Genomic DNA, 69,453 nt, shown 5'->3' with positions numbered 1-69,453 from the left:
TTTCGGGCGCGTAGAGGAGGGGTGAATCGGCTTGGCCATCACGTTGAGGTGGAGAGAGTGTATGACCATCTCGTTGAGGTGGAAAGAGTGTATGACCATTCCGTGTCATCATGGACTGCGCGCAGAATTTCAATATAAGTCTCACGCCGTCAATATTGCTCTAAATATTTACCTTTTTCTCGGGTAAAATTCATTTTTTGACACGCGCGTCCCAAATGACTTAAAAAAAAATTTTTTTTTTCAGTGTTTTTTTAAGTGGACGTCGGCTCCCCATCGAGTAATTTCGTCTTCCCCTTTTATTTACAAAATGTCCCCCCCCCCCCCCCCCCTTCCCGCCAAAAAACAATTGTACAAAGATGTATTATTTTTTTTTTTTTATCACAAAAATACGTTATGCATTTCCGAACACTCATTTTCCGCCCAAATGCAGCGATAGAGGTCCGAACCTGATGCTAAAGTTTCATCACCGACTGTTATCTCATTCAAACGTTACAAGTGATTTTCAGAAATTTTCAATGGGAAAATGGGGTTAATTTTTGCCCGTTTTCGATAACTGGTCTACCGCGGCCGCCATTTTTCTACTGAAAATTTCAGAAAATCGCTTATAACTTTTGCATAAGATAACGGTCGGGGCTGAAACTTTAGCATCTGGTTCGGACCACTAGCGACATTTGGGCGGAGAATGATCGTTCGGTGATGCATAGTTTATTTTTGCGGTAAAAAAACAAACAAACAAAAGCTGTATGTTTTTTTTTAAACCTGTATTTGATTTTGGTAACGTCCTGTTCTGAAATTTTCGCATCCAATATCCACCGCTTGCTTCACGTTCTGACAGTCTCAGCGTTCTGTAACCAAAAAATGCAAGCGACACGCGACCACTGAAGACCAAAATACATTGTGCATTAAATCGACCAACCCCGGGACTAAATTAGGTAGCACCGGGATTAAATAGATGGGGCTTGAATTAAATTGGATGGCACTTTGATTAAATTGACCATCGTTTGCATAAAAATGAGCGGGAAAGCCTTAAGGCCTGTTCAAACACTTCCAACCGAGTAGGAACGAGAGAGACGACAAGACAGGTTTTTAAGCCTTTTGCGACGGCGTTGGACTTGCTAGCAGCGCATCCGGTACTACAAAGTCGCAAGAGGTTTAAAACCGGCCTTGTTTCTGTCGGTCCTACTCGGTTGCAAGTGTGTGAACGGGCCTTTAGATTCGATGTCCGAAGCAAATATAGTGGTTATAAAAAAGGCTCAAGGTATACCTAAGCACTTATGAGGATTGAATGCGAAAGCCCGCATGGCCGCTCTTCGCTCCCTTCGTTAATCTGCGGCGTACAACACGCTGACCTTGGACGTGTAACGGTGGAGCCGCTGCCTCGCGGACACGCAGCGCCATCGGGGGAGCGATCGTTCAAACTGTCGTGTGTCTTGCGGCGCGAGGAAGGAACAGACAGCAAAGTAGTTCCCACCAGAACGAACCCCTTGGTTTATTACATGCGCCGTATAAATATATCGCCACGCGCCGTACAACCGATAAGAGGCGAGCGAATGCGGTGATCAGTGATAACCAACGTTACTAAAACCCCCTGTTGGGAAACTCACCCTTAAAACCTGGGCCGCCGGCGCACACTGAGACAGAGCTAAATACGATAACAGCGCCACCCTTTAGCGACGAGTTGAAACATGAAAGTTGCTTTACATAGCTACTGCGAGATGGCCCTGCGAGATGGCGCCACCGGCCCTTGCCCGACTCGACGTGCCGCCGTGCAGTTCCCGGAGTGGACGCTGCGGAAGAAATGGCGGCGCTGCGGTCGCCATTAGCTCAGTTCTCGAGTACGGATCGGAGCCACTTTTTTAAAGCAGGCTGTATGGCAGTTTCCCAACTGAGTGGTTCTACTAACTTTAGTGATAACACAACAGTTTGATAACACAGTCAGGATGACACCACACAAACTGACGCGCAGCGGCCAATGCGAGCCTCGTCGGCGCGCGCCCCAGCCAATGCGACCAAACTTTAAAAGGTGCCGTTGGATAGCTTTGCGCATGGTTTTATTGAGGTGCCGTTTTGCATGGTTTCAAAGCTGATGACGTCGGCTCGCTCCATGAGACCAGCTAATGTTTTCGCATTAAAACAAATCACTGAAGCAATTGTGAGCATAAATGTGACTGCGCCAAATGTCGATTAGTGGTGGAATGCGCACTGTTTTTCTCGATATTATTAGCGCTCCTCTTTGGACTCAAGTCGTAGTGGTCACAACCGGCTTGAGTCTTCGATTGCCACTCTTGAAGCTGCTCTAACTGCAGAAAGCTACTCAACCATTAGCACGCGGCCGTAAAGTATTTCGAGAGAGGCGAGAATGATTCACGTGACACTAGTTCTCTCGGCAGACAGCTCGCGCAAAAGCACCTTGACGTGGCTGGCATACACTGCTGCCGGGAAGCGCACTTTCCGCTCCCCCGAAAACAAGGGGAAAAGAAAATCACCGCATTTCCACGTGGTGAATGATGTTGATTAGGGCGAAGCTGTGGTGGTGCTGATGATACTGATTTTGCTCATAGGCAGTGCTGATGGTGCTGATTTTGATGGTGCTAATGTGCAAAGTTTAACGCGATTATATACGCGTTTGACCGCAGCGCCCTCTCCCCTATAGACGTTCAGCGGCTACATGCAACGTTTCATCCATGACATCCCCAGCTCTTGAGTTACTACCACATCTAAGAGCCCTACTCATCCCGCAGTCGTGGCCGAGTGGTTAAGGCGATGGACTAGAAACCTATTGGGGTCTCCCCGTACAGGTTCGAATCCTGTCGACTGCTCAAACATTTTTTTATTTTTTTAGAAGACAGATGGGATGGCAATCGATGTGAGCGCGGACGCCGGACGGACAAGGCTAGACCCTAAGGAGCTTCGCCCCTAAAAATATCTTCCGGCACTGTTTGTGCAATCTACCACGGAGTGCATATTGCTACCCATTGAAAAGGAACTTTCAACCTTGAAGCTCCGAAAAAAATAATCTCGATCGCTGGTGACCCGAAAAGCCGCTTGGCGGCTTGCTGGTCCTCCTTCCCGCCGCCGCCGGTGACGTACACGGGTGGGAAAAAGTAAAGATCTTTCATTGTCGCCAATCAGACTATTAGGCAACAAAATGCAGCATCCGCTCTGAAGCTCCTCTGGTGCTCCCGTTGTGTGTGCGAAACTTGAAGGATCGCGTGCAACGCAAAGGTGAACTCTGCGGTGCCTCTCCTCTCAAAACTCAAAATATGCAAGTACTTTACAAAAGCTTTTTTTTTTTTTTTTTTTTTTTTTTTCTGGCATTTTTTGAGGAAAGTACAATTCCGGACTTTAAAATACACCCACAAATTTGAAGAAGAAAAACAATAAAAAAATCAGGGTATAGCCATGTGAAAACGAGCTATCGTCTTTCGAGACGTCATCTGTTCATTATTTGAGGGAAGTAATGGGCGGCTATAAGACCGATACAAATAAGTGCCTTATAAGTTGACTGTGTTAAATAGTTTGTCAGAGAAAGTAAAACAACTACTTTGTAACGACTTGAGTTTATCAAACATTTTCCTCCATTTCTGAAAAAAACAAAACAAAAAAAAAACCTAAAACTAATGTACCTGCGATTACTCCTGGAGCAATGCAAACAAGTTAATAGATGAAAATGCATAATGAAAGAGTGTGTCAAAAATTACTCTTTACTTTGGAAGTACATTGTATTTATAGTATTTGACTTCGAGTACATTGCTCCTGGTCTACCGTCTTTACTTAAAGTACAGAACCTCTCATTTAATTTCTACTTTACTTAGAGTACTTTCTAAAGCGCAACTCTTAAGCGCGATCCAAACCAACGCTTCTTTTTGCGCCTGTAGGTCATGCGGCTGCGGATGTGACGCATTTCGTGACGTTTTTGCTGTTTCCGGGCGCGCTTTCTGAGTCAGAACCGTGCGCTTTGGTTTGGACGGGCCAGCTTCGGGCGAGCGCGCACGCGCGCAACAGACTGGCCGGCCAGGCCTGTCTGTCACAGCCAGAAGGCGGCGAGAGAGAGAGAGAGAGAGAGATCGCGTTGTTGTGTTGGAAGAGAATAAAAGTGGGGGGAGGAGAGGGCCAATTGTGGATGCGCACCGGGCGCTTTTGTCACTTGCTCTGAGAAGGCGGCGAAGAAACGCGGAGCCGGAACTAGCTTGCCCTCCACCGATTGGCTGGGACACCGGAGCGCCCTACTACGTCACCGCGCGTTTTTGTGCGCGTTGAGAAAGAAGTTGAAATTATCCAACTTTTTTGTGCGCGCCCGGAAGGAGCGAAGAAGTGGCGCGACGTCACGAAAATACGTCACATCCGCAGCCGCACGACCTACAGGCGCAAAAAGAAGCCTTGGTTTGGATCGCGCTTTAGGCGCCCGTTTTCGCGTATAGCGGCGTAGGAGCCACCGTCGCCGCCGGCGCAACAGCGCGCGTTGCATTAAATCCAAACCAACGCTTCTTTTTACGCCTGTAGGTCGTGCGGCTGCGGATGTGACGTATTTTCGTGACGTCGCGCCGCTTCTTCGCTCCTTCCGGGCGCGCACAAGAAAGTTGGATAATTTCAACTTCTCAACGCGCACAAAAACGCGCGGTGACGTAGTAGGACGCTCCTGTGTCCCGGCCAATCGGTGGAGGGCAAGCTAGTTCCGGCTCCGCGTTTCTCGCCGTCTGGCTGCCCTCTCCTTCCCCCCCCCCCCCCCTTTTATTCTCTTCCAACATGACAACGCGATCTCTCTCTCTCTCTCTTTCTCTCGCCGTCTGGCCGGCCAGTCTGTCGCAGTTGCACTTTGCTTGTGCGCTCGTGCCGAAGTTTCGCCCGTCCAAACCAAAGCGCACGGTTCTGACTCAGAAAGCGCGCCCGGAAACAGCAAAAACGCCACGAAATGCGTCACATCCGCAGCCGCACGACCTACAGGCGCAAAAAGAAGTGTTGGTTTGGATCGCGCTTTATGGGGCGTCACTCCCCGCAAAATTTAGCGGAAAACTGACGTCCCATGACATCAACACCAATTCAGTTTCCCTGCTAAATTTAGCGGGGAATTTCATTAGTGTTAAGGTCATGTGGCATAGCTTTCCCGTTGGATTTCGCGGGGAAACCGACTTTGTGTATTAGTCACGTGATATGAAGTCATGTGACATCAGTTTCCCCACTAAATTTAGCGGAGAAACTGAATTGGTATTGATGTTACGTGAAGTCAATTTTCCAGCTACATTTTGCTGGGAAACTGATGTCATGTGACGTCACAGGCCACGGCTCCATGAGATGCGGCTTCACGAAATCCAAAGCAACTAGCTAAAAACGTTTCACGTTGAAACAAACACCGCGCGTTGCATTATGGGGCTTCCACCGTACCCTCCTCATTCTCCCTAACCTACACATACAAAAGAAAAAATATTCAAATACATATATAAATATATATTTCAAATCCTCTACCAAGGCATATCACAAAATCAACACACCTCAAGAGCTGCGCTCCAATTTCGCATTACAGAGAAGTCCTAAACGTAAATTTTTTTTAATGTACTTCACGCAACGCTGCAAACAAGCAAACCCTGTCTGCAAAATCAAGCTCTGGCAGTACTAAACCTCGAAATAGAAATGATAGATCCGCACGATGCATTATGGGACGTTTCGGCGTAACCGTGCGGTGCATTATCGGAAACGTCCCATGATGCAACGAGCGGGTCTCACTCGTGGCCAGCTAGCTGCATTATGGGAGGTGTCCCATAATGACGTCACGAGTGACGTCACAAGGGTCTCGCGCGTTGCCTTATGGGACGTTTCCCATAATGACATCACACAAGACGTCGCGAGGGTCACGCGCGTTGCATTATGGGAAACATCCCACGATGCATTATGGGAAACATCCCATGATGCAACACGCGGGTCTCACTCGTGACCCGCGCGTTTTCACCTCCCCTCCTCCTCCTCAAGGCCTGCGCTTTAATTCGGAATTACAGGGAGGTTAAACGTCTTTCATATTTCCCCCTTCTTTTACTCAAAATCACTCGCCACACTGTCCTGCATGGTACGCCTCTCAAAAACTGTCACAAAATAAAGCGAAAAAAAAAATAATAATAGCATGGTTCGTTGTCACAAACTATTTTCAGGTAAGGTTTAGACAAATACAAATCCTATCTATTCACGTCGTCAAAAACTTCTGTGACGCTTTTGACTGCTCGGCAGTGGTGCCAACCTCCGCGATCGTTTTTTCCCCAATCGTTATCCTAAAATGTCCTAGATTTTCAGAAAACATGTTCATTTGCGTCGATATATTAGATTGCTGCAGTTAAGTGGCCCTCTAAAGGTTAAGTTTGCTTCGTTCGAAGCTGTTTACATAATTAAACTGGGGCAGTAAAAACTGCCCAGCGCTGTTATTATCAAAATGGCTTCAACGCTATTTTCAAAGTGCTGCTGTGGCTACCTGGCACATATATCTGAGATATAATTTTCATATTTATGACTCTGGAGGCCAAATAAAGACAATCTAAGTGCTTTCTTCTCAAATACAGAACCGCTTCAGTTTCCTATCCAGGACCTAGAGGCAAGAATTATTAGGCATAAAATATATTAATAAATTTATTTGATCAAGCCTATGTTCTCAATTTGGCATTGCACCATTATTTACAAAATAGTTGGGTCAGTCTGGTGCAAACCATTTTAAAATTATTATCAAAGTACACAAACTACAAATCTGCTCAAAATCTGAGCTTGTAGGCAGCATTGTAGACTGTGTATTTCTTTGGCAGCAAATACAACACACAAGTAAATGGTCACAAATTCGCCACTATCACGAGCCAGTTGGTACATAAGAAAAGTTTCAGTATCAGTCGAATGTTGAGCAGGGACTCAAACCGTAACTGCAACCGAAAACAGTTTAGAAACAAACTTTTTCAGTAACCGTAACAGGAACGAAACCGTTATCTGAAATTGATGAAAACCGTAACCGTAGCCATAACCATAAATTATTTACCGGGAACCGCTATTACCCAATATTAACTGAAAAATAAAAATATGAGTTTTTCTCAAGAATTACTTTGAGAAGAGATCTTGAAATGCCGTGGCCACTTGACAGAGTGACAGTCAGCGAGTGGTGCATCTGGTAATACAATTCCGTTCAAATCTAAATTTAGGATTATTAAGGACACTTAGTTGGAATCAGTGGTTGAGCTTATAATAAAAAAGTATCTCAATCTGCTACGTTCCTACAATTGCTAGATGTATTGAGTATGTGTCGCCTTCAGGGAATTAACTAATAAGTTAGAATTCTTTTTAGTTGACGTTAGAGTTCGACATTTTCAAACTTTTATTGAAAAGCTCGAGAAAGTTTGACTAGGGTTTGACTGTTATGCGCATGTGCAATGGGCTGGCTCAGTTGGTTTTGGATTGGATGGTGATGACCAAATGATCAAGTCAGGCACGTAGCCAGGGGAGGGGGTTGGGGAGTCCATGGGGCCCAGACCCCCCCCCCCCCCCCCCCCCCCAAAATCTCCCATTTTGCTGGGACCTCCTCTCCCCCCTCCCCCTCATACAGCATTTTGTCATGAGCGGACCCCCCCCCCCCCCCCCGAAACAAAATCCTGGCTACGTGCCTGGATCAAGTCAAATATTATATTTTTAGTAAAGGCAGCACAGTTTGGCTATTTTGGTAATACAGCAAAAATAAATTATATTATTAACTTTTAAGTTATTACAATTATGTACCATTGATTGTAATTATTTATAAAATAAAACAACCTATTCCATCAAACATTTTCGACAAACCTAGACATGCTTGCATCAAAGTCTAGCCACATTGTACATAAAGTCAAACCTCGGAGCCTGGTTAAAAGTTTGAAGGTTCATCAAACCAGTCGAACCTTGAGGTTCTACGTAAAAATCCGGCTCGACGAAAGTTAGTGACATCCCTAGTAGCAGCATATCTGTAGGAGAAGCTCCGCCTCCAAACCCAAGTGAAAAATGGCATTACTATATAAATTCAGAATTTTTCGAGCGTCACAAAATCGAACAGCGAGAAATGTACGCTTTTATAAGCACATGTATTTGGGTAAAAATAGCACAGGATATAGGTGTAACAGAACATGACTAAGAATAGGGAAAGGGACGAACCATGACATATTTTTACAGCTTTCTGTGTTGTTCGTTCCTCTACTTAGTCTTCCTTCTTTTGCACTACTGCATTTATGTTACGTTTGACTTTCACCAACTAGCCCAGCTCTAAATTTTATTACTCCACTCCACTAAGCAGTATTTTACTTGAGGAGGGCTATAGTTCTCCATTCTTCAGTGTGGGCGAAGCCTATTCTACATATATTGGGTTAGAACAAACTATAGCAACAAGGTGTGGATGGTTCTTCCAGTACCCAGTAGGAACTTTCTGACGGATATTTACAAATGCTGCCAAACAACAAAGTAGCAATGTTTATTTTTATTAAATAGAATGCGATGATCCCAGAGAGGGCAACATGCAGGCTTGGGTATCAAACCATATAATGCAAAGTAGGTTATAGTGAACCGGTGTTGGAGCTAAAAACATGTGCAACTTTTAATTAATTAGAAGTACTAAGATGTCTTTGAGATCTTGTTATTGTGAATGTCCCATTGCTGGATATCTGGGACTACTTTAAATAGTTTATTATAAAATGGCTCTATAACATTTCCAGGAAACAAATTGTTGAAGAAACCCCCCCCCCCCCCCCCCCCCCAAAAAAAAAAACAGGTTTTGGGAACGTGTAATTGGTAACCGAAACCGTAAACAACTGAAAAAAAAACGATGTCAACAGGAAACGGTAACCGAAACATTATATTTTTCGGTTTGAATCCCTGATGTTGAGCACTCTGCATAACGTCATTCCAACCGAACACGTCCGGAAGGAGAACCTGCTTCAACACTATTTTCAAAGTGCTGTAGGGGCTCCATGGCACATCAATCTGAAATATAATTTTGATATTCATAATCCTGGAAATCAAATGAAAACAATTCAAATGCATTTTTCCTCAAATACGGAACCGCTTGTTTTTCCTTTCCAGAATGCAGAGGTAAGAATTAGGCATCACAATATATAAATAAATTTATTTGATCAAGTAGGTACTCCATTTGGCCATGTACCATTATTTACAAAATAGTTAGGTCAGTCTGATGCAAACCCTTTTAAAATAATTATCCAAGTACATAAACTACAAATCTCCTGCTCAAAACTTGAGCATCTAGGAAACATTGTAGAATATGCATTTCTTTGGTAGCAAATGGTCAAAATGTGCCTATTCGCCACTATCACAAACCAGTGGTACATAGAAAGGTTTCATTATCAGTCGCTTCCCAATATACCAAGTCGGCGTAGAATTAAAATTTTCCAGCAGCATTTTAAACCAGATACATGCAGCAGAAGACATACACAATGCCAACTGCAAAACCCACCACATTCCCAACAATCCACACATGAGGAAGGAGAAAGTGGAGCAGCGCAATTTCCAAAACGAGGCCAATAAACTTGGGCACCGGAACTTCAATGAAAAACAAGAGGTAGCCCGCGTACGGATAGTAATAGGAATAGATAACTTTCAGAGCCATTAGTGCTCCAGTCATCCCCAGGAAGCATTTGTACTCCATCTCAAAATGGGGGATGCCATCTATCTCCTTCGCATAAGGAAGCACAAAGTGTGTCATCAGACAGTAACCGAGGTTGGTGGCCACTGTGGCAGCCAAAGTGGTCAAGGCAAACTGCACCGTGCCCAGCCTTCTTTCTAAGTAGAAGCCAAGTCCAAGGAGAGACACCACAGTGTACAAGAGATGCATGCTGTTGTAGGTGTGCAACGCTGGCACCAGCAACTGTTCCCAGCGTTCTTGCTTCAGGACAAGGTAGGAGTTGACGCACGGGTTGTTCAGTTTGTAGCTCAGAAACACGGGAAGCAGTCTCATCTTGTGCGCCACGAGCGCACCTGAAATCAAGGCAGCACCAACGGGAATCCTAAACGCACCTAGGCTGCGCTGCCACCGCCGGCGAGGGCTGGAGACACCTCGCGCGATATAAACTGGGCCCTGTCCTAGAAGCCGCCAGATGAGGTCCGCGAACGGCTTTACGATGTCGTGTACGTACGCAAGACCGACCAATATTCCGGCCAGGTGGCCCAAGAACGAAGCGTTTGGCGTGACAAGTTGAATGAGAACCAGCTCTGCCCACACGATCAAGCCAGAAGGCATGCTAACGCTCATTCCCATGATAGTCGGGCTGATTCCTGGCCAGTAGTGGTTGTTCAGAACTTTGAGGGCAAAAATAACAGCCGAGAAACCCACGGCGCACTGGTAATTGAACGACGGGTTGACGAACATGCCGCACAGGTAGCTTAGACCCACGAGCGTGACTCCCGTGAGCCCCGTAAACAGACACACGATGTACAAGAAGTAAGCGGATCCAAGTTCCGTTTCCATTCGGATCCCTTTCCAGATGAAGGACACCATGTTGTAATAGAGGTGGAAACTGTCACCGTGCTCGAAGGCGGCGAAAAGGATGCGCCACCACTGTCCGCGGAAGACGACCTTGTCGACGCTGATACATGCCTCGGCGGGAGATCTCCACGGCAAGTCCACTAGTCCCAAAAACGTGCAAGCTTGGGCTACCACGATCGCCAACGTCACTGGCGGGATCACGTCTAGTCCAATCTGGTACACGACATGGTTTAAGAGCAGGAGGACTCCCATGGTGTCTCTCTGCTGACGACGACGCATTTTGGAAGCGTTCCGAAGTTAGCACGTCAAAGGAGTACGTCGTTTGTTCTTCGGCTAGAGTAGATTCCAGTCCCACACTTCTCCAAAAATCAAATTAGCTAAGCGACAGCGGCTGCTTCGCACTTTCATCATCCCAATTTCGAACGAGCGCAAAGCTGGAGTCGAAGGTAGAAGAGAAAAGGCGACCAAATCTAAACCAAACAATCACCGACATGTGTATTAAAAAGGCCCTACCGGCATGGTGGAGAACTAACCAAAACAGATAAATGATCAGTACAAAACATAGGATGTAAGTAATCGTAAAAATAATTTAACCCAAGCTAATAATAACTTTCAAAAGCAAAAACAAAATGTTTTTTTATTATTTTAAAGGCCGTATACAAAGAAAAGTAATACTCAACTCTTGTAACTAGTGGCGCCAACGAGATCGGGTAGCGCGTGGTTTTTTGTCAAATTTTGGCGGTTTTGAAATCGGAGCAGTTCGTGAGCGCGTTGAGCGTTTTGTAGAGTGGTCGGAGTGGTTTCGAACCCAATCACAACGACGCGCTTTATTACTATATAGTGCGGCATGCCTATCTCCCGTGGTAGGTAGTTTGCTCAGAATGCCGTTATTTCTGTAATATTTTGCTTAGTGCACTGAGGTGATTGCAGTTGCTAAAATAGAGAAGGTGAAAGTCCGCGTGTAGCATCTGGCTTTGTTTTGGTTTGGTTCCGCTGCTGCTCAGCTGCATGACAGTGGGCACATGGCAATGAAACAGCCATTTTGCCAAACCACCCTGCTTCTGTTTCCGAAAGAGGACGGGGAGGATTCTGCGCGGCCTCAAAGTAAGCCCAGTAAGTAATCTAATCTGTTTTGCCAAGCATTCGGGAAAACGCAAAACGCAACTCGTGGCAGCCACGTTAAGCTGTTCGTCTGCTTCTTGCACAGGGGTTGTGATGATGTCAGAGCGCCGAGCTCTTATTGGCTGATTGAAAACAGGTAGTGGGTAGACCTGAGGGCATCTAATATCGATGTCTACCCACTATCCCTTCAATCGAAGCCAATCAGAACTCGGCGTCGCTCTGACGTCAGTGCAACTCCTGCGCAAGAAGCAGACGACTTGCACTACGAATGTTGCAATAGAGATACAAACAAAGAAAACTTCAAACAAAGGAAGGGGGTTCATACATAATTGTGCTTAATTGCATGACACTAGCATTCGTTTGGTGATAATAGCGAGGAAATAATAATAAGCTGCATCTAAACGTAATTTGGACGTATCCATACTTGAGGCTAAAGATATGTAGGACGTAGCTGCGATGGCGAAGGGTCGTAATGACTGAGACCCCATTTACAATCTTCATTCCATCTTTATTTCTCATTACTCCCGTAATTAATCAACCCACTTGCCGTCAGTTTTCATCGCGCACTACAGTCAAGCAGTTACTCTCACTACAACTCGACTTGCCCTAGGTGGCCCCACCAGTTCGCTGCAGACAGAGCCGTATATTGGGAGAGTTTGGCCAGTGGGTGTGGCGACGAAGGCGCCGGAGAGGAGAAGAGTAAATGAAAGGGAGGAGAGCGCCGAAGGAGCAAGAGAGAAAGAAGGGAGCAGAGAGGAGACGACCGCCATTTTTTAGCAGCGCTGTAGGAGACTGGTCGGAGAAGAGCACTGCTGAGGCTGCGCGTCGTATGCTACGGGCCGACTTCTTTTTCGCCTGAATGAAAGTGTGGCCATACGCCGAAAAATCTTCATTTATTAGCTTTTGAACCCACCGAGGAATAACAGAATGTCATTTTCTTGCCAGAGCCAGCTATATAAAAGGCGATAATCGAGATTTAGATGCCAATCTCACGCATTTCGCCGGGAGAATGATCGAAGATGGCGGCCCTCCCCACTCAGGTGGGAGCAGCCGGGAGTTCACGCGCATGCGCTCATGCCTCTCGCTCTACGCCGCGTGCTAATTGGCTCACTTGGGAGGAGAGTGTTACGGCGGCGAGATCGTAGACTGACCAAACACTCCCCATATACTGCTCTGGCTGCAGACCAACAGATTTCATTCTCCAGTTCAGGTTATAGGCTTTTGCATTAATGCGCAGTTCCCGCTGTCTTCTCCACCGCATTACAGATGCTCTGCAGTGCTGTGGTTCCCGTTGTCCTTTGCATACGTGACCACTGCATACGTGACCTCTGTTTCCTTGAACTTTACTGTACACGAAGTCCTCTTTGCATTTAGGCACCATGACAGAACAGCACGCAACAAAACAGCATGCATCAAAACAGCATGCGTCAAAACAGCATTTGGCTGAACAGCATGTGCGAAGTGCCTACTGGTTTTCGGTGTTATATCTTGTTACCTATAATGTGAAACCTTTCCACCTCATGCCAATGGAGTTGAATTCCTTGTTTTCTTGCAGTTGATTGTTAATTCTTTGATGTCAGTTTATAACAAGAATTCTGTGTTTTCTGTACTTATTTTTCTTCAAATTCGAAAGTTATTTTTTAATGCTAATTTTTTTTTTTTTTACTCGCATTCTGTGTTTTTTGGTGTCTATTTGTGATATCACAAATAAACACCGACCTACAAATCAGGGGTGTTACCATATGAGCCCTGATAAACCCACAAATAGGGGCTCAAACGTTAAAAGCAAAAGCATATCTGGCACGCTCTAGAAATCATTATATGCGCTGTTTATTACTAAATAAAGCACATAGAGACAATTTTCAACGAAAGAAGTAGCCTTCCGGACAGCTCAGTGCGGTCAGTGCTTGAGGTGGACCCAAAGTAAGTTATTTAATACAAATTTCCTAGCATGAAACTGCAGTCTTCTTCAAAGCAAGCTTCAATCCCGCGTTTTTTGGTTTTTATGCAACATGGAAAAATGTGTAGCAGCTTCTGTGTTGCAAACAATAAAGATGAAATCTGCCACTTCCTGGGATACTGCCAGAGCAGTAATCGCCGCGAGTACCAGAACTCTCACAGGTGAGATTTAATGTGAGGTTACACCCTGATCCAAACGTCATGATTTTAATTATTATCTTTGAAATTAACTTTCAGGGGTTATTTTTCGGTGATTATTGATATATACCGAAAACACGATACTCTATTTATACCCATACTAATGCGGCGCCTTATTTACCGACCGCAACTGAAAGAAATAATGAACATCACAATGGACGAGATTAGAGAAAATCTAAAAATGGTTTATTTGACATGCGCTCTTGTTTTACGCATATCTTGCATGCAACAAGAAAAGCGACAGCCCAGGAGCGTATTGACGAGGGGCTGCATGTCATTCTGAGACATTGTTCCGTAGTGTGCGATATTCTGGTGTAAGGCTTTGAACCCGACGGGATGCACCCTCGTTGGCTGTCGACGATCTTCTGCTGGGTGAGTCTCTGCTTTGTCTTCAAAGCTTTGATGAGCCGGTAGGGATCTGGTTGTTAAAACTCGAGCGCAGACTGAACCAGGGGTGGGCAAGATACTTCGAAATTGTATCTTCGATACCGATACTCGATACCCTCGAAAATTGTATTTGAGATACCGATACAAGATACAGATGCAAAACTAATCTCCGATACAGATACTGAATACTGTATTTTAGATACTTCGATACATCGCTAAAACCTCATCCGAAGTACTTTAAAATGGGTGTATCTTATTGCTTTAGATTAATTAACAAAGGTATTAGCTGAATTCTTGTGTTTGTTATATTGCGTCTTTTTTTCAAACGTTTACACAAACGTACAAACCTCCGTAAAAATATTGCAGCCAAGAGAGCAGCGAGGTATAAAGATACACGCTATTTCAAATCCACAGAATCTACCAAACCAAAACGTTCTATCTATAATTGAGTTTTAGTCTCCGCAAGTTTTTTTCAGAAACACGGACTATGTGGTGTTAACGAGTTATAGTAGATCGTGTTTTCAGGGAAAGATATTTGTATTGGGAGCTCGCGCTGCCACATCGAAGCATGCTCTGAAGCGCGCGCATGGAGTGGTATCGATCCAATGAAAACGATATACTGAAACTCCCTACTGTCGCTGTCGGGGGCTGAAGCTCGAAAAACAAATACAGGCATTGAAAGAATCAGGAGAGCGTGTTGGTTAAACATTCATGAGGAGGAACGCAAGTAAGAAGAAGGGACACACAGAAATATGAGACAGACATGGCAGTCGGTGTCTGTCTCGTTTTCATATTAGTCCCTTGAGTTTACTTGCGTTCTGAATCCTCAAGAAATGACAGACACTTTTAGATAGACGTACAAGTAGGCAGCAATTTAGCACCATGTTTTGCGTCTTTCCGTTCTGGTCGCTTTATTGTAATATTGTCGCGCAAGAGCTTGCTGCCGTTTTTGCCGCCCTGGCGGTTGAAAAACCCTTCGGTCACGATGGCACCCATGGGACCGCAGCCTTAAGCAGAAGCATTGGCTCAAAACGCCGGTCTGAAAGTCCGCCACGATGCGGGCGTAAGGTTAGCGACGCGAAGGAGAACAGCCGTTCTACAGGAGCCGAGGAGCACGTTGGGGTGTTGTATCTAATGAAGGCGCTTCTCAGAGAAGGGTATGAGCGGAGCATATCGAATTCAACTCGAGGATCTTGCAGGTAGCTCAGGAACTCAAGTTTGCCTTGATCTTAATGACAACTAGGGCTCGTGCCGCAGTGGGCTTCAAAAGAAAAGAATGCATCAGCCGATACGTCAGAGGCTGCAGAGGTTGATGGCGCGCACGCCAGAGGACGCGTGGTATGCTTGGTTGCATTTACAAAGTCAATTACAGCTTTTTTTGTGAGTTGCTGGCCATGCTCGCGGACATCTTGAGGTTCTCGTGACCACCGCAACTTAAAGTAAGGGTGAAGAACAGCAGCAACAGTCGCTTCATTTGCACTTGGTTTCATTCGCAGAAGCTCGTCAAATCTGCGAATGAACCCAGATGTAACCGCATCCAAAAGTGGTCTGCAGTAGACGAAGTCCATACCAGCCTTCTCCTGAAGCTTTGATTTTAAGGTAGAAAGCGTTGGCAGCAGCTCCCAGAAGAAGCAATCGGACTGCGCTTGGAGTCGCGTCAGAGCGGAGGCGATGGGCTGCAGGATCTCACAGTACTCGGCAATAAATGCTAAGTCTCTTTCTTGGAATGTCTGCAGATTTAGTCCATCGCAGACATCTCGCAGTTTATCCTTCGAGCGAAGGAGGTCTTTCATCCTGTCATACAATAAATTCCAGCGTGTTACGCATGGCGTCTTCAGAGAATGCCCTAGGATGTCCACAATAACTTCAGACGACTTGGGTCTTCGAACGCAGTTCCATAGAGCCGAACACTTTGACATGACCGATGTGTTAGCACGTTCAAAGGACGGTGTCGACAAGGCTGCCTTCGCATCTGAAGTTGCCACAAGACTCAGCGTGTGACATGCGCATCGAAGATGACGAGGCAAGTTGATTTCAGCATCGTCCAGGTTGTCGGGTTCGACCATAATTTGAAAGGACAAGTCGGCGGCGACATCATCTGCCAGTTAAAAAGGAACACATTTAGCCGAAATACTTAAAACAGCACTCAAGATTACATGTTTGGAAACATTTTACGGTGAATAACACATATTCATAGAAACTAAAAGAAAAACAGTTGTGAAATAATCAAAAACACTCTCGTTTGCATTAGCTCCAGTGGCTTCATCTTCAATTATTTGTATTGCGTATCAAAAGAAGAATTGTATGTATCACAAAAATTAACCGAGTCAGCTGCACCAGACAAGAGGAAAATTAGAATCGGTGCATAACATGACGGATATTTTTCACACTTCTTGCATTTGTAATCGCACGTTACCCACTTGGGTTTAGGTTATTGAGACATACGTAAATCAGTCCTTAAAAAATCTGAAAAAATTTTGATAATAAGTACAGCATTACCCTTACCCTGGTCAGTAATCTCAGAACAAAAGCCGAACTCCCTGAAGGCTTTGGCGAAGTTGCTGGCGTTGTCTGTGACCGTGGCTACGACCTTCTCCCGCGAGATGTCGAAGGACTGCCTAATGTCTTCCAGCATTTCTGCTATCCTGTCGTACGTGTGGCTTCCAGGAAACCTCATGCAGGCCAGTACGAGCGACCTCCGAGAAAGGGTGTCAGCATCGATCTAAATAAATATACAAATATTATCATACATTAGTTACTTAATCATGATTTTCCACAACTTCTACTTTTTAATACAGAATATGTTATAGGAATGGCCTCAGGCACTTCCGGCGACGCCTTCTAGGTAACGAAGGTGCGGAACACGAAAATTGAAATTTAAAAGACACCGGCAGCGCTCCGATACGAACCAGCGTCCCTCAGATTATGAATCCGATGCCTTAAGCACTGAACTACTAGGGACTTTTTTACGAATCTCTGACCCCCATACTGTGAATCCGATGTCTTAACCACTGTACTACCGCTCTATGAGGAAACCATATGCTTCGATTCACCTTATACGTGGGCGAAGCATAAAATCTACGTGACCTACGCGTTCCACTCCCGCTCGAGCGCTACTTTTGGCAGGGCTTTCTTCCGGAGACGCTCTTTCCAGCAAGCTGATGGAAGCTCCCCAAAATAATGCGTACACATTCTGTGTTACCACTGCCTTTGCCACGGTAGTGAAGGAAAGGGACACATTTTGTTTTATTCAAAACACAAAGCGCTTACCCAATGAACCGTGACACCCATGAAGCTACGATGGTGAGTGGACCAGATGTCAGCTGTGGTTGCAACATAGCTTTGACCAGACAACTTCTCTCGCGCGTCATCCAGAAACTTTTCCCATTCCTCATCAATTCGCCGACCTAGGGAGCGTCGCGACATCACACTAGTCCCTGGGCGCAAGCCTAAAATAGAAAAAGAGACAATGTACAATTATAATGCAGTCTGATTTCGCATAGAATTGGAAGCTCACCTGTTACAAGGTGTATGAAGCCTGGCTCTTCGACTGTCGATAATGAATGCAACCCATCCACAACGAACTTGAAGATCAGATTGTCTACTTTAGGATGAGTCGGTTGACTCCCGGGAGAGCAAAACAGTTTCGTTTGGCGCATTTTGTCAGCAGGGGCGTCGGCCTTTCTCTTGACTGCTTGTTTTCTCCACCCTTCTTTGTACTCATCGAACCTTCTTAGCTCTTGTGGATGCACGCGCTGAAACAAAATAAGTATCGATTAATTATATAGCCGCCACACAAGTAATATCACACAAAGCGTACTTCCGTAAGCTATGCAAATGCACCGTTTTGATACATAAGACAGCACTGAAAAATTAGATACATATAGATACACTCTGTTCGACTCAATGCATTTCTTGGCATGTTACAAGCAAACAAAAAATCTAATTTATGTTGATTCTGCACCTACCTTTAAGTGAAGCTTGAAATTCGAGGTTGACGAGTAGGCGCCACAGATGGTCGCTTTACAAAACGAACAGGCAGCCTTTACTCTGTCGTCCCTAGATGAAATCACGGTAAAATACTTCCCGTCCAAGAGGGCACAGCGAGGAGTATTGTCGTTGTCTGCCATTGCTAGCCCGTCGACGCGGCGGAACAAATAACTTTAAACTCCAAGACTGGGACTGCGAAGTGCGCACCATACAGTCGGAAATATCAGGTGAAGTTCCGCGGAAAAGAAAACCAGGGACAGAGCTCAGCCTGGCCGCCTAGCGTTTTGCAGACGGCGCCCTCCTGTTTGGCTCCTGTAGTGCTCTGGGCGGCCCTGCAACCCGGGTTTGCTATAGACACACAAAAAAAAAAAGGACAATGCCCGTGCAGAGATTGCGAAACCGCTCGACTTTCTTTCGATCGTGTTTCTTTGTTTGTTGTTTTAGTCGCGGACACAAGATTTGTTTACTTGATGTTGTCTTTTCGGAGGCCTTCTATGCTCTAGCTTCCCCTGAACAAGAGTGAAAGAAAACGCAGCTTCGATTTAGAATCGCACTTTTGCAAGTATCGGGTATTATTACAATACACGATACTTTCAAAAAGTATCTTCGATACCGATGCTTCGATACATGTTTTTTTGGCAAGCGATACCAGATACAAGATACTCAACTGTATCGAAAGATAGTATCGAAGATACATGTATCTTCGATACTGCCCAGCTCTGGACTGAACACTCCCGTGCCATGCTTCCACGCTGTTGTTGGTTCTAGGAAGCTCGTCCACGACGCGTCCATGGCAGCTCTAGAGCAACGGGGGAAAGGGCGCGTCCCGGCGGGTGCGACTCTTTCAAAAGGGCACGCCAATATAGGTACGCTCAAAGTACTTGAACACCGATTATGTGCTCTCATCCTGGTTACTTACATGGTTCTGGATGTCTTTGAATCCTAGGGTAACCAGTCATTCGTGTACCTATTTTAATGTGCCACCCAATTAAAAGTTAGATATATAGAGCATTATTTGCATCTACTTGTGGAGACACGTGCAGATACAGGTACCATGAATATGTTAACAAGCAAGTTGCTCAACGCACGTAAGATCTTGGTGTTGGATACCAAAATGATACCCTGAAATACTCACGGGGATCTCTGAAAACTAAGACTCATAATAGTATCTACGTTTGTGACATCGGAAGCCACAACCCTAAAACGTTGAAGCGGTTGGAGTGTCAGGGTGTCTAGCGACCGGGAATTGTCAGGGAAATTTTAATTAGTGGGAAAAATCGAGGAATAGTCAGGGATATTGTTAAAAAGCGAGCCCAGTCAGGGAAAATGAGCCGGAAATGCCATTGAGGGCCCTGAGCAAAGGCTTGAGGACTTGGGGGCAGAAAAATAGGCAATAAATACTGCTTAGAGCGGAGCGCGGGCTCTGCTCATCTGGTGTAGAGTGTACTACCCGATGTAAAAGAAACAGCCGACAAGTCCAGTCCAAGCCTTGGATTGGATTGGATCGAGGACACGACACTAGGCTAGATCCAGTTAAAGCTACTAGATTTAATAACAAATAGGAAAGCCGCAGACCCCAATCGAATCCAAGCCTTAAGCTAAAAGTATCCGAAAGTGTGCATCTGGCAGCCGTGCTGCCATTCAGTTATGAACGTGTGTGGTTGAGCGGCATGTTTTCATTGTGTTTCCGGAAGTGGCCTCTTCATTGACGGTGTCGGCAGCAAGAAAGTGCTCACTTAATGCGGACTGGACGAACCCAAATATTTCGGAATATGCAAGTTGGAATGAAGCCTGTGCAAAATGATCCTCACAGGGTTCAATGATCACTGCCTAATGTTTTAATGGTCTTATATATTTAACCGCCTTTACAGTGGTCAGGGAATTTCAAAATAATAATTTGCTAGACAGCCTGGGTGTATAACGTCTCTACTGAATATATTCACTAACAAGCCGCAAATTGCCTAATGTAGAATCGTATACACTTGGGTGGAGTTGTTGATGCATGCTGAACGACGGCAGACTAGAGGAAAAACTTTCCTATCTGTCTTTAAGCATTTTGTGCTGTTTTACTTTGCCATACCTTACGCGAGGTTATTCTAGCACAGTAAGCGATTCATAAACTTTAATTTCTGAGCTGGCATTTCTTGCACGCTGAATTAATGACAAAAAAGACTGCTGTATGTGATCTCGCCTTGTGCAACATCTGTGAGCTTCAGGAATTAGTGATGCAAAACTTTCGATAGATTGACTGTGGATAGTTTTTCCAAAACTATCGATAGTGTTACAGAACTGTCAATAGTCGACTATCGATAATACTATCGAGTTTTTTTTATAGTTTTTCGATAGTACTATTGATAGTTTTTCGATAGTGGACTATCGACAGTACTATCAATAATTTTTTTACTATCGATAGTCAGGTTTCTACCGACTATTGATACAATCGATAGTACTATCGATAGTTTTGCACTACTGAAGCGAACACAGTTGCTGCACCGCCGCTTGCCTCCCCTTCTCTCCGCTCAAACTCTCGTCTTCGTCGTTACTGAAAGCTGAACCAAAGTTGGGATGGTAGTGCTTGGTCTAGTTGGTGTTCCATTTGAAAAAATAAAGCGAGAAAAAGAAGAGGGAGCGATGCAAACTACTAGTGTCGCAACTCTCGATTTTAAACTGTCGACAGTACTATCGATAGGTTTACGATAATCGGCTGTCGATTGTTTTTTAATAGTTCTTTAACGATAATTTTTTTATAGTTGACTATCGATAGTACTATCCATAGCTTTTCGATAGTTGACTACCAATAGTACTATTGGTAGCTTTTCAATAGTCTATCTATGGTACTATAGATAGTTTTTCGATAGTCGACTATCGATAGTACTATCGAGTGTTTTTTTACTATCGATAATCAGATTTCTGGCGACTATCAATACTACCGATAGTTTTGCACCACAATCAGGAATGCCAGCAACAGCTGCACGGCCTCACGAAAACGAGACTCCTCTGTTGTATCGCAGAAGTCTACGCTCTTGAATGTGGTACTGAATTGACTGCTTGAGGAGGAAAAAGCAAGCAGAAACAGTCGCTGTCGGGAAGACCAACCTCGAAGTATGGATGGCCGCCTGCTCGAAGTCTGACAGGATGCTCTTCGGTAACAAGCCAGGCTGCAGTTCCTGCATCATGTTGAAAACCCTCGTTTAGGTGGCTGTGTTCTTACGCTTCAACAGACAGTACACCATTGGCACCACTCTACCTGATGTCAGTGTGTGAATGGTGTACATCTGGTAGTAGATGCACGGCACTATTTTATGTTCCATCTGCGAACCAGTGGGGCTTTTTTTTAGGATCAAAGGATTTGATCGCGTGCCTAGCATGATCAAAAAGTCTGGATCACCGGGCCCCCATCAAGCAAGAGAAACTGCTGGCCATCGGCAAGCCGAACAAAACTCGGCGTGATGTCGCAAGATCTGTGTGGCGCTGCTGGGAGGGCTTTTTTCCATTGGTGTTATCTTTCGAAGCTCTGGTCATTGCTGATACGATTGGCAGTGCAGATCTGTAAAATTCTGAGGAAAAACTGAAGTTTAGTACTGTTAAAACCGGTTATAACAAGTCGGTTATAACGAAATAGCGGCTACAGCGAAGCTATCATGATTTCCCATTCCCTTTTGCACTTCGTTATACCCGAAGTCGGTTATACGAAGTAGCGGATATAGCGAAGTAATTTCTGATTCCCGTTCACTTTGTAATAACCGGTTTCGACAGTATTAGGTACTCACTGTCTCAGATGCTTATTTGGCCATACAAATGCTGATTTCTGAAAATACAATGATTATTTAAAAAGAAAATTTAAATCATAATGTTTTGAATTAGAGAGGTAGCCTCGCATTATATCTCACCTGTGAGAGTTCTGGTACTCTTGGTGATAACTGTTCTGGCAGTATCCTTGGAAGTGGCAGATTTCATCTTCATTGTTTGCAACACAGAAGCTGCTACACATTTTTCCATGTTTGGTAAATGACTGATGTTGCCTAGTGTAAAATAATGAAACGAAATATTAATGTAGTGCATTTGTTATGCATGGGACACTGCAACTCTTTGTAATATTAAAATGTTCAGTAGTTTCCATTTAAGCTACATTACAGATATTGTGAATATAATAAACCCAGGTCATTTGCTCATTTTGTTTCTTTTTCAACTCATGCTAGAATTGGCTGCTTCAGTAGACATAGGTATCTCACTATTTACGACTTAGATGAAATAAAATGTCAGTCCAAAGCAAGCGTCCTCTTTTTGATAAAAACTATGCTAAAACAAAATTCTTGCAGCAGACAAAATTAAATGTTTTATAGCGTACGTTAACTATAAGTATGAAATGGAAAAATAAAACCATACCTTTTCTACCACCCAGTGGTCATCATTTCCATGAGTTGCTGCTGATACTTGACACCTGGTGACGCAACACCTCCATAGTACGCGTGTGTAAATTCTTTGTGCAACACGGTACGAATATTTCTGGTAAATTAACTTCTCAGATCCTTTCCGAGTTTGCACGATAGTCGCCATGAGAGAAGACCGCCGTCAAGGCACAGTGCTAGAACATGTGCGTCAGGTCCACTTTTATAGACGCTAAGCTGAATTCAGCCCGGATATGAGAAGCAAAGCAATGGTGCGGTGAAAACTTTAATTCAACGAAAAAGGGGAGGGGGTTAAGGGTGAGTTTCAAAGTTTTGTGTTTGGTGTAAAAAAAGATTGGCGTAGACAGGGTTCGATCGACCTCGTTAGCGAAGGATTCATTCTGAAAGAGAAGAAAGGGGTTACAAGCACTTTTCCGACACCTTATTGGAACAGTGGCACGGTTCTCATAAAGCCCGAAAGCCACAGTAAACAAAAAATAAAAGGATGTATGGATCTGGTTCTCTGGAAACCATGGAGAACAAAAAGAAAATAAGTAAATGGATATGTGGGCAAGTATTTCGGATAGTTAAGACAAGGGACGAGACGCAACAGATTGTGGTAGCTATAGACCGTTCCTTTAGGGTCATAGCAGAGAGGGTAAAAAGAGGAAAAAAATGCCCTTGCCCGAATGTCGTCTGCTCCGTTGAGTGGGCAGTACCTAGCATCCGGCTGGCGTACAAACTCTTTTTAAAATCGCGTCATTTTGGGAATTTCAATCGCAGATGCGCAGATTTTCGGTATGCCAGTTATCGTGTATTACTATGCGAGATAAAAAAGACGAACAGAGTTCAATTGCGCTGTTATCTGCATGCAAATAAAAAAAAAAAATAGGGAAAACTGTGTCAGACTGGCCGGTCTTTTTGGAGAAAAGTGAATCCGGTGGCTGTACCTTTTTCAGTACACAAAGTTCGTACTGGTGTAGGCCTTTAGCGACAATGAGTGGATGTCTGAAATAATAAATAAAAACATGCTCTCCTGCCGCAATACACGCAGTGGTTGAGGGTAGTACTGCCGGCTGACTCAACTGCTATTGAAGTAACGGAAAAAAGATATGTCAGTTGATCATTTACCGAAGTAGAACAACAGAGAGCTCTAGGCTGATTTTGGAGTAGCCCTAACTATTCTAAGAACGCGAACCACTTCACAACGGCAGCCACGAGCGAGAGTTTGATGTTTTGTACAGCCCGCCAATAAAGCCCAAAGATGGAGAATGGCAACCTCCTGTTTTGTCGTCTGCTAGCGGAGTTGGGCGCGTGCCCTCTCTTTCGTTTTACCCCGCCGAACCCGCTGAATTTCCTGGATGTATGGAGAGGGCGCTGCTGTCAAACAAAATGGTGCCGCCCAGAGAGCGCTAAATCAAATCAAATCAAATCAAATCAAATCAGCTTTTATTTTCCATCACATGATGGGGGATACCAAGAGAAAAAGCTGCTTATATGCAGCTTGACGAGCCCCTGATGTGAAATGGAATGGTCTATACGGACGATGCCGTCTCTTTCTAAAGGAATGAATTCTTTGCTGAGATAAGGAAGTCCCAAACCCGTGACCACTGACCACACATCTTTTTCATGTTTTTTTTGTTTTGTTGAGGGGGTAATAAAAAAATTAATCCACATATTTTTTTTTGGTGGTTTTTGGGTTTGATGGGGACAACACGATTGTTCCAATGAAGTGTTAGAAGATTGTTTGTAACCGCTTCTCTTTCGGAATGTGTCCTTTGCCGAAATGAGGTCCAACCCTGCGTACACAATTCTTTTTTTTTTTTTTTTTTTTTTTACACCAAACACTAAATTTTATACTCCCCCCTCCTCCTCCTGTTTCATGGAACCAAAGTTTACACCACACCGTTGCCTTGGATCTCATATCCGGGTAGGGTTCAGCCTGGCGGTTATGAAAGTGCACCTCATGCGCGTGTACTAGTACTGTGCTCCGCCGCCGGTCGTCTCTAAGAGATTGGAGATGGTAATTTACCGGGGATATTCGTTCCGTGTTGCGTGAAGAATTCACAATCGCCTACTGTCGAGGTGTTGCGTCTCCGGGTGTTGAGGATCAGCAGCAACTCGTGGAAGTGTGGACAGCTTGGCGGTGGAAAAAGTATGGTTTTATTTTTTTAAATTTTCATAATTATATTTCACATATGCAGGAATTTTTATTGAATCATAGTTTTCATTAAAAAAAGAGAGCACGCTTGTCTTGAACAAGTATTTCATTTAGGTCACAAAATAGTATGATATCAATCTATTAAAAGAGTGAATTTTAACATGTGCTGAATACCTCCTACTGAAATAAATATTCAAATGAATTAGGTTTATTATATTTACAATATTTGTAATGTGGCTTAAAAGAAAACTATTAAACAATATAAAAGAGTTGCAGTGTCCTGTGCATAAAAAAGTGCTGTACATTAATAAATTATTTTATTCTCTCGCATTAGGCAACGGAGGGCAGCATCAGCAATCTGCCAAACATGGAAAAATATGTAGCAATTTCTGTGATGCAAACAATAAAGGTGAAATCTGCCACTTCCAGCGACAACGAATTGAAGATCAATTGCAAGGAAAGGACAAGGGATTCAAGTTCATTGGCATGGGGAGGGAAGGTTTTATGTTCTAGGTAGCAAAATATAACGTCACGGAAAACCAGCAGGCACTTACGTACGTGCTGTTTTGACGCTGTGCTGTTTTGTCGCGTGCTGTTCTGTCACGTTCCCTTGTGCTCATGGTGTACAGCAAAGTCCTGAATGCCTGAACCACGCAAACAAAAATCAAGGTACCGCCATCTACGAACTGATGACGAGACCGAGTGCCAGGGACCACCCACGATTACGGCGCTCGGCAGCTCAGCTTGGCCTTGAGGGAGAGCAGACATCGCATCTCTCCAATCCCTGATTTTTTGTACAGAATTGGGGTGCTTACATTTGCATAAAACTTTCTTTAGATGCTTATGTTTGAAACGGGGAGGTGGTTTAGAATCGAGGGTGCACAGAATCGCAAAAATATGGTATATCGTCCCACCACCCCTAATTCCCAGTACAGAGTAGCCTACCAGAACAAATGTTCAGGTTAACCTCTCAGTCTTTCCTTCATAAGCCTATCTATGCAAAATCCTTGGCGGTGGACGCTGGACCTTATATTGATTTTTCCTAAGCGACGAGAGGCGACCGCAGTTTGAGAGCAGAGCTTGCAAAAATGTGGCTATCCTTATATATCTCTGAATTAAAATATATTTGTACTGTTTGTACTTTCCTTTCACATTTGTCCGAATTTAGGATTCGAATGTGAAAGCAAGCACTTACGTACAATAATCATTTTCGATGGAAACCTTGGTCATCATGCATATTGCAGTGCAATCCACTTGTAGCGATAATGAGAAAGACCGAAGATGTAATCATTATAACCGATTATAGTTTTGTCTGGACTGGCTACTCTAGGCATGGTCCTCTAGAAACTGGTTGTTACAAGTGACACATTGGTGCAAGTAGTATTGTTATAAGTAGATCGTACTGTATCTGAAATGGGGCATTTGAACTAGCTTATGACATGATCATTGCAAGACCAAAACACAAGTTTATTGCATACCTCACACAGTTTTTACAGAGGAAAGCTTGTGGCACTCAATGTTCTATGCAGGGCGAGCTTATCACATTTATGCTGCTGCAATGCCCTTGTGACAATGCCATAAAATATTTTTGTTTTGGCTGGTCAGGGAAGTACAAACCTGGTGAAACCAGCACTGACAGAAGTCACAAACCACAGATGGGTCCTCTGTAACAAGTCTCTACATTCATTACACTCATGCTTTTCTTTGTTTTTACCATCATGAGTAGATACCCAGTCGCCTTTGGTGAAGTACTTCTGGACACTCCCTAGGTCAACGTCCTTGTCGAGAATTGTCTTAGGGATCCTTGAGGAAATAGTTTCCACTTGGTCTTCATCTGTAAAAGGTTTACAAAACAAATACCCTTAACCTTTTATGTCATGGATAAAGGTAATTTAGTGTACCCAAGAACTTCCTGCAGGTCTCCGCAGTATTTATTGGTGCGACAGATGAGTGTAGGCACTGAGCGCACTGAGTAGCCAATAGTAATAAAAATGGCATATATTGGGAGGGACAGACACCTTTCTAAAAGTGATTGATGGGGCTTTCAACAAAATGAGAATTCTAAAGGCAAACAAGGTTAGACCATCAAAGAAGCGCCGAAAAAGCAGAACAAGATGTTGGACGAAACAAGGATGCATGATTTACAACTCATTGAGAAGCATTTTTCCCCGCTGAACCTCTTTTTGCAAGCCTTGAGGAATGAGTCAATGAAGAATCCTGGCTTCCTTTTCATTTATGAGGCAGCTGCTGGAATGGTTGCTGTTTCTTGGTGTCCTTGTCGGCGTCGTGGAAGACGAATCGCTGTCTTTTTTGCTCGCTTTGGGTGGCCACGTGACTTCACCCTGGTGGGCACTTTGAGCTTTCCAAGGTGTTCTAGGACATCATTTTCTGGAACTTCAGTGGCGCTTGTTGACGGCAAAATATCTTGTTGTAAATGTACCTCGTCCATTTTTTCAAAACTTCTGCAAGCGCCTGCACGATAGGTACTCTGTAAATCTGCACTGCCAGACACGGTTTCAAGTGATTCTGTCTCCTTGGTCCAAAGGGGCTGGATGTTGTTCTTGTTCATCATCTGACTGACTGCTGCTGGTGATACTTTGCTCCTTCAAACGACCCGTAATCCTGCTTTGTCTCGTCAGATGCAGCTTTGGGTGGCCCTGCTATCTTTTCTAGTGAAGGTTGACCTTGATTCAGTGATGAAGAACAGTTGGTCCCTTGGTGCAGTACCTCCACAACTTTTATTTTACGCCCTTCCTCCCTCCCCCCCTCCCCCCCATGTTTGGAGAGTGGCGTCTCTACGGACCCCGAGCCCCGCAGGGAGCGCCTGCAACCTTAGGTGCTAGGTGCTTGGTGAGTAGCGTCGCCACGAACCCCAGCCATCTGGGCCACCATACCTGCATGCAGGGGTCACCTGCTTTAGTAGGTGCTTAGTGAGTGGCGTCACTACAAACCCCGAGCCATGTGGGTTTGCCCACCCCCGCCTGGCTTTGCGTGGCTTAACCCGTGTCCGGGGAAAAGGGGATCCTGCTGGTTGAGCTGAGCCCGGGGTACGTTGGACCCTTCGGGTCCCCCGAACGACGCAAATTGAAAAAAATGCATTTGAAAGTTTCAAACATCTCTATTTTTCAAAAACATGACAAAAAGACATGAAATTGCTTGCTAAAATAGAGCAATATGTCCCTAGCACAGCCAAGTTCATTAGAACTCTCCTGGCGCATCCATTAGCCCCTCAAGATCTTCCCGAATGGAGTCCGTGAGACATGCTCTCTTTACAATATTGCAGCGATGCTCTCGGGCTTCAGCGGTTTGGCGGATTGACATTTTTTTCATTCTTCTTTGGTCACGGGAGTTGCCCAGAACAACAAGCTCTTCTGGTGGCAGTACACCAAGCTCCCGAAGCACTTTCTCAAAGCTTTCATGCCCTCTGTTGTACCACAAAACAGCAATGGCAGTTGCCGTTTCCACAACAATCCTAGAAGCAAACTTCGTCTTCGGGCATAGCAGCCAGATTTTACTGTTGAGGGACTCTGCTGCGTTTTGAGTCTTCCCTTGTAGCAACGGGTGAGCAGCTTTTCTTGAGTGAGACGCCTGTATATAGGCAGCAGAGCCAGCCCTTGTGCCTTTGTCAGAAGCAGAATGTGGTTCGGTGCAGGCTCCCCCAGTGCTTCGGCCCTCTGGTTCCACTCCTTCGGGGCAGAAGTCACGACTCTTAGCAGCATTTGTTGAACATGAATGAAAATGTGATGCCCAAATGGCACAATACATTTTCTGGACATTGCCCCCGTTGCTGGTGATTGCTATCCAGTAGCAGTTTTGCAACTTCTGTATTGGCCCATCCTTCACCTTCTCACCACGTGGAAGTACTGTCTTGAGTTTACGAGGTATAGTGCCTAGGCGTTTGGCCACGTGGTTCGTACAGTCTTCCTTCTCGATGAAGGTTTTGCCATACACTTTTGCCTCGGAAACAGCACTTAAAGCTTTACTGTCCCTTTCTCTAGCAGCTCCTTTCTGGGATTCCTCGGCGGTTGTGACTGCGGCGGCCGTGGACAACGCTGCTCTTGGGTTGGCGGCGGGCCCAAATCAGTCCACCATGTCACTGCATGGACCTCACAGAGGAGCACAGAGGCGCCTCAGTGCTACATGTCATGGCAAGGTTCGTCGGCACAGAGGCACCCACGGCCAGGGCACCGTCAAGTGTGCTGTTTTTGTTGTTCCTGGGCCGCACCATAGAAGACGAGGATTGAAAGGCCCAGGGCACCTGTTTTGCCCTGGGTCCTGGTGCCATGTATTGCCGTGTATTGTGGTGTCTGCGGCAGGCTGCAGCTACATGAGGCACATTACTAGTGCCACTTTACTCTGTCCGGGCGCCCACGCCGCGTGTCGGTCCCGCCCCGCCTGACCTGTCGACTGCCCTTGACCAGCTTGGCACCATGGAGGCAATGCTGGCCTACAAGGCCACGAGGCCAGGGTTTGCGGCGGCCATGCTGGAGGAGAGCTTGCTGCATTTCCCGTGATGGCAGTGGTGCCGGCGGAGACCGAAGACGCCTTGTTGGGGAGGGTGTCTGCGTCAACGGCAGGGTCCACGCCGATTGTGGAGGGCTTGGGCTGCGGCAGCGCCGGTAAGTATGCATTCCTCCTGTCATGCAATGAACTCATGATGTTTTAGGCAGGAGGCAGCGTACTGGGACCCTGAAAAACAACAAAGTTTGTGTTTTTTTTTTATTTTTGCTGTATTATTTTGGGGTATGAGAGCTGGCGACCCCTTTTCCTAAAGGGGTGCCAACAGTTTTAAGGAAAGGGGAATGTGGGAGCCCCTGGCTCCCTTTTCCCAATCAGGCCTTGGGGCCGCATGCGCAACGTCGAAAGCCGCCTGGCTCCCCACCGGAGCCCACCATATCGTGGCAGGGAGCGGCAGCCTTCTTGGTTGTTTACTCTGCCGCTCCTCCACCTATGTTCCCCCCTGTTGAAGTCATTCCTCACCATAGCTATGACAGTTGTTCTCCCTCCTGGCATCTTCCTGGCTTGTGGAAATCCTGTGCGTCAGCCCTCTCAGAGTATAGACCTTTCCAGCGGCAGTCTCGAACGAAGCGATTTACAGCGCAGGTCAGCGCGTGTCCCTGGTTTTGAGAGTGTACGTCAGTGTTGCCCGACTGCGCTGAGCTGTGGAGTTTCTCATCAGTAGGCTGTGGCAGCCTGCGTATAGGCGCAATTCCGGACGCTGGTGGCGGCTGAATTACCGCGTTTTCTTTTTATCTTGTGTTCTGTGGCGAACATAATTTATAGAGGTATTTAAGAAAGCAGTGCTCTATTTTTGGGAACAAAAACGAAGAAATGAAAGCTGTTTTGGTGAGTCCGTGTGCGACAGAACAAATGCAACTGGAATGTTTGTTTCATTTTATGTTCATCGTTTTACGGCACCGTACACTCAGCCGTGTCAATCTATAGAGGTCAAAATATTTGACCACACAGGATATCCGTACTGCATGGATATTCCCCGCCCACAACATAATATTCAATGAGTCTCATCAATAGGGTAACCATATTCCTCAAGATAGAAAACGGGACATCCCAGCCCGGAGGGGAGGGGAGGGGGGGGAGAGAGAGAGAGAGAGAGAGAGAGAGAGAGAGAGAGGGGAGTCTTGACAAAAAAAAGTGTTTGTGGGCAAGAACAGTTCTCTCAATTTCGCTGGGTAAATATTTTAAAGTATCTACTTTTTTTTGTAGAATACATTTGTAACAAGTTGGCATAGTTTCCGCTTGCTTCAACTCGCGTTGTGCTAATTTCGAAATTATGCACTCCTGCGATAACGGGACATGATTCCTTATTGGGATAAAAAGACGGGACGGCCAAAACGGACCTCAAAAACGGGACTGTCCCGGCCAAAACGGGACGTCTGGTCACCCTACTCATCAATCGAACAAAAAATATATTGTACGTACCCCACGGTGCCACGTTATCCGAACAGGGTTTGAGAGAGGTCTCGAATAACACAGCATATCCAATATACAGTGTCGACGATAGTCACTTCACGACGATCGGACGGAATCCGGCGTGTTTTGGGGAATATGTAGAAGAGAGCTCCTTTTTTGCACAGCTTCAAAGCAAATGAACGAACGTGTTTATTCCGTCCCCACACCCCGGACCCGACCCTATCAGCTATTTTTTGCGAAGATCCGGAACACAGCCTGGAAGGCTTTTTAGAGATTATCTCGACGGAAATAATCCTTCAAGCACGTCGAACTGCCTGCGTCGCGGGCTGCTTGACGTTCGCTCTCTTCGTTCGTTTCCTGCGAAGGCCGAGCGGGTTACGAGCCCTGGCATTCCATGGTTCTCACAGTGGAAGATAACATACAAACGGTAAGCATCCTAAACAGGCGAATAAAATAAAAACTTCCAAGAAAAGCCGCCGAACTCTGATTGCAAAATGCAGGCGGGGAGTCACGCTGACCGGGTTTCCACAGCTCAGGCGGGTGCCAGGAACTTCTGGCTGATAGGGGTCGCTCAATCCGCAAAATGGCGGCGGCCAGAGCGCTCTTTTTGCAAAGGTCTATAGAAGTGCCAGTGTAGTTGTAACCTGGTATCTTAGTCTCAGTTGTTTGTTTGGTTGTTTGATGCAGACTGTCCTTCTCGTGTTCTAGTTTGCATGCACTTCTCAACATTCTCTTTTTGGTTCCTTTGAGGGTTGGTCATGTATATTGACATTTGTTGCCTGATACGGTCAATTGGTCAAGTGTCTCGTGATGTCCCAAGTAGTTGTTGCACTGGTACACTTTCTTTGCAGCTTTCTTCTTCGACATGCTGGCCTGTTCGGTGCAGCCCTGCCCATGGCAGCAGTGGCACGTCGCTGACTTGAACTTGCTGTTTTGCGGCTGTGTTCATCTCGGTGCCAATGGCATTGTTCTTTTTTAGCCCGGACCTTGTGTGAAGAACTCCCAGGGGCTACACTGGCAGTTGTTTTGTTGACTTCCTTCGGACTGGTTTTCTTCTAACCGGAGTCACTAACTGCTTGGGTGACCCTCTATTATGTGTGTCCGCGCACTCCCTTTGTGAGTTCTGGTTAGCGGGTGCAGCAAGCGGTCCAATCCATCATAGCAGTGATTCTGATCCGCTGCGGGGTGGTGGTTTCACGGTTGGCCTCCTATTTGGATGCCTCAGACCCCTTTGGAACCTTCACAAGGTTTACTTGGGGGAAGCTGTGCAGTGTCAGTAGAGGAGACAGTGCCTACCTTGCAATGTGGCCTTAGTCTTGTGGCTCCCCTTTATGTGTATGTGAGGTCTTGGGTTTCATGACAGACAGCACCACCTCCTTCAGCAGCCACTAAGAGAGGGGGATGCACAAAGGGTATAAGCCACAGAGCAAAGCTGACTGTGTGTTCGGTGCTGTTGAAGCAAGTCAAACAGGGAGCTTTTGTCTGCAGTTGGTCACCCTGTTCGTTAATTATTAAATGCATCCAAATGCGCAATAACTGGTGCCAAAACGAGGGAACTGAGGACACTTCAGTGACAGTAAGCATAAATCAACTCACAAAGGAGCGTGGTTTTACGGAACCGAAACATTGAGCTAATAAATGAGCTAAAAACTGCTCTCCAATCGGCCAGCACCAGCATCAAGTGCCTGGAAAAGCTGCAGGACAGACTGCTGACCAGCAGCAATGAGCTTCAAAAGGTGAACAAAGAGATTGAGTCCTTTATTGCAGATGTCGACTTGATGTGGACTTCGAGGATGATGGTGGACTTTGAGGATGATGTTGCCAAGATCGCCCAAGAGACTTGAATCAAGACAGCTCATCAACCCATGACCACTGACTGGTACATGCCCCAGGAAGAAACGGAGTGCTCAATCACGCCCTTATCCAACAGGGCTTGGACTTGTTACTCCATCTCGTCTCTCGTGGCAAAAGGTATCCGATATGCTCACCGATATACGGAAGCAGCATCTCACATATTGATTTGGTGCTTGATTGTGCTGCAGTGACTGAGGTCCAGCTTCTTTGAGGCAAGTGCTGCCCGGTACTTTCACAGGAGTCGAACGAGGTGTTCCCTCTCCTTGAGGCTGACTTGAGACAGCTCAAACATCTTTAGGAAGTCAGGCTCTGATTCCTCATCTGCCATATCGCACTTAGTACGGTTTTCTCCAGCTGTGCATCAATCAGACTCCACGCCAACGAAAACAGCGACCCGCTTGTTCTTAGGCAAATGCACCTGTCAACAAAAGGTTTGTTATTCTGACCAGCACCTGTCCCCTCTCATCAGCATGGGCTAGACTGTCTACCCCGACAAGTCCATGAGACTCGATCTTCACTTCTTCCATGACGCCCATGGTACTGCTGGGTCGATTGCCCCAAGGTCTGCCAGCCACGACTATGTCTGTCCTTGGCGGGATGATGCACTCTTGTACCAACATAATAGGTGTCTCGTTTGGGCAAACACTTTCACCAGCTGTTTCTGGAACCAGATCAAAATAGGCACTTCTTCGGCATTGATCATGGCTACACTTTTTGTGGTTAGCAGGTCCAAGCCGTGGGCTCGCACAACATCCTGCCCCAGGATTCCAGACACGGAGATCATCGCATTGTGTGTGCAAAAAAAGTATGGACGGGAAAACGACGTATTACTGATCTCAAGTGGTATAACATAGCAGCCACACGTCTTCAATCCTTCCCCCGTCATGCCTGCCAATTAATTGTGTGCACATAGCACCTAGATTCTCGTTGAACTTGCGAGTACCCTTAGTCAGCTCTGTGAACATTGACTCTTTTAACAGGTTGACTTTTGACCCTGCATTGACCAGAAAATGCAGCTCCTTTCCTCCAAATTTTTTTGCAATCACTGGGCTGCTTTCTCGGCGAAATCTGGTCGCGACATTTTGTTCACCCCTCCCATCGCCATCGCTCGGAAGGGGCTCCTCCAGCTTCCCCGAGCTCAAGTGTCCTCAGAGTCGGCTTCCTCTTGTCTCATGCTATTTGCGGGCCGGTTCCTGAAGAAATACAGCTAGACGCGGCACCTTCCTCATTTCCTGTTCTGGCCCTGTTGCAATACCAGCAATGCAAAGGGGGACGACCTGACTCATAGCGGGACTTACTCTGCTCCATTGTGGCCCGTTGTGGAGAGGCACACTCTGCGAACAGCCTTTCCAACTAGTGATGTCGCGAACTTTGCGAAGTTCAATTTCGACAGTTTTCCAACTTTTCAAACCCTCTTAGGTGTTCAATTTAGCAAAGTTCTGAACTTTCGAAACTGCCCGGATTCGAATTTGTAAAGTTCGAAGTCAGCGAAGTTTTAAAATTTCGAAATCAACTGTTTTGATTTCTTTTAAGATTGAGGTTCGCTAAATTCGACTGTTTAAATATTTGTAGGATTCAGGTTTGCAAAATTCAATAAGTTCAAATTTGTTTAAGCTTTAGATTCGCAAACTTAGAAAAAATTTAATTTTTTCGCAGCCTAAATTTACGAAGTTCGAAGCTTTCAAACCTTACGAAGACCGGAGTTCCCTGAAAATATCACGAGCCGAGCACCAGAAATTTTACTACAAACCTTACATGTGCCGTAAAGTTCATTTAGTGTTCTCTACTTCGGTACTACTCGATGCTGGCCACAACCTCTGACTGGTGGGAAAGACGACGATCATTTTAAGGGGGGCTATTTCTCTGGAGATCTATGGAGTGCATGACAAAGAAAATACCGGGCCACAGGCAAGAATACAATCAACACAGAACCAGACACAGCGAGAGCACAAGGAGCACTCAACGACTAAACTCGAGGCTTTTAAAAACGGGGTTCAGCAGGCTCCTTGGATGCATCTTGACCTTGTTTATCTTTAAGTTACTTCTTCAAACATAAACAAGGCTTTGTATGTATAGCAAGTGGCATACAGTCATCCTAAATGCACATACCCAAACACTGGTTATGAAATTTTGTTCTCAACTCGAATGCTTTGTACTGCTGTCTGTCTGTGCGCGCTTTCCTCCGATGGAGCGGCGATGGACAGCAAACCAGGCTCAGGAGTCGAAAGCCTTCTCTACGGTGTGGTTCGCACACGTTCATTCGGGAGAAGGGCACCCCGGATATACACCCTTCACCGCTCCGCCTTCAGCGTGATTTTTCTGCCCTTGCTAACACATGCGTGCACATGCAATCAAAGCACCGCTGAAGTAGGCGAGCTGGCACTGAAGGCGGAGCTTCTCTCAGCGGTTGCTTTGTGTGCTTTGCTTGCTTTCCGAAGCTGCAAACACATGCGTGCTGGGCTGTAGAGATCACATGCTGGGCTGTGGTTTTGTAAATATTGGAATGGTGCACTTTACTTAGGGTGATGACATTGTAGTACCCGATGCCGACAGTATGCGCTCTCAAGAAAAATACAAATAGCTGGTTACAAACTGTCGCCGTAGCACTATCAATGCCAAGAACTTGTGCCAGCTGGAGACATGCTTGCTCACGCTCGGGAACAAAAAAGAGACAAAAGCATTGGGAACAGAATGGTCAGATGTCATCACCCTAAGCGATATATATGTTGTCATCACCCTAAGCCAGGGGTTCTCAAACTTTTTGGTCTCATGGAACTCCAGGAAGCCTCAAAAACTGCCGCGGCTCCCCCTCCATATTTGCCGACTGAGATACAACAGATGCACAATTGTAGGCAATTTTGCTTGTGTTGCTTCCCATATATCCCCACCATATCAATCGCGATATCAGTACAAAGTGAGGTGAAGGCGCTTTGCATGGTCCTTCCGCGCAGCCTGCGGCGTGAGGGGGAGGGGAGGGGAAGTTGCAATTCGGGTGTTCGCAGAACCCATGAGACCACCAGCTTGTGGAACCCCTGTGTTCCCCGGAACCCAGTTTGAGAACCCCTACCCTAAGCAATATATATAAAAATATGTTATATGTTATTATGATTTAAAGCCATTACAGGTAAAACATGTAATTAGGTTGTGAGATCTTCACTTTAGGAAGGCAGCTTTCTTGAGGAATGATAAGAAAAACACAAAAATAAACAGTGCAGTCAAATAAACAGTGCAGTTCCCTAAGAACCGAGGTAAAATGAGCACACATCACTTTAGTCACCCAAGACAACTCTTTAGAGAAACAATTCATTATCTTGAGAGTCTGCTTACTGGTTCCTTTACTGGGATCATAATGACTGCATGTATGTCAACCTGCTCCATGCTTGGTAGTTGGATCTTTGCCGAAAAGGTCGAAAAGTGTCACGAAGCAAAACTAAACTCGAAGCACGCTGCAATGCGCAGAAACGAAGTTGCGGCAGTCCCCAGTCGGGGCTTACCAACAACAGGCAAGATAGGGAAGAACTCATGCAGTGGCTCCACCTAGGAGCAATAACTAAAAGCTTCAGCACAATATTTTGAATCCTGATGAGATTCACACTTCATCAAACTTTTCTAGATCGCAGGTTTGGATGTATGATACTTTTCTAACTTTTTAAGAAACAAATTCGAAAGTTAGAAAATCATAAGGAATTTTACTTTAGTAAGTTTGAAAGTTCGTAAATTGTGAATTTCTTAATGCAATAAGTTCACAATAATTGAATTTTCGAATATGAGTTCAAAAGTATGAAATAATACAATTTATAAATTCAAAAGTTTGACAACAAAGTGGAGCTTATCGAACCTTTTTAACCCCCTGGTTCGACCTTCAAACCTTAGGTTTGGAAAAAGTTCACGACATCTTTATTTCCAACCTATCGAGGTGCTGGGACAGAGCGCCTGTTTTACTCTTCTCCCTGCGTGCATTGAGTGCACATACGGCGGGGGCTGGATGCTACCAGCTCCTTGCTTTGTTTCTCACGAGCGGTAATCTCTATGATGTCCTCAAACGTAGCTGGGTCTTTTGAGAGAATGCAATGCCTGACAGTGTCACGCAGTCCGTTGAGAAACAAAGGCAGTAGCTGCCATTGCAGCACAGTTTCTGCAGCTGCACGAAGCTGATTGGAGTTGGCTCCCTCAAACATGGGAACTGTTCTAGCTCCAAGTGCCTGCAGACAACTGGCGAATCCTTTGATTCACTTACCTGTTGTCAAGCAGTTAAAAACTTCTCATGTTTGACACCTTCCAGCTTGTCATCGAACCTCTTGGTCCCTCAATTCTGGGTATGTCTACATTGTCCTACATTTGCTGCTCATGTCAGGCGAAGGTGTATGCTTTTTCAATTTTCTGCATGCGGCCACGGGGTGAGTTGCGTGTCCGGTTCGGCTCACTCGCTGTTACTGTCTGGCTGGGGCTCGTCGACTTAGTCCGAAGGCAGGCACTTTGTTTCGGAAGTTGGGAGAAATCCGAGTCTGCTGCATCCGCGGTCCGCAGTATTTGTTTCAGTGCCATGCGCATTCGTAGCGAGTTAGTGTGTTTTTTGTCTGCGATCTGCGCACACGATATCAGTTTTTGTGACATATGAGCTGTCCCGAAAATCTGCTGCACCGTGAAATGCAAATCTGCATCCGCGATTGGTGGCATCGGTTCCTATAACATGTGAGTTCGCGGCAGGTTCCCGCGTGACCTTTGCATCGTGTACCGTGTTTGCACGATTCTAACATTCACTTTTTTCTCCCCCAAAATCGGTGCCCAAAACTACATGCGCCTTGCAATCGAAACCAAAAACCGAAGCTAAAGAAAAACATAATATGCGGTGTAAGGTGGCTAGCCTTAACGCCTTTACGACTGTTCGTTTACATTCACCATTTTGGTATTCATATCGCGCATTCCCTCACGTCTACGAACTCGCGCCCTCTGTTTTAAGATGAAAAAAGAAATTCCACTAGGAGGCTTTATTTAAACGAAAGGCCGTCCCGCTGGTGGGAAAAGATAACAACAGCACAGCACTGGCGTGGCCTCGCAATCCCAGCGACCCGACGAGCTTGCAAAGTGGTGCTTGGAAGACTACCCTCCCAAAGCCGACGGTTGCTCATTCATACATGCGCAAGAAGTGCGGCACTTAAAATGCTCACAACGCCTTAGATGAAAGCAGGGATTACTTCTGTGGACAGCAACGAACCATCGTTGGACTCTGACAACGGCTACTAGTGCGCGGCATTTATTTTTGTGTTGGCATTCGTTTCGTAGAACTCGTTCTATAAGGTATGTGTTCAATCTTCAATATTTTACCTGCGCAGTAGCATTGGCCACAATTTACTTTTTGGATATGTGAAAGCTAAATCTGCCTGCGCGTTCGAATGTGCAAACACGGCAAAGCGAATCTGCTGCGTCTGCAACACCTTTTAACATGACGCAGACTGTCGTAGCGAATTCCCGGGTGTTTATCACATCATTAAACACAAATTTGCTGTGTCCGCAATCCGCTGTATCAGCTCCCGCTTTATCTGGATTGTAGTGGATAACTCAATGTCTTAACACCTTTTTTTAGAGCGCAGCTCTTAGGCGCCTGTTTCCAGCTTGAGCGGCATTGGCGTCTGCGTTGCCGTCGGCATAACTGCGCTGTGCATTATGGGTAAATTTCCCCACTAAACTTAGCGTAAAATTTTTTCCGCTAAATTTAGCGGAAAAATTTTCTCGCTAAATTTAGCGGAAAAATTTCCCCGCTAAATATAGCCAAAAAACTTCCCCACTAAATCTAGCTGAAAAATTTTCCCGCTAAATCTATCGAAAAAATTTCCCAGCTAAATTAGCGGAAAAAATTTCCCCACTAAATATAGCCAAAAAACTTCCCCACTAAATCTAGCAGAAAAATTTCCCGCTAAATCTAGCGAAACAAATTTCCCCGCTAAATCTACCGGAAAAATTTCCCCGCTAAATCTAGCTACAGCAAACAGACACCTCCGAAGGAAACCACGCCGATCATGGGGACAGAAAAGCTCATCCTAAGGTGCGGTGTCATTAGATTGTCTCGTCGCGGGCACCACGAGCCTCCCCTCCAAAATGCAGAAAATAAAAACAATCACCAGCGGAGGGAAACCCAGACGTGTGGTGAGGGGTGCCAGCGACTATCCCCGGTCTGCTGCATGCAGACTCGCCGTCTCTTATGATTCCTCAGAACCAACCCACGACACAAATCCGGTGGTGGAGCAACGCATGGAGCACATCTAAAATAGGTGTAATTTTCTGGTCCATAAAAATAATCCCGAACTTGACAGTGGTGATATTGAAGAAAGCTACATACAGGGCTGTGTCAGGCATGAAGAGTGCCATGCCATCTTTTATCTGTTCAATGCACACCACTGCTGAGCGGACATGCATCATGAATGGCAGGCAGAAGGGCATCATTGTGAAGTGAGTGAGTGAGAGAATGTTTTATTGAATCCTGAGAAGATGTAGTCACCAATGATAATGTGCTGGGAATCATCCACTGTCAATTTACGCTGGTGTAGGGTCGGGTAGATGTTAGATCGATTGGAGGGTTGGTAGAGGGTGTGGGGAGAATGGTCTGTCATTGTGAAGGTACACGAAGGCTGTGACAGTGCTAAAAGTAAAACAAATTGGCAGTAGTTGGATCATACCCAACAAAATTGTTGTACATAAAATTCACTTCAGGGTCGGTAATTGTTTAGGTACCGAGAATCGTATAACACTTTCTGGCAAGAGCACTGTTGGTTGTCGCCGTGGTCACATGTGATGCATATGGTCACATTGTTTGCCGCTATGGTCATGCATAAGCTCACTAAATATAGCTGAGGACCACCTCTTTGCACTTCGTAGTTTTTTTTCTAAATTTTGGTTTAGAAGTCACTTCTGTGTTGCTCTTTTATATGTCTTTTCCTGTGTTGTATCTCCATAGCACGTTTATGTTAAAAAAAAAGTAAAAAAAAGAAAGGAAGGTAAACAATGCTGCCAAGCTTGCTCGTCACTGGCAATTTGCACTGATGGTCTGCGCTTGTCAGTCTATCAATGTAAGCTTACCACTTTGAGGTGTGGGAATGCGTGTAGGAGAACTTGCTCGCAGTGGTCGAGGGCTCCTTTCCATCAAACTATATATCCTTTATTGGGGAATGATTCACCGGTGATTGGATTGCAGCCCCGTAGCGATGTTGTATGAACACTGATCCTTTTCAACATGCTCGGCTATCTTTGCAGGTCCTGTACCGGGACAAAATTTCTCGAATGACAGCAGCTTCTCCGGGATGGGCCTGACTTTACATGGGAGTTTGGCTGCAAAGACATGTCCATGCCAGGAACCGCTGTGAGGCAGCAGGGCCACACTGTTTCCAGGGGTCACGTGAGTGCATTTGTTCAAGCTACAGACAGCGCATGTAAGTACACTGTCCAGATGCCCCCGCCCCTGTACACAAGAAGAGGAAAGCATGTATGCTTAGGAGACCCCCTGTCTGTAATATAGTTAACTGGGTCTGACATATCTCTCTGCCATTCTGGTGATTCTTCTGCTACATGTCTTCCTCCTACTCCGTCAATTTTATGCTGTAGAAGTGATATCATCGCCAGGATTGCAGCATGACAGTTCTGTGAAGCTGTCGGGCAGAAATCGAGGGAATACCTTTGGAGACGCAGTAAGCTCACTAGTTCGAGACGCGCTCCAGGCACAGTGATACAGTAAAACTTCACTTGAACAAACTTGAACGAACCTCAAGAAAAAGTTCTCTCAAGTGAAAGCTCACTGAAGTGAATCTGCGAAGTTATCTACTAAAGTAAAAATGGGGTGTCTAGATAATATTTCAACAGATTTGCAGTTGCACAGAGATTTAGTGCTTAGAATGTAGTTATCTTCTGCTGAACTTGAGCACTCTGTATGGCAGTGGTTATAAACTGAGTGATTCTGTCCAGGCTTGCATGCACCTTGTCTGGCACTGTGGTCTGCTGGGTCACAAAGGCCTTCACTTTTTCGAAGCACATATGAGAGATTTTTGGTCTCTCTTCTTCAGTGATTGGCTCTTCCTCTTCTTCCTGCTGAGGTTGTATGCTAGCCACAATTTCTGCATTCGTCAGTATGGCACACGTTTCAACTCGAGAGTCAGATGCAGCATAGTCCTTAAAGGGAGAGTGAAGGCAATTTCGGATATTTTTTTTGTGATTGAACTGGGTTCCAGGCTTGTCTCAGACCACATTGCCCAAATTTCATCCGAAACCAGCTCTTGTGTGCCGTGCAAATCAATTAAACAGTCGTGGTAATAATCATACCGAGATCAACTGGGGTGACGCCCCGAGAGTTGCGGGAGAAGTCAGGAGAAACGGAGCTCACGTGACCGTTGCGGGGCCAAGAAGTGCGACGTCGCAAGAGACGCTTCAGCGATTGGTCGAAAACGAGAGACGTGGTCTCGATCACGTTTTGGTTCGCGATTTTTAGGAATACCGTTCTAATTTCCGCTTGAATAACCATGAAAAGTATAAATCGAACCGGAAATGATTACTAAACCGTAAATAAAACAGCATAATTGTTTATCTCTTTGCTACTCTGGACGCGAAATGGGCAACAAGCAACTATGGGCAAAAAAAAAAGAAACTTGCCACGCTGGACGATTGGGGCCTGTGATGAGATGTCATCTCATCACAGGCCTCAACCGTTGATCATCTAACAAAGGACACAGCCACACATGCCCGGCCTGTACTCCCTATGTGCATAATACAGGGGTGGAACGGCTGCGCCATTTGCGCCATTTTGCGCCAGACGCATTTGTCTGCGCCATTCTGCTCCATGTTGCGGAAACTGCGCCAAAGCCAATACAGTCGAACCTCGATATAACGAACTTCAATGGAACGAAATCCTCGATTTAACAAAGTATTTTATTTTTCGTAATTTCTTGCCCATAGACTCCATGTATTTTTAGTCTCTATATAACGAAGTCTATTTTGCTGCTACTTCAATATAACGAAGCGCCATTGCCATAGAAGGCAATAAATAAATACTCTAAAAAACAACTTCGCAAAAAAATTGTGGTTAAAAAAAAAAAATTATGCGCAAACGCGAGCGCTTGCTAGGTTACTTCACGGGGACAGGCCTTCCAACGTTCCTAGGCTGCCCGAGGATGCGGCGCCGGTAGCGCCGGCGAGGAGTGGGGCAAAGCGGATTCCGCGGGGCTGGCCAGAAAATGCCGAGCAAAAAGTTAACACGGCATAGCAGCATCACCACTGACATTCACTGATCATCATAGTTCACTGTACCGCGGGTAGCGCGTGAGCCAACTTCAGCGGGGGAGCAACGTGATGGCGCGACCGCGCGGGCAGTGCCATCTAGGAGAAGACCGAGAAGACCGATTATCGTCTTGCGAGCGTGATGTAAAGCAAAGGCGCAAGCACACTGTGGGCGCAAGGGGGCAAGTAAACTGTGCGGGCAAGAGTGCTGTGTAGGTTTCAAACATTGGCACCGTCTAAACTAAACAGCTTTATCGGCTTTATTTTTCAACCGGGCGGTTCACTCACGTGCTTGCTGGCATAAGGAAACGTAAAGTTCTTTTTTTGGATGAGAAAGCAAACGTTTGGGACGCCATCCTGAAGAAAGTGCTGAGATCACGAGCACTCGGGAAGTGCTCAACGCAATGGACGTACTGAGGAGGTACCTACCTCGTTGGGAGGTACACGGCGTCGCATAGGCAGCAAGATGCCGTGCAAGCGCTCTGGGCGCTCGAACGCCGTATGACGCCGCTGCTACTGTCGGACAAGGCGCAAGCAAAACTCGCGGACTACTTTGCCCCTAAATAAATGTCATTTTCGGTGAGTTTTCATACCCGTAAAATGTTTCGGAATTTTTTTTTTTTTTTTTTGCATGCTAAAGCCAAATTTCGATTTAGCGAAATTTCAATGTAGCGAAGTAAATTGCGAATTTTACCGACTTCGTTACATCGAGGTTCAACTGTATCTCGCGCCATTATGCACCAAATCGCAAAACGTGCGCCAAAAAAAAAAAAAAAAAAAAAAAACTAGTTTGTCTTGGTTGTGGTTTCTATCGACTCGATTGGGAACAATGAGCGCGTTTAGCTTGGTCGGCCTTGCAATCCTTTGTTTTGTTTATTCTCCCCGTGTACCCCGAGTCGGACGCGAGCGAAAAAACTTGGAGGTCGGATTTCAAGCGCTACACAGCCTGTGACTCCATTTTTACTCTTCAACCAGAAGCGGTTAAGCAAGTCAGCCGAGGTGAGGGCGAGTCGCTAAACGTCAGATTGCATGAGGCTCTGCTGCCCGGGATCCGGTTGTCAGCTAGTTGAAAACAAGTGAGCAAAATATTCTGTTTCGTACTTCATCGTTAGAAGTTGGAACCGCATTCCCGCAAGATAAATCGTGATTTGATAGAACTGGATCGCGGTCCTATCCGAAACCTTGCCGGCCAGAAGCTCCCACGCGAGCGGTAGATCGGCTCGGCGTACTTTAACCTTGCTCCTTCTTATCGCTTCGAATACGAAAACTTTGTTAATCGTAGTCTGCTGTTTCGATATTAACTTGCACAATAGGATAAACTCGAAATCTGTTGCCCTGTTCCTACGCGCAACTGCACGTCCGTTGCTTACGCACGTCACTTGGTTCGCACATATATAACTACTATGTCAACCACGTGTGGGTTGTGAGATAAGCAATGCTGGTTTGCATTTTGAGCAGCGGAAAGCCACTTAGAAAATATCCAGGACACTATCTTCAACAACATATGGTACTTGTTTTTTGTTGTTTTTTTTTTTGGTTCTCATTAAGGCTCACAAAGTTTCAAGTTTTCGCATCTGTTACACTGTTATCCCATCTACCTAGGTCCCAACCAGTCATGTTCATCTGCACTGCTAAGCACAATCGAAATTGCTCCCGTGCTTGTCTCAGACACAAGCTGAAGTGCAATGAAAACTTATCTGAGCCTGCTCCAGAATGTAGTTTTAGCTGCTCCCAACTTGCTCCAAAACAGCTGTTTCAGCTGCTCCCGTGGCTGCTCCCAAGTTCATTTCATGAGTTCCACCCCTGATAATACTGCCCATCGCCTGAAGAGAGTCGCTGCCCGCTTCGACACGAAGGTGGTATTCACATGTCGAATGAAGCTAAAACAAATGTGCCAAAGGGTAAATAGTGAAAGCCGTCCACCAGAATTCTCCATAAAACACTTAAAAAAATAGTCAAATGCCAAGAGAAGCCAATTTATTCCATTCCGCTCAGTTGTGGCAGCCAATACACCGGCCAGACGGGACGATGCCTGAACGTTCGCCTTAGAGAACACTTTCTCGAAGACAACAAGACGTCATCCGACTCCTACCATCCGATTGTTGTCCATGCCCGCACCTGCCAAGATTGCTCTCCTGGCTATGAAAACACTACCGTGCTAGGCTCGCACAAGGACAAGTATGGCCGAGAGATAATCGAAGCATTTAACATCAAAACTGCCAGAGACAATATTTCCGAGCCCTCGATGTCGTTATCGACATCAGAGATGGATTTCCTAGCGTTGGAATCGTCATAGAAAATATCTCCTTTCGTTTCTTCTTCTTCTTCCTTCTCAGGAAGTTAAATTCAGCTATCTTTACTTTTGTCTTTTTCTAGTAGCAACTTGTATTTTCGCCTTCACTTAATTTTCTCTGTCACCAAAGTGGTTCATCATAGTGTAATGGGCATCATTTAAATGTAGTTACTCGTTGAAAGAACTGTGCGTTCTCTGTCCCTCGTATATATTCTGTGTTTTTATTCTTTCCGTATTAACTGTCCACCTTCTGCTGGCGTCGAAGTCACTGATGTCTAAAAGCGCGGCGAATTCCACCGCCTTCTCTTGTATCATAGGGCCCAAGACGGGTATATTCCAGAATTGTAAGTCTCTCTGCCACGTGGCAACAGTGTCATCTACTCCTCTGAAATGGCCATCGCAGAGTCTCTTTCGGTTGGGGCCTAGGTGAGCAGTTCCTGTGCGGCAACAATCACTTCCCTTTTGCTCTTGATTGTACAAAAAGATGAGGGAAATACCGTATTTTCGCGCGTACAGTATAACCCGGCCCTGCATATAACCTGCTCCCCCAATTTTGAATCCGCAAAAGATACAAAAAAAAAAATCCACGTATATTACCCGCACAATGAACTATGAAATGCAGTGCTTACAGGGTGGGTTCAGATAAGATCAAACATGCGAGTCCAGTTTGCATTTTTGTTTTTCTTCATATTTTTATATGTTACTCCCCAATATGTGGAGAGAACGAAATTAAAAATGATTTTTCAAAAAAACAAATATCTCTAAAAAAAAACAACAACAAAAAAAACAAACATGACTGCCCCAATACGGCAACACTCTTTTCGGGCTTAGTCTGTTCTGTCAAGTTTGACTGCATGTAATAGGCAAACTAAAAATACCAAAAAACTGAGTATTTTTCGGGAAGCAGTAGATTATAGTGACTACATTCTTGAACGTTTACAGTATTCTAAACATTATATATCGCGCGTGCCAAGTTCACAAATGTGGCTGCTTTAACGTTTTGACCCCATTTTTGTGACTCGTTATATTGTTATGTGGTAAGAATATTAAACAAACTTTTTCATATGTCCTTCTTAAACATGTCTCTTATTAAAATATAAATTGATGCTCTAGTGCAGGGGGGGGCCAGGCTGGCCTGGCCTACAAGCCGCAAACTAAACCACGGGATTTCTAAGAGCCGCGGGGGGGGGGGGGGGGGGGGGGGGGTGGGGTGGGGTGGGGTGGGGTGGGGTGGGGTGGAGTGGAGGTGGAGGAGGAGGAGGAGGGGGGGGGGGGGCAAATTTAACTTTTGTTCAGAGTCTGACGGTACGTATGGGGCACAAGGCTGTACGACTGTACGTATGGGAGTACAAGGCTGTCAAACTGCAAGCTGCAGTGTGCTTTATTCTGAAATCCTTTCTTTTTTTTTTCCTGGGGAAACGCGGAAAGGAGCGAAAGGGGGCGGGGGGGGGGGGGGGGGGTCCCCTTACGAGGGATCCGCGAGCCGCACTTGGACCAGCAAAGAACCTCATGCGGCTCGCGAGCCGCGGTTTGGCCACCCCTGCTCTAGTGTATAATTCAAAATATATACAGTGCTTCAAACATATTCGAAATGGAAAAGTTCTGCAACTTCAACGTGCAATTAAAAAAAAAAAGCCATCTTCGATCTTTTCAACATTTGGAGGAATCACTCTTCTTTACACCCTCGTAAAATTCCGTTAAAAACATGTTGCATCATTTTGTCTCCGTCAAAAGTACAGCGCTTTGAAATGTACCTCCCCACGTGGACATGTTCGCCCGAGGTCACGGCCGCAATGTGACCACCTTCCGTTTTTTTTTTTTTTTTTTTAGAACTTTTTATAATGATCTGTTTTTTACGTGTTCCCAAGTTCGAATTATATATCTGGACCGCAGTAAATGCATGTGTGAAGTGCACGTAGCTCAGGACAGCAGTTCGAAGCATCGAAGATGCGAACTAAGACAAGCCCACCCTTCGTGCTTAATTGTTGCATATGCCACTGCACGGTCGAGCGAACTGAAACACAACCACTCGCACGAGACTCTAGGGTCGATAAAGTGTCGCAAGCGTAAACACTTTACGTGTTTATGCTTGCGTTTCTTGGTCGGACTGCCACGCGCACACTCATTTCATACCTCGTGACTTCAAAACCAATAAAGTATGAACCATGCTCTCTCTCTCTCTCTCTCTGTGTTTCGGCGTCGGATACAAGGGAGCGAGTCCAATATCTGCGTGGCATATGCTTTGCTAATACGCGTTGTGTCAGAACGGAGTCTTCAGCTATGGCAGGGACTTACAGCGCCACAGAGTTTTTTGTGCTGACTATCTCAGGAAACACAAAAAGAAAGTCACAATGAAGAGAAATTTTCGCAGTGTGTGAGATATCGGTGTCAACTCCCTGAAGAAGATATTGCCCCAGGAGACATCCGGTGAAGTGAAAGAGACAGATTACCTGTGCCAGCATTGTTTCCTGTATTTCAAAGCTGAAATACAAAGTGCACCAGAGAGCTCCGACAGTAGTGGGGGATGCATTTATCCCAGAAAGTGGAGGCCGTTGACAAGCTGAATCGCTACGTACTGCCCACAAAAGTTTCACCGCTCGAGCCACCAAGTCAAGTAGCAAGCCGCTGCAGAGAGTCCTATGGGAAGAGGAAACAAGCAGAAATAGAAGAGGCCGTCGTTTCCGATGTTCGTACGGGGGTTCAAACAGCCTACGGGACATCAGACGTTCCAGGACCATCCCAAGATAAGTGCAACACGTGCAGCGAGTGGATGACAAACTTTCGCCTGGCATACGCTGCATGGGCTTCCCACCAGGAACGCTGCCACCTACTGACGCTCCTTCCCCCATCCCTGACGAGGAAAGGAATCGAAAGTGCCGTGCCGGAGGCAACGAAGTACCTCATCAAGAAATCTCGCAAACTGAGAGATGACCACGGTGTGTGGTCGACACCGGATCCCTACTCAAGATGCAAGGTGAGCGAAGAGGAATTGTCAGTGGCGCTTGAGTACTTTACTAAGGACGAACTGGGCTGCTCAAGACAGAGCCTAAACCAGAGAGACGTCATTTGCGTCTTATTAAATGACAAAAAACAGTACATGTCCAAGCGCTTTATGACGAGGTCAATCCGCGAGTCCTTTCGTGTGTTTAAAAATGCACACCCCGTAACCAAGATTGGCCTCACAAAGTTTCATTCCTTGCGACCCCGGTGGGTCAAGTGTGCCCCCGGAGGGAAGTTTGTGTATGTATATATTGCGCAAATTTTAAGCTTTGCGTTGCGGCTCTTGAAAGCATGAGTGGTAGGGACGTCATCGTCTTGGACTTGGAATTATTGTACATTTGCACCCCGCCGACCAATGAATGTCGGCTTGGCGATTGTGCACGATGCCCCAAGGACCACCTTTTTACGCTCGAGCGACTTGGAATCCCAAAAGAAGCAGAAATTTTGGTCGCAGCCTGGGAGTTCGGCAATCTGATAAAAAAAATCTTTGGATTCAATGACTTTCATAAACGACACTGGTAGGAAGGTGGATTCCTCATAATCAGATCAGGTCAATTCAAGGAAAGGCCATATACGCAGAAAGGCGGTGCGAAGAAAAGGGAAGCCTCGTGCTGCATTTTGATTTTGCGGAGAACTGGACTGTTGTTCTTCCCGATGAGGTCCAAGCCTACCACTGGCATAAGAAGCAAGTTTCGGTTTTTACATGCGTTGCTACAACAAGAAAATCCACGCGTAGCTTTGCTGTCATTTGTGACGATGTATGCCACGACGATGTGTGCCACGACTTTGCCCACGCCTGCTGCGCAATTGGAAGAATAACAGATTGGCTTGATGACAACGCTCCTGTGCACTTGCAAGTGACTTTTGTAAGTGATGGAGCAGCGAGCCACTTCAAGAACAAGTATCAACTGCACAAGTTCAGAAAATTAGAGTACCTTGCAGCCAAATGGCTATTTTCTGCCACTGGGCACGGCAAAAACGCATTCGATGGCGTTGGAGGGCTTGTGAAGCATCAGGCTACTCTACACAACCTGCGACAGCCAGCAAGCATGGCAATCCAAAATGGACAAGAGATGTCAAGAATACTGTCTCAACATCTCAAAGGGGTCAAGCTGCTCTACTTGGATGAAACTGAACTTGTAGAGTTCCGGAACCGGAAGAAGGAAGAGTGGAGCAACGTGTGAGCCGTCCGTGGAATCCAGAAGTGGCAACTATGGCGAAGTCGCAGAACCGGGCAGAACTCGGTACTTACTGTTTTTCGGACCGCGGAAAGCGCAACGACGACTATTATTTCATAACCGAACCTTGAACATGTATGACAGATGACGCACCAAGAGGCAGCCAAAACGAATGACAGGCCAAGGTGTCAACGATTTATTAAAACAGTTACCTAAAGATATAGTAAAAGTGCTGACCCTCAATCTCACTGAAGTGTTATGTTCAGTTCTTACGTTTACTTCGCGAACCCAGGGGTTGTATATCGTTTCGTTCTAGGTATTTATGTTTGGGTTCGCGCGGCGACCGCAGGGTCGCGCGACCCGGTGTATCCGGTTGCATTCACCGTTGTTTGGGCTCAATAGGTCGTGTTCGCTATACACGGCGAACACGCACGTAATACGCAGCAGGTTGTATATGTTCTTTCTTTCTATTGACCCTAGTGTCTCGTGCGGGTGGTTGTGTTTCAGTTCGCGCGACCGTGCAGTTGCATATGCAACAATTAAGCACGAAGAGCGGGCTCGTCTTAGTTCGCATCTTCGATGCTTTGAACTGCTGTCCTGAGCTACGTGCACTTCATACATGCATTTAGAGCGGTCCAAATGTATAATCTATTATTTCAATTTAATTTAATTTAATTTTAATAAGAGACATTTAGGAAGGACATATGAAAAAAGTTTCAGTTTAATATCCTTAACACATAACAATATAACGAGTCACAAAATGGGGTCAAACGTTAAAGCAGCCATATTTCTGAACTGGCATGTGCGATATATAATTTTTAGAATACTGTAAACATTCAAAAATGTAGTAACTATAATCCTCTGCTTCCTGAAAAATATTCAGTTTTTTGGTATTTTTAGTTTGCCTATTACATGCAGTCAAACTTGACAAAACAGACTAAGCCCGAAAACGGCGTTGCCGTCTTGGGGCAGTGATGTTTTGTTTTCTTTAGAGATATTTGCTTTTTTGAGAAAACATTTTTGATTTCGTTCCCTCCACATATTGGGGAGTAACATATAAAAATATGAAGAAAAACAAAAATGCGAACCGGTCTTGCGTGTTCGATCTTATCTGAACATACCCTACAGTTAAGGAAAGAAAGTGCTTATTTTCAAACCTTGTACAATGTTGGACTTCCTTTCCCAACGTTCCTTTCTTGTCACTACCACCGCTGCTGTCGATAGAAGCATCGTCATCCCAAACGGCGTCATCTTCCGTACCGTCAAGACGGTTGCTGATGGAGCACTTCCGAAAGCTCTTGTGCACCATCTCGGCGGGAATATCTTTCTACGCATTAATAATCCACTAGCACAGGAGCGTAATGTCCGGGCTCTTGACCTGGCCTGTCGGTGTCAGCTCGTGGAGCTCTTCAGCCATCCACTCTGTGTATTGTTGCTTCACGTTTGCCTTGAAAGGTTTGTTGAGGCAAACGTCGAGGGGTTGGAGTACGGATGTCATACCTCCTGGTATCATTACGAGGTCTGTGCGCGCCTTCGAAAAACGACCCTTGACTGCTTCAGAGCTGTGGCCTCAAAACGCGTCCAGCACCAGCATCGATCTTTTAGCGAGCATAGCCCCTGGTCTGTTCTCCCATAACGTCTTCAACCAGTCCATGACGAGATCACTGTTCATCCCAGAATTGTCCGCCACATGGACAACAATTCTGGAAGGCACTGTAATGTTCCGTAGTGAATTGTGCTTGAAAATTACGTATGGGCGTAGTTTTGTGCCGTCGGCTAAGGCGCACAGCCTCACGGTGCAGCGTAGCTTAGTGTTGCCTCCCGTCAGGATGCTCACTGACTTTGAGCCCTTCTGCTACAAGGTCGTGTCCAGAGGCATCTCGAAGTACACGGGGGTTTGGTCCACGTTCCCGATCTGCGAGTACAAGTAGTTCTGTTGCTTCTGGGTTGATCACGTAACACTGAAAGCTCAGAAGCTTCTCTTCATAGGCGTCGGGAAGATGCTGGCACAACGTGGTTCGCGTCCTGATCGAAAATCCTTGTCGCTTCATGAAGCGATGGAACCACCCGGGGCTCGCACGGGACTGGTTGGACAGTACCGTATTTACTCGCACAATGAACGCACTCGCGTAATGAACGCACCCCCCAAGTCGGCTCTCAAAATTTCGACTTTTTTTTTCACTCGCGTAATAAACGCACCCCCAACTAGGATGTCAAAATTTTGACTCCCTCCCCCCACGCGCGCGAAATAAACGCACTTTTTTATCCTGGTGCAGCTAGGTCGCGAAAGCATGGGCAGGGTGGGCGAACAAAACGCCCTGCAAAAGACGTTAAAAAAATTCGAAAAGATCCAACGGAAGCAAGAAAAAAAAACATGGAGAGGAGCTTTTTTTTTTTTTTTGCACAGCGCAGTCTGGACTTTCGGTTCGCGCGCCGCCGCGCGCATGAGGCAAGAAAGAGAAGCGGAGAAGCGCTCTAAGCGAACAAAACAGCTTGCGAAAGGCGGCAAAAAGAAAAAAAAAAAAGCCACCGAACTAAGAGAAAACAAAAACAAAGCTTTTTTTTCTTTTTTTGCACAGCGCAGTTTGGTTATGGGGGTCGCGCGCCGCGCGCAAGGAGGTAAGAAAGAGGAGCGTAGAAGCCCTTTAAGGAAACGAAACAGCTTGCGAAAGGCGGCAAAAAGAGAAAAAAAAAAGACCACGGAACTAAAAAAAAAATAAAAAGAGCTTTTTTTTTTTTTTTTTTTTTTTGCACAGCACAGTTTGGTTGTGGGGGTCGTCCTTCGCGCGCCGCGCACAAGGAGATAAGGAAGATAAGCGGAGAGCCCTCGCATTAAGCAAACAAAACAGCTTGCGAAAGGCGGCAAAAAATAAAAAAATAAAACACCCACGGAACTAAGAAAAAAAGAAAACAGAGGAGTTTTTTTTTTTTTTTTGCACAGCTTAGTTTGGTTACGGGGTCGGGCGCCGCGCGCAAAGAGATAAGAAGTTACTTCGATTTTTCAGGATAAAAGGTCCCTTCATTATGCGAGTAAAAACGGACGCAAAAATTTTACTTCGCGTAATGAACGCCCCCCCTAACTTTGCATCGATTTTTCGGAAAAAAAAGTGCGTTCATTCTGCGAGTAAATACGGTATGCCATGTACTTTGGCGAGCCTCAAAGCCTTCATCTGCGCCATCTTTGTTGATACAGCGTGACCGCGACCTCTTCTCTCTTAAATGAACTCCGCTAGGCCTGCCTCCAGTTCTGGGTGTGCGCTGTCTCGCAGGGAAGGAGCGACCAGCCACACCGGAGTTCGGAACCCAAGTGTTTTATTATCACTTCTCTCGAACTCAAGATAACCCCGAGCATGCGCACTAGCATGGACGCGTCGCCGCGGGGCATGCGAGTGAGAACTGTCGTGTCATCACTACATCCCCCCTTCTAAGTTTTACAAGTCCAAACGTACGGGTCGCCTAACTTGGCGGACCAACCGAGTCACTCTTATCGGCGTATTGTCCGCTGTCGACGTGTCCGTCGACGTTGATGTTGAAGGGGAGTTCGTCAAGTTTGTCGGCGCTGCTGTTGGTGCAGGCTCAACTGCGGTAGGTTGTTGTTGGCGCCCTGCACCTGGACTTGCTCTTGCCGTCGAGATCGCCGGACTGGCTGGAGCCGTAGTGGCCGTAGCCTGATTGGTCGAACCGCCGGGATCCGGAGCGTCGAAGCCCGCCGGAGACGCATCGAATGGTACCAGGTGGCGGCGGTTGCGTCTGCAGGGCCTCGATCTTCTCGGGGTCCGGCCTGATTTCTCTCGCGCTGACCAATACAGTCGAGCCCACTTATAACGAACTTGATCGCCACGCGGCATTTGTTCGTTGTATCCAAAGTTCGTAGTAAGTGGACCACCTATAATACAGGCAAAAAGAGCAAGCGAGAAGAAAGTTAACTTTATTTTTGAAAAAAGTCCATGATGCAAGTCTGCTTCTTCAAAGCTGATCGCATCACTGCCGTTTCTAATTTTTCCAGCGCGGTCATATGTTCATCACCAAGACCTCTGCTGCACACGAGTTCCTTAAGCGACGCGATGTAACCGATCGCGATTGAAGCGTTCACAGCAACCGGCGGTAGAGCAGCATCCTCGTCATCGTCCTCGTCGGTCTCTGGGCAGTCGGGAAGGGCTCGCACTTCACGCACAATAGCTTCGTCAGTGCACGGCTCCGCGATGTCGGCGTCGTCATCAGCAGAAACGAAATCGTCCCAGGCAACGTCAGGTCCGGCCAGCTGCGTGTCAACGACGCGTTGCCACAAGTCCTCGTGCGACCGGCCTTCCTGTGGGTGATCTATGGCGTCCTCGGTGCCTGGGCCCATAAAACCCGCCTTGCGGAAGCAATTTGCTATGCACTCCGCGGTGAGTTCCATCCACGCCGCCTTCAACATCTCCACGGCGGCAAGCAAGCTGATGCGAACCGGCATGGCGGCATCTGGCCGATCAATTGCGATCAACAAGCGTTGGATGACGCGCCGCCGGTAGCACACCTTGAACGCATGAATAATGCCCATATCCAGGGGCTGAATTTTGCAGGTTGCATTGGGAAGCAAGAAGAGTACTGTCACCGCACTCAAGGAAAGCTGCACATGGTGCGCCGCACAGTTATCCAGCACGAGCAGGACCTTCCTGTTTTTTTGTGCCATGTCGCGGTCAAACTCGACAAGCCACTCGGCGAATAAGTCGCGGCTCATCCAGGCTTTCGTATTGTTCCTGTAGCGTACGGGCACGTAGCTTTTAAAGCATCGCGGCTTACGTGACTTGCCAATAACAAAAGGTAGCCGCCGGTCACTGCCGTCCATATTGGCACAGAGAAGAACGGTTATCCGCAACTTGCTGTTCTTACCTCCCGCGCACTTGTCGCCTTTCAAGGCATGCGTTTTAGATGGCAACATCTGATAAAACAACGCAGTCTCGTCGGCATTGTAAACGTCCCGTGGAGCATAGCTCGCAATTGTTGGGAGGTTGTCGAAAAGCCATGCATCGACGTCCTCGTTGTTCACAGACGCGGCCTCGCCGACGACCGCCTTGAAAACAATTCCGTGGCGAGCCTTAAACCGGTGGAGCCATCCATTGCCTGGGCTGAAATCGGGAAAGTCCAAAAGGAAGGCGAAGTCTTTAGCCTTGGAGAGCATCAGCGGTCCACTGATCGGAACGTTGCGAGACTGGGCGTCAGCGAACCACTTCAGCAGTGCGTCCTCAACGTCCGCGTAGGTCGCCTTCCGAAGGCGCTTTCTTGTCGGGTTGGCATTCACGGTAGCACCAAGAATCTTTTCCTTGTCCTTAGCAATGGTCGAAATGGTCGATTTCGACAGTCCGTACTTCTTGACCAAATCGCCGTTTTTTGCACCTTGAGCAAGTTCATTAACAATGGCCATCTTCGTTGCAATGTCGACTGCTTTCCTTTTAGCACCTGAAGAGGTCGGCATACAGTTCGCCATCGCACCAGGCGCAAGTCAAGCCCTTGGACTCGCGCGTTGAGGCAACCTTCAAATCCCCGATCTGGGAAGAGCACGAATGCGGCAACGATGTCAACGCAGTGCCATCGCACAGAAAGAATCGACGGCTCAATATCCGCGGTCCGGGGTGGCAACGGAGCAGCAACAAATGGAGAACCGGTTTGGGCCGGTAAAGCGGGTAGAGCAGGCGCCGAACTTTCCGGATTGGTCGACGCAGATCACGTGGATGCATCCCGATGACGCAGGCGGCGCCACTTTCTCTTTCGTCACCGCGCGCGCGCGCTTTTTCGTTTTCATTTTTTAACGCGCACTTTTTCTTTTTTTCTTTCTTTTCTCCGCAAAGGAGCGTCCTGGGGACGCTCCGTGGGCGAAGTTCGTCTGCCGCGGGTTCGCAGTCGAGCGAAACCGCGCCAAGCACCGCCGGCTCGGTCAACTACGGGGGCCCGACAGCTTCGCGTTCGCTCTAACCGAGTGGTGAGGCCGCAACAGTTCGTTCTATGTGAGACACTGTGCCATTGCCCCAATGTATATCTTGACGGTAGCACCACCCTTGTTCGTACTAAGCGAGCGTTCGTTATATCTGCGGCCGTTATAAGTGGGCTCGACTGTACGCCGAGAAACTTCACTTCTGAGGCAGCGAAGCTGCACTTCTTCTTGTTCAGCTTGACGCCTGCCTCGTCGAGCCTTTGCAGCACTTGCTGGAGTCGACGATCGTGCTTGCCCTTTGATGCGCCGAAGACGAGAATATCGCCGATCATGCTCACAACTCCTTCCAGTCCCTCTAGAATGCGACTCACCTGTCGCTCGAAGTACTCTGGTGCTGAACAGATGCCAAAAGGCAGCCTGCAGAAACAGAACCTTCCCATCGGGGTTATGAACGTCGTCAGCTCCTGACTTTCTTCGGAAAGCCTCACTTGGTGGAAGCTTGCAGTGGCGTCCAGCTTCGAGAAAACCTTCGCCTGCTCGAGATGTTCGAGGATGTTCTCAACCGAAGGTAAAATTTGACGCTCCCTCAGTACGACTTCGTTGAGGCGCGTGAGGTCTACGCAGATGCGGTAGCCTCCTCCTGTCTTCAGAACGACGACCATGCCTGCGCACCAGTCTGTGGGGCGGTCAACCTTGCGGATTGCTCCTTCAGACTTTAGCTTCTTGAGCCCACCACGAACGACGTCGTGCAGTGGGATCGGGACCCTCCTCGGCACGCTTAGAGCGAAGAGCTTGGCACCAGGTCGAAGCCGGATGACGTACTCCTCCTTTAGCTCCCCCCGACCGTCGAAAAGCCCGTCTCTCCGCAGCACCGCTGGTGTTGCCTCACTGTCGACAAACTGAATGGCTCCCAGCGCTTGTATTGCTGGGAAGCCGAGAAGAGGTGGGTGTTGTGATGGCATGACGTAAATGTCCTGCACGGTCGACTTGTCCCTCCATTGCAGCGTTGCGGGGAACATGCCCAGTACTTTCAGGAGGTGGTTTCCGGGGCCCATGAGCTCACCTTCTGGTGCATGAAGCTTTTTCGGTACTCCAGGGAATGAACTCGACACCACGGTCACCTCCGACTCCAGAGTCCACTTTGAAGTTCATGTTGTGTCCGTTGACGGCCACGGTTGCGAACTTGGCTCTGGTACGGGCGCCTTCCGCAACTGTGTGCAGCTCGACAGAGCCCATGGCTTCTTTCTCGCGGACGGTTTCGAAGTGTCCAACTTTCTTGCACCACCTGCATCTTGCCTCTTTTGCAGGACAGTCGGAACGGGGGTGAGGTTCCCTTCTGCAGAACCTGCAGCGTCCGTTGCTTGAGCAAGGCTTGGAAGTACTTGCTGCGCCTTCCCCCGCTGAGTCGGAACGCCGATGTGACTTCGGAAGACGTTTTCGGACTTTTGCTTCGGAGACCACAATGCCAGGATTTGGTTCCTTCTGGAAAACTTCAGAACGGGCCTTCACGGCGTCTTCGTGAATACGGGCCTGAAGTCTCGCATCTTCGAGCGTGAGCCTTGGCGTGCGACATAACTTGTCTACCAGCTTAGAGTCCAGAAGACCGACGACGAATCTATCGTGGACGAGGCGTTCTTCGACTTCCGCAGAGGTGTAATTGCACTTTTTGACGAGCGTACGTGGTGCAGTGTAAAAGTCGTCTACTGACTCGCCTTCGGCTTGGACGCGACGGTGGAAGCTCACGCTTTCGTAGACTTTGTTGACCGAGTGGATGAAGTGGTCGGTGAGCTTTGTCTTCACCGCTTGAAGAGAGCACCAGTCGTCGCTTGTCAAGGCCAACGTGTCCAGGAGTCGATGAGCCTCACGGGAGCCCATGGCGTACAGCAGTCTCCTGACTTGCTTCTGGCCCGACGCCTGGTAAAGCCCAGAAGCCTAGCAGTAGTCGTCGAACAGGAAAATCCATTCCTTCCACTCGCCGGGGTTTGAAAAGTTGAACTTCGGAGGCGGCTGGATACCAGTGGCGCAGAACTGCGTAGGCTTAGCGTCTTCGTCCGCCATGGCGGGCGTTGCAGGACGCGCCACGTCGACGGCTCACTCGTTGCGTCGCTCCTTCGGGACGGATTTCACTTCTGACACCATGTCTCGCGGGAAAGGAGCGACCAGCCACACCGAAGTTCGGAACCCAAGTGTTTTATTATCACTTGCCTCGAACTCAAGATAACCCCGAGCATGTGCACTAGCATGGACGCGTTGCCGCGGGGCACGCGAGTGAGAACTGTCGTGTCATCACTACATGCGCCAGTTTTCGGACCACGGAACGACCGACGATCGCGGTTTGCATTTTGAAGCATCGTCTTCTTTCGCCACCACTCCCATATGCAGGCCTCATCCACATCATATTTCCGACCTGCTGCCCTGTTGCCGATCTCCTCGGCAACGCTGATGATTTTGCACTTCAGCTCAGCTGTAAACGACTGCCGTCAGATGCAACTCATGGTGAACGAGATGAATGACGAGATATAAGATAACGACTCCTGCCAAGGAAGTTAGAAATACACGACTGCGGTGTTTTATAGGATGGCTGGATTGATGGGGTGAATACGGCTGATCCTTTTGAACCGGGCGGTGGCTTGCGCCACCTAGCCATTTCGGGCGGTAGCTCGCGCTGTGTAGCTACCGTGTATTGCCGTGAAGCCCCAGTTCGAAGCCGATATTCGCTTATAACCTACACGCCTAGTTCACCTTCGAGTTTATTGACATTTTGGTGCGGGTTATACGCGCAAAAATACGGTAGCCCAAATGCTTTAGCAATTTCCACTTGCTGCTCGCCGGAGTCCAACCTCTACAAAACATCTTGTTTCTCGCTGAGAGATAGGCATTTCTTTTGTTTTGCACTCATATTTCGTGAACCGAAGCACGTTAGGCGTACACGAAAATTGTGAGTGCGTACCGTGACGACGCCACTGACGCCACGCTAGGGTTGAAGCTTGAAAGAGTTGACCACTGTGGGGTTGACTCGGTTGACTGCTCTAGCTCGGGCCGGTCCCTCCACACATAGTTGCCACTAGTTGCCACCATAGTAATGTTGCGCGGTTGCTTTGTTGTGACAGCTTTGCCGCGACTGAGTTGGTAGTCCTCTTCCACACTGCCGTCATGTTCTCCTGCGAGTCGATCGGCACTCTGAGATAGCTCCCGAGCGGGGTGGTCCACTTGATGCCTCCAAAGTTTTCCGGTGTCGTTGCCCATCCTCCTAGTCACACGCCCACTGATTTCTGTGGGTTTATTTCGGCCCCCGACGCGGCGCAGAAGCTTCCCACGATCTGCAGAACGGCCTCCACTTGCGGCTTCGAAGAGCAGACGAAACTCACGTCATCAGCGAAAGCAAGAACTCGCACATTGTCCTCGGCCAGTTGTAGTCCCGAGATGCGGCTGTCCTCGTTCACTGCTCAGCAGAGTGGCTCGAGCTGCAGCGCGAACAATATGGGCGGTAGGGGGCAGCCCTGCCCCCACCGATCTCCCGACGGAGATGAGTGCTCCTCTCTCCCTGTTGACCAGCAGACGCGTGGTGATGTCTCTGTAGCATAGAGCCACCCATTCTCGGAGCTCCTCTCCCACTCCGCATCGGTCCAGCGCCGCAAGCAGGAAATCATGCGACACTCGGTCGAAGCCTGCTTCAGTTCCAGCTGCAGCACAGCTAAGGGCTGGTGTCCCTCCACTGTTGCCTCGCTGATGGCGCGCATCGTGTGGAGGTTGCGGAAAATTTTCTGCCCCCAAAGTCCGTAGCTCTGGTGCGGCCCGATGACTGTCTTCAAACCGATCTCCAGTCTCCTGGCAAGAATTTTTGTTAGGAACTGGTAATCTGCGCAAAGCACTGAGGCTGATTGGACGAAAGTCGCCGACCTCGGGCACGGAGCCTCCCTTTGACTTCTTAGGTATCAGGACGGTGTGGCTGTGCCTCATCGTCGGCGGAAGGAAACCTCTTTTCTTGATGTCGGCGAAGACCTGCGTCAGGATCGGGCAGAGCGCGTTTGAGAACGCCTTATAAAACTCTGCTCCGATACCGTCTGGGCAGGGGGCTTTGTTACGGGACAGGTTCTCTATGATGTCCCGAACCTCTGACTCGCGGATTGGGCAGCTGATGACGTCGATCGCCTCCTCGGGGACGGATGGTGATCCTCAAAGGAGAGGCTGGAAGGCAGCCGTGTCCAGCACCTCCTTCAGCCATGAGAAGGGAGCGACGGCTCGGCGACGTCTTCGTGCAAATGGCTTGGTGGTTGGGCGTGTCGTACGAGATGAATACCAATTCTTTTGATCAGTCCCAAATTTCTCTTTTAAAGGCAGACAGAATTCGCCGGTACCGCGAACGACAGCTCTGAAGTAGAGGTCCCACGCCCGTCGTCCGCTGCCATCGCCGTCCCCGCGAGTCCCACGATACGTGAAACGATGCACGCACAGAATGCTTCCGGTTCTCTCTTCAACTTTTTTTTTTTCAATCAACATATTTGCAGCTTTTTAGAAGCCACAAAAAATAGTTTTTATATTTTTTTCCATTTTTAATATTGAGTGTGTGCCTTCAATGACCAACGACCTTGATTAAATTTTGTGGTCGCGTCAAAACCTCAGAAAACGGCCCGTGACCACGGAAAAATGAGTGAGCGAGACTCGACCTGGCCAGTTCTTGATCGGTGGTTTTCAGGCGGAAAGAAGCCGAATTTCGAGTTGCAAATTGTGTTCTGGGTAATTGGGCTCTCATATGACATGTACAACTAAAAACCTCGACGAGCATAAATACCCTGTCAGTGCCCCTTTAAAGGGGCACTGACACCCCAAAGGTTGTATTTTTTTTTATTGTCTAAAACGATCCAAGTTGTACCGTATTTACTCGCATAATTTGCACACTTTTTAAAAAAAATATCTGTCATCAGAAAGGGGGTGCACAAATTACGTGGATATTTCGCAAGCACCATTGCAAATAACATATCTGCAAAGGGCTGGAATGTATATAAAAATACAAATATACAAACTGCAAGCTTTTTCCCTTTTTTATTTTACAAATACTTACTCCGAGTCGCTGGTGGAGCTCTCGCACTCAGTACCATATTTGCGATCGTCGTGGTTGTCGTCGTCACTCACGTTCCAAATAGCGTCGTCTTCAGTTCTGTCGAGCGCGTTTGATAGTCCCGTCTTCTTGAAGCTCGACTCGACAATGCTGGGAGAGACCATGTCCCACGCCGTTAGAACCCACTCGCAGACCGGGTAGTCTTCAGGCAAACGCTGGCAGAGAGTCGTCCGTTGTCTCGGAGACATGGTGGCGACTCATAAAGCGTGTCACCCATCCTCTGCTAGCCTTGAACGTTGCAGCAGAGATCCCTTTTTTTGTACAATCTTTCTTACCTGAAACTGTAGCATTTTGCACGACACGGCGTGACCAGCCAACCTGTGATCACGAAAATACTGTAGCAGTTCATCTTCAACAGCAAGAAATTTCCCTCGTTTGGGCCCCAGAAAAGCTTTTCTTCCCGGTCTTGCACTTGCCAGTTGCGACTTCTGTCTTCGCCAATAACGTACGTGGCTCTCGCTCACCCTAAACTGCCTGTCTGCTGCGCAGTTTCCATTTTCCTCAGCAAACTTGACCACCTTGACCACGAGGAGCTTCAACTTCGCTGTATAGTTATTGTAACCCATCGCAAGAGCAATCGTCGAGAAAACCGTTGACGGCGTCAAACTTGAACCACACTATGCAAACAATGGAAAGCATGCACTTTGACGTTGCAGACTTCGCGCCACTCCACACGACCGCAACCGCTGCAACCGCACACCACGCGACACATCCGGGAATCTCAGCGTGACATCATGCCTCCTTGCTTGCAGGCCAACCACCTCGCAGCATTGAGCCTGCGGCGCACGCGCGTCTCGTAGCTCCGGCAGAGAAGTGCAGAGTTGCATCTTTCTCTCACTCTCGCCTCTCTCACACCTCTCGCGGTTGCGCGGAATTTCTGCAGCTTAGCTTGCGCGCCCATGGGGAGTCTGAAAACTGTTGGCAAGCTGGCGCAGAACGGTGCAAAGTGCGCAAAATACGCGAGCAAGTTTTTTTTTCTGGAAATCTGGGCCTTAAGTTAGGGATGCGCAAATTACGCATGGGCGCTAACTATGTGAGTAAATATGGTAGTCCTAACCATGCAAAAAATATATCTCAATGCAAAAAAACATTTTCTTGTGTGCGAGCCTTTTTATTTTTGGTGCTTTTCTCCCCTGCTCCTTACCTCCTCGCTTCTTTTGATTTGTGACGTCAAGTATCACGAAATTGAGAAGCTTTGTAGGTGACATTTCTATAACATGTAATAACGGCAATCATTCATTCATTCATTCATTTGTTTATTTTTTGTGCTCATGAACAGCTTTCACCTTTGTAATGATGCACAAATAACATACAGGAAAAGGAAGAATAATTCTACAAATTGACAATAAAAAACTTGAACGCCACAAAAGATGGATTAAAATTCATAGATTTGTAAGAGAAAACTTGAACGCTGCAAAAGATGGGTTAAAAATGCCAATGCAGGAAGCATCAAAAGTATTATACAAGGTTTGAGCCTTGGTCGGAGAGCACATGAGTCTGTGCCTCCTGATGTCACTCGACTGGCAATGAGGAGGAAGGCCATGGTTTATATAGGTGCTTCCCTCTCTCCCCCTGCTGGCAGGTCCTCAGCCAATCCCAAAGGAGAGTGGGCGAAAATGATGTGCGTTAGGCGTGAGGGCATGTCGGCAGGGTTGTGCGCAGTCGGAAGCCACTTGGCCCGAAGGTTTTTCTTTATTGCAAGAAAGGTCATGGGCAAGGCACGGAGGTGGCCCCGGGTGATGGCCTGATGAAGGGCCAGGTTGTCGGTGAAGATCAGCGTCGGGGTTGTCACAATGAGGGCGGCCAGTGTCCAGGCAATGGCCTCACGAAGGTAGATCCGGCCGTCAGGAAGAGTCAGTACAGCAAGGGCCGCCCAAGGGGTCACCACTCCAAAACCACAGTTGGATACGTCTGCACAGATCACCGACACAGGAGGTGTAGGGGTAAGGGGTAGGGTGTGGGGCATGGTGTTCCAGAGGCACTGGAAGTGGCGATCCACTGGAGAGGGGGGGGTCAGAGGAGAGGGCAGCCTCAAAGAGCGGTCGAAGGGCACTGTAGCCTGTCTGGTACAAGGAAAAATAAAACGCCCAAAGGCCTGCACGGCGGCGGTATTGGGACTGACTACAAGGTTTGCGTAAAAGTGCAAGAGTGCTGGATAAGGACTGAATGCGCTGAGGCGTATGAGATATAGTGGATGTGGTAGTGTCGAGAGTGAACCCCAGGAAACGTATGTGCCGCGAAGGGGCTAACAGGGTATCCTTAGGGTTGAGCATGAAACCGCATTCCTTAAGTTGTTGGACAAAAAGATCAGTGTTGTGTTGTAGGAGGAGGGATCTGGGTGTGCGAGTAAAAAATTGTCTATATACGCCCACGCCCAGATCTTGCGGGAACGATGGCAGTTGCCAATGTTTTGCATTAAGAAAGATGCTGGCCGAAGGCCAAACGGGAGACGGGTGAATGCATAGTAGACCCCGTCTAAACGAAAGGTTGTAAGACGTTCTGCAGAGGGGCGGAGTGTAATGTGGCAAAAGGCCTCCGCCAGGTCCACCTTAGTAAAGTAAGCATGTGGTGGAAGGGGGACCTGGAGGAGGACTTTAGGGAGGGGATCAAGTCTGAAGGGGGGGCGTGAAGGTGGGGGGTGAGGTGGCTAGTGTCTAACATGAATCTAGACTCCGTAGAGGATTTGGGAGCTAGCTGCACGGGACTCAAGAATGGTCCGCGACATGTGACTTTAAGTAGTCCTGAAGCAAGCATGGAGGAGACCGCTTCACGCAAAACAGGGAGCTGATCTGCTGGGGGGGGGTCGGTTAACAACTGATCGAGCACTACATGACACTCTAAGACTGCCGTAGTCGGCAGGAGGGTAGAAGTTGAAGACCGTCGTGGTACGGTCCCAATCTACTAGGGAAGAAGGCGCACTAGGGTGAACGTTGTGCCACTGAGGGCATGGAAGAAGAGGAACACGCGAATCTTTGTCTTCGGGTTCGTCGTCCCCGTCAGAGGGCTCATCGGAACCAGGTTGGTTTTGTAACCATCGAAGAATGTGGTCGGCTGCGAGTACCCAGGTATCCTCCTCTTCTGTAGAAGAGGAGGTACCAGAGACAAAGGAGTGTGGAGGAGATGTCTGAGACGATAGGGGGGAAGGGACGAGGGGAATGTCGGCGCTTTGTAAAGCCTGTAGCAAGAGGTCAGGCGGATTAATAATGTCCTGAACCACCGCTACAACCTCCTGTCCGCTTACGGAAACAAGGATTGGCTCTGGGTCCTGCAGGACCAACTTTAGGGGCCGCAAGAGTTCTTGGGCTAGGGGAGAAGATACAAGTAGAGGGACCTCACTCACCACTGTTGAAGGTGGTGGGGAAGGAGGTAGTTCGGCGTAGTGTGTAGAGTCCCACATGGGCAGGCGATGAAGAATGCGTGTCATGGGGCAGGTTTGGAAGAATTTTTTAACATGCAATGGAAGAGAAATTCGCAAAAATGTTCTTGGAATATGAATATTTATCACTGAAGTTAAGTCAGGGCAATCAATGACTCCGTGAAGTCTCTGTCGCAGTCTGGCACTCAAAGTAGAACAATTGTATCATTCTAAAAGTCTTCTATATTCAAAGTAAACAGTGGTGCCTGCACCCAATAGAATCCCACATAACAGAGGAAAACTCTAGCTTAGACCTAATTAATGAAAAGTATAACGGCATAATACAGGCTGACGTGGAAAACTCACGTGTAATTCCAGATATGACACCTAATCTACGGAAAGAGGCGTTGACAATGTTATTGACGTGTTATTGACATCATAAACCATGTTTTTTAAACGGTAACTGTAAAGAAAAAAAAAGCTTTTTTAAACAGCCTAATTTGGACAAGCATGTAAAAATTTTTTTTTTCGCGAGAAAAATTTTTTTTTAGCAAGATATATTGCACGAGACTGATTTTAGTTTGCGGCTACTTCGTCCGTTTTAAGTCGCGTGCCACAAAGTTGGTGTTCAGTGACGTTTAGCACCAATTGGCTGCTATTCTTCTCATTGGCTAAGAGTTTGATTGACAGCTTAGATCTTGGTTGTTAAACCTTTGTTATATGTTGTATTCTCCTTTTGAGCGGCATACTTTTATGTTTAAAGAATAACCCATGTAATGAGTTATTATTTTTTGCAAAAGGTTTACAAGACAGGCACTTCCGTCTGAATTCATACCATAACAAACAAAAACTTCGCCATTCTTTTTGAAGCCGCCGAAGTCGGCTCCCGGCTGTCTCGCCTACTTCGTTTGTTTTCTCTAAGTGAGTGTTTTGTGTTGACCCAGATGCTTGAGTGAGACTTCCTGAAGTAAGTAGTATGTGTTTAGTAGCTGACGCAAGTGTTAGTGATAGGAAGCGACACGGGGTTTTCGGTTCTATAGCGCAGTTTGTTACTTTCGTTTTCCTGGGTCAACTTTGCTTTCGTAGCGAGTTTTCTTTTCTTTCTTAGCGTGCTTTTTTTTTTTTTTTTTTTTTTTTGCTTGCGCATGCAATTGTTGATTTTTTGGAGATATTAGCTCCTGCAAAGCGGCGTTATTGCTCTGTAAAGCGTTGCCAGATAAGTGATCGCGACATTGAGTCTTCCAGCAGCCATGCTGCCCCGAAAGATGACAAGCTGAATACTGTTTGGCAGGAGGCAATCGGGCATTTGCGTAGCGACAATTGTGTCCAGCTATGTTTGCGTCGTTTCCCTCCGGAGGCCTTCGAGATAGTGTAATATAAAGTGTAATACAAACCACTTGCCACCATATTCTGAGGCTTTCTGTAACATACTTGTTAACTAAACATCCCCCCTCCCTCACTGCATGTGTAAATATTAATAAAAGTTTACTCCACTGACTTTTTTCCCAGAACTTCTTTATTCGCATACAACACTGCACACCAAGACCACTTGAACACAATAAGAGATGTGCCATGTCATCACTGGGAAATAAGGAAAAAGTCGAAGACCACAATTCACAAACAACATTCAGTGCAATGCAAGATGTTTCATGTTACTGGGAAACACAGAAAAAAACCTACAACATGGCATGAATGAGTACGAAACTCAAAAGGTAACAAATAGCATCAAGGCACTAGCTGCGTAGCTTGCTTGCATAGCTAAAGCTTGGGAACTACTTTATCGTCGTTTAGCTCCATCGCCCTCATCCGGTAGGCGATCTGGAGCACGACTGGGTTTAGAATGCCACCGAAAAAGTCGGTGTGATCGGTGATGCAACGATTACCAGCCTTGGAGATGACCTTCAGAACCTCCTGGCAGCACACGCACTTGCGAGCCGTCGGCATTAGTTGGCAGCGTCCGCAGCGGCTCCTGGTTGCATGTAACATCGCAAGAGTCAATAGCAGCAGTAGGCTAACTTTTTTCTTTTAGCCATTCAGTGGCCAATTCGTCAAAGCATGTGACATCTCGCGCAAGAAGGTATCAGCGACCCAGTCCTTTGTCCCGCCTAACGAAGAACAGCTGGAGTTCAATTACCAGCGGGTGTCGTCCAAGCGTGCCAAAGACTCGGGCGGTGCGCCGTCTTTGTTGTTGGCAGCCGTCCTCCTTGGTGTATCTTCGTCTGGCCGAAGACCCAGTGACCCAGTTGCTCGCAGCGGCCAAGGAGCTGGTGCTTCAGTTCAAGGTTTATTTTGCGGGATGACACTGAAGCTACAACAGGCTGTGGACTGTGGTATGCACACAAGACGCACTGGAAGTCGAGACGCTGCGTTTGTCCAACTCCGCAGCCAAGTCAATCCAAGTGGTTGGTAGGAAACACGCTCCAGAAGCTGAACAGAATAGTAAAAAGGCAGTCCTGAGAAAATAATGTTCAAAGTTTTAGGCTGTTCGTAGTGCACTAAAAGGTGCCAGGGTTATAATCTTTGGTGTCCTTTTCAACACAGTGTCGCTTGACCCTCTGACCCTCAGTCTGACGTGCATTTGATGTCTTCTTCATGCGCATGGTGCCTTTTCTGTTGTCCTGCACAGTGCGTGGTGCCCAGGCTTGATGCCAAGAGAGGAGCAAAACCCCACAGAGGCAAGAAAAGTGCCGCAGTTGTACTTGCCATTGGCATCGCTGACTGCGGTCTCTGCAGCAATCAAAGATGCGTTCTCATCTTTGGGAAACACTGACCATATTACGAAGTATAGACTCTTAGCGGCGATCTGGGGCTTCCTCACCTTGCACCGGTCGAGAAGATGAGGCTCAGGCAAGTGCTGGTATACAGGCATAAGAGCATCGGCGACATGCCTCACTAGATGGTGTTTGGGAGGTGGCCGAGGCTCACTGTAGCTTCTGCGATTTGATGTTTACACCAGGTTGCAGGGCCCGGTGGGCACAGTTTATGGTGGGGTTCTTCATCAGTTGAGCTGATATGATAAAAGGTTGCCATGACTGCTCTCCACACTTTGTCGAACTCGGAGCGATCTCTCCAAGCCATGCCATAATAGCTCATCAGCTTTTTGATGAGGCTGGCCTTTCTCACCCTTGGTGACTAGGGCACGTAGGGCTGACCCCATTCTTTTTTTGACATGGTTCACTCAGTCTTCCTTTGTGATTTCAATGAAACCATAGGTCTTGTGATCAGAAAGTGCCAGAAAAGTTTGACTGTCGCCATCACAAACAATGTTTCTGTACTGCAGGTTGTTCTTTGCAAGTGAACGTCCAAACAGCAACAATGCCGCCTCAACCTTCATGTGGCCGGAGGGGGTCTTCTTTTGACATCCTGATTCATGAGATTTTTTCCACTGGCTGTATTTCTGTCACCCACTTTTGGGCCCTCAGAGTCAACCATGGCATCGATTGGACAAAACAACAGAGTCGATCACCAGGCCAGTGTAGAACTCGATCACAGTGCCAACGCCAAGGTGGGACGTGCGGCCACGCGTCATCCAGGTGCCATCATAGACTACACTTATATTTTTACCGTGAAGCTGTTTATGGCTAGGGTTCTGTGGATTTCTCATGTGCGTCAACAAAAATTTGGGTCCCGAATTTGATGCAAAATCGCTTCATTCTTTGCAAAAGCTTATATGTGTCATCACTTGGTTATGCATTAGTTATCAACAGGCACCATTAAGATCCGTATACTCTTGAGTAGATAATAAAGGTTTCTCAAAGATTTGCCGCTGTGCGACCCGCGTCCTCCATGTCTACGCTTGCACTGCCTGCTCTTTGTCGTCTTTACAAGTGCTTGCGTGCCTAGTTTCCTTTCCTTCCGCTCTCCCGGGGTGGCGGTCCCTTCGCAGGTGTCCAGTTTCTTCCGGCTCCTCAGAGTGGCGATAGTTGTCCATGCGAACGTATATAAAAACAAAGGTACAAACACGTTTATTGTCTTGATCGGTGGTCATCGTGACGAAAGGTATGCACACACATTTATTGTTGTCTTGATCGGTGGTCATTATTTGTCTTGATCTGTGGATCATTTGGTCGTGATGGTGGTGACGATGGCCTTGTGGTTGCTATGGTACATGTACGCACTGATTGGCTTGGGTGCAACCTTGGACACGTTCTTCGCCAGAGTCAAATCTATGCATGACCAGTGGTGAGTGGTGGGGTTTGCACAATTGGTGTGGCACATGAAACCAAAGCACTTCAACGCAAACTGTGTAAACCACTTGTCCGGTCGCGAGATGTCGATGTAGAAATCTCCAACAACGATGAAGGGCATGGTGTTATCATCCCTGAACCAATCAGTGTGTGTTGACATGGGCATCTCGATCTGGCTCTTGGGTGTACCCAGAGACATGTGCACATTGTATGCCACAACTGTATTGGTTGTTTGGACTGCACAAACATCGGCACAGTCAGTGACACTCTCATCTGGCGAGGCGGGCAGGATGTATGGTTGTACATACGCATTGTCTTTTGCGTATATGGCAACACCTGCCCGCAAGTCCATACGCTGGTCACGGACATCCTCGTCGTTCAATGGCAACACCTGCCCGCAAGTCCATACGCTGGTCACGGACATCCTCGTCGTTCAAAATTCTGTATCACGTCTGTGTTGTGTTCTAAACAGCTTTGCATGGTCATCCACCTTGACAGAGTGGAATGTCTCATGATTTTTTTTTGTGAAGCAAAAGTGTGTAGATCTTACAGACAGCCTCAACTGCATGAGACCATTCTCTTGCTGACACAGCCTCACTGGCAGGCCTGAACTCAGATTCAGATGCTTCTGGAATGTTTTCTGGCACAAGCCCTGGTGGGCGGGAGACATTCATTATAGACCAAAAGTCTATCAACGTTGTTGACCTCTTGCCGATGCTCTTGATCGCTTGCATTGACCTGAGGTTTTCTTCAAAGACATGGCCCCCTTCTCTTCGCGGCGACATCGACTTACTTGCGAAGGTGCCGCTCGTTCCGCCAAGTCAGGATCATCTTTCCCACCAGTGCCTTGCACCTGGCACCACTGTAAGCCCCGGCTAAAAACATTGCTCACGGCGTAATTGCGAGGAGTGTGTTCATTGCTGCAACTTGAACACTTCACTCTTTTCCGCACTTGCCGGCTCCTCACTTTCGGCAAACAGCTTCATCTCCCCTTCCGTCGCTGAAATGGAACTAAGCGACGCTTGTACTGCCGTGGCCTGCTTGCGGGCCGCTTCTGGTGATGCAAAGCGTGGTTGCAAATGTGCAAGAACGGTATGACTTGCCAGGCTTGCTGAGTCGGACGACCCTAAACTCGCGAGAGGGGCTTGACGAAAACAAACGGCCAGGTGCAGACATTTTAGAGAAATGCAGTGATGTGATTGCTGCGCCAATTGCGCCAAACTGCGCCAAGGGGCTAACTCTGCTACATCCTGCTACATTTCGCAAAATATGGCTAATCTGCGCCAAGCCTGCGCCAAAAGACCAATTTTGGTCGCCTTTCAAAAACGAAACTAAGCTGAGAACTGTAATTGAGCATGCGTGAGCTAGGTGGCACAAGACGCCGCCCGACACAAAGTACCCTGCATCAATCGTCTATTCGGTCTTGCATGGTTTTTTCCGCCGTTCGCGTTTCGCGCTCTCGTCTTCTCGAGAATCTCGTCTCGCGTCTTTTTTAATTTTTTAGCAATAGACGCGGGCGTGTGCGAACGCTCCGACGTTAGTTAGTGTGCCAGGTTCCAGACATGCCGTCATGCTGTGAAACAATACCACGTTTTTGCGCGGCGAGAGTTACTTTGTGAGCTGAAGCGCTCGCGCGACCGCAGTCGCCGTGGTCGCGCGACGTCGTGTGTTGCCGTCCCCACGTCGCTGCAGATGTGGCGCTTTCTAAACTGAAACGCATCGACATTCCTGCTCTTGTTTAAATCATACGCTGTTATGAAAATCCCTCTTTAACTCAATGACTGCTTGGCGAAGTTTTGATTACCTAGCTTTCTTTCGGTGAACTTTCTTTCGAGATGGACCCCGGTACGTGGAAAATCTGCCGCGAAAGAAAGTTGATGTCGAGAAGTGAGCAAAAGCAAAGAAGGCAATGGTCTGCACGCTGAACCCGCACACCGCGCTTGTTTGTCTCGAGTTCAGTCGTTGCACAAAGCGCTCCAAGAACTTTTTGACCCTGATTCGCAGTGTCTTGCATCGATACGCTCAGGTTCTTTTTTTCTGTGTGTTTAGCCTGTACCTCGCCTGCCGGCCTGGCAAGCACGTGCCGCTGGACTGTTTATTGTCGTATGCTGGACAGTTACATTTTGCAGACTATTTGGGAACCAGTTGGCGACGGAGCGGAGTGGCATGGTTTCGGTTTCGGTCGAACAGCCGTTGTCTCCGCTCGCGCGACGAAGCACGCTCAACTGCAAGCCTGCCGAAGTTGCCCTCACGTGCATGTGAACATGATTACACGAGAGGCACCAGCCGGGACGCTTGCAATCCATTGTTTTACGTTTGCTTACTTTTTATACAAATCTGCCACGTCGGGAACCAGTAAACGATAGCAAGTTTTTTTTTTTTTTAATTGTTTGGCAACGCCTACAGCACTGTATACTTGTGGGATGTGTCAGCAGCAAAAACACAAGCAGCGAATTCCGCCCCAACACGTCACACGCATCACAACACAACATAAAGTGCTTTTCGTTTGTCCAGCACTTAAAACAACGATTTATTTTTCTAACGGTATATGCTCCAAAAGTCACTTTTTCTGCTCCGAAACAATGTTTTGGCTGCTCCAAAAGTCACTTATGCTGCTCCAAAACACTGTCTTGGCTGCTCCAAAGGTCACATTTGCTGCTCCAAAACACTGTTTTGGCTGCTCCA

At 47.0% G+C, this 69,453-nt stretch overlaps 2 protein-coding genes and 2 pseudogenes across 2 annotated transcripts; 1 reads left to right on the top strand and 3 right to left on the bottom strand.

The window, feature by feature from the left end:
* Window positions 1–9,088: 9,088 nt before the first annotated feature.
* On the bottom strand, window positions 9,089–10,982 carry LOC8051897. The gene has a single exon (XM_002435507.5). It carries the CDS (start codon window positions 10,754–10,756, stop codon window positions 9,395–9,397), a length of 1,362 nt encoding a protein of 453 aa, XP_002435552.4. The 5' UTR covers window positions 10,757–10,982; the 3' UTR covers window positions 9,089–9,394.
* A 4,141-nt stretch (window positions 10,983–15,123) lies between these two features.
* Window positions 15,124–17,717, bottom strand: LOC121836795 (annotated as a pseudogene).
* A 30,029-nt stretch (window positions 17,718–47,746) lies between these two features.
* Window positions 47,747–48,316, top strand: LOC121833045 (annotated as a pseudogene).
* Window positions 48,317–52,103: 3,787 nt separating this feature from the next.
* LOC121833044 (tigger transposable element-derived protein 6-like) lies at window positions 52,104–53,380 on the bottom strand. The gene has a single exon (XM_042286106.1). It carries the CDS (start codon window positions 53,355–53,357, stop codon window positions 52,125–52,127), a length of 1,233 nt encoding a protein of 410 aa, XP_042142040.1. The 5' UTR covers window positions 53,358–53,380; the 3' UTR covers window positions 52,104–52,124.
* Window positions 53,381–69,453: the final 16,073 nt, after the last annotated feature.

Source organism: Ixodes scapularis, unplaced genomic scaffold (genome assembly GCF_016920785.2).
Source record: "Ixodes scapularis isolate PalLabHiFi unplaced genomic scaffold, ASM1692078v2 PGA_scaffold0__279_contigs__length_252992795, whole genome shotgun sequence".
NCBI classification, from domain to species: domain Eukaryota; kingdom Metazoa; phylum Arthropoda; class Arachnida; order Ixodida; family Ixodidae; genus Ixodes; species Ixodes scapularis.
The sequence above is the reverse complement of the archived record's forward strand: the minus strand, read 5'-3'. Positions and strand labels throughout refer to the sequence as shown.

Coding starts and splice junctions, on each gene's coding strand:
- LOC8051897 (XM_002435507.5), bottom strand. CDS start 10,756: ATGCGTCGTCGTCAGCAGAGAGACACCATGGGAGTCCTCCTGCTCTTA.
- LOC121833044 (XM_042286106.1), bottom strand. CDS start 53,357: ATGCTCTCCAAGGCTAAAGACTTCGCCTTCCTTTTGGACTTTCCCGAT.